General features: G+C 43.1%; 1 protein-coding gene across 2 annotated transcripts; it reads left to right on the forward strand.

The window, feature by feature from the left end:
- The first annotated feature begins 656 nt into the window (after nt 1-656).
- On the forward strand, nt 657-56,814 carry CAPN6 (calpain 6). 2 transcript variants are annotated; one of them, XM_033137805.1, is made up of 14 exons: nt 657-995; nt 4,035-4,097; nt 10,352-10,529; nt 29,867-29,998; nt 32,039-32,247; nt 33,262-33,454; nt 37,229-37,422; nt 38,458-38,535; nt 40,790-40,985; nt 42,577-42,699; nt 43,591-43,793; nt 47,892-48,013; nt 53,557-53,693; nt 55,710-56,814. In XM_033137805.1, exons 3-14 carry the CDS (start codon nt 10,362-10,364, stop codon nt 55,890-55,892), a joined length of 1,938 nt encoding a protein of 645 aa, XP_032993696.1. In that variant the 5' UTR covers nt 657-995; nt 4,035-4,097; nt 10,352-10,361; the 3' UTR covers nt 55,893-56,814. The 2 variants fall into 2 exon arrangements, with proteins under 2 accessions (XP_032993696.1, XP_032993695.1); XM_033137804.1 differs by having other exon boundaries at nt 10,356-10,529.
- Nucleotides 56,815-61,814: the final 5,000 nt, after the last annotated feature.

Raw genomic sequence — 61,814 nt, forward strand, 5'->3', positions numbered from 1 at the left:
GAAAGCCTCGTTATCACCTCATTTGCTCACCAGAGTAAAGAAGGCCCTTCAATTAACCTGGTTCTCTGGCAGGTGGCATCTTTTCTTCTGCTCTGAACAAAACTGTAGACCTGTGGCCCCTTCCACTGCACCACTGGCTATAGTGGCAGCCTGTGTCCACTGGGACAGTCAAAGCAGAAGGCAGAGAGGCCATCAGTTGGTGGAGCAAGAGCTAATGACCGTAAGGGTCCACTGATTTTGTCTTCATCTTTCTCCCTGCTAAGTTCTAAAAACACAAATCAAAGTGAGGGAGAGGAGGAAGCCAAGAACCAGTGCCACACCCCAGATTGCATATTAGGAAGAAGGCATGCAGGTGGGGGCTGTCTGAGGTGGTGGGCTGGTGCCCCAGTCTCTCCAATGGACCCAGCCTTGACTGATTGCTTGGTGACAAAGCTGACATTCACAGTTTATCTCTTACCAGCTCGAAATCTGTTGACTTTTGCTGCCAAAGAGAAACAGCAGAAAAATAGGCAGGGAAAGTGTCTTGTGCATTTTTACCCATGTGGAGATTGCAATACAACTTCACAAACAAGTCTACTCATTTTTTTTAATTCGCCTTCTATAATAACAAGCATGCCAACGCCTGTCCAGTTTATTGCAAAGGAATTCCTCCACGAACTGTCTTGTATCCTCCTTCCTAATATGTCCTTGTTTGTTAAAAAACAGGAAGTTAACGGTAATTCTCTTTAACATATGTGTCCCAGGAATGAACCAAAGAAAGCTCCTTCCCAGCTGTGTTTTATTTTCCCACAAGACTCATAATCAAGAGAGAAGGAGGGAAAAGTAGACAAAAGTTACTATGAACCTCCCCCTTGAATCATTAGATCTTGGTACAGTCCAAAAAGTTTTCAGGTTAAGAAGCCGGGAGTTCTCTGTTTGCAGTAGAAAATTCGGACTTTCTGTGTGTGTTTGCCTAGCAGCTCAGGAACTCATGGTGCACACTTGGTTCAATCTAGGTAAGTGACTGGCTTAACTGCAATGACAATATTTACAGGATTCATTTGTCAATATCTTCCTGTTAAAGAGTATGCAGCAGTCACTGAGCTGAGTGCAGGAATGCAAAAGGATTTTGTTTTGTCAGTGGGGCAAATGACTGGATTTTAGTGTGCAAGATTTTGGAGATTTAGGCCCAATGCAAGAATGACTTCCAAAACAGGGTCACATGTACATTTTTTCCGGAGGATACGTTTGCACAAAATCTGTTTGATTTAGCAGGCAGAAATAGAAACAGACATGCACAACAAGCGAAGACTGAGCAGTGTTTTGGAAATCTCACACTCAATGCCAGCTGCAACATGTGACAAATATAGAAGTATCCTTTGCTTGTGCCCTTGTAAAATATCCACGATCAAGATCTGTGGGTCACTGTGTGCTGTACTTTTCTTGTATACCGTCCTACACACCAGCTGTTGCTGTTTTTCCGTACCTGTGCTTATAGAGCACTGCCTCTAAGCAATTCTTGCCAGTGGAGGGTGCATTTTTCACGTGTTTAGTGTGAACCATTGGGAGCTGTTGTTCTTCAGGATTCATCTCGCTCTCCTGAAGTTGTTTCTCATAGTGGAAAGTGGTGTCCACCACCTCTGGTGGCTAACCTCAAAGGCCAACAAATTTATTATGGCATGAACTTGCATTGGATGCACAAAGTGTTTTCGTAAATATATGCACCGCGAAGGGGACTGGTGGCAAACCCTGAGGCTAGAGGGAAATGCAATGCAAAAGGTACAGATAGCAGCAATCCAATTTGAGCCAGAATAAGCACAGTGGCCCCAGAAGTGGTGTGTGATGAAACTATCAGCCAGGTAATGCAGAGACTAGTTAACATCTAAAATGCAATTGGAAACTATTGTCTGCTTTCTGACTCAACTCAGTAGAGCTGAATTTCTTGATTTACTTGTAATCCAGCAGTATCACGTTTGTGGCTCCCTTTGAAATTCCTTGGTTCAAGGGTGATCCTTAGAGTGTCCTGGTAGACTGAATTATTCAAAACATTGCCCTACTGTTTTCTGACTATTGTCATTTCTTATGTCAGATTTGCGTGTCTATTGATTCTTTTCCATAGGGACTTCCCTGTTTGCCGTAAGCAGAATGCAGAAAGGCCACATGTCAGGCTGTATGGTGAACAAGTGAATGAAGCCTCAATGTTGCAGCTGATTTATTAGTTCTGTAGCAGTGGCACCTCAGTAATTTAAGAGACACTGTGCGGTGCATTGCCTGCTGTTTCATAGACTGCAGTTGCAAATACATGTTTTGAGCCATTGGTAATCTATTGCAGGGCAATAGGATTTCCCCCTGCATATATTGGTAATCAAAACAACAAACATTCCCCATGGTTTAAAATTGGCAGAAGACTGAATATTACAGGGTAGACAGAGCGGAGCCACAATCCAGTGTAACAGTGGCAGTGTAATCCTTGGAATGAGAATTGGAGCTGTAATCTTTGGAATGAGTGCTACAAGCATGTCCCTATTTCTGTCTGCAAAATGTTGAAAGGTAGGTGCCCAGTTAAAGATGAAACCCAGTGTTTAATAGAAAGAGATGGATCAATCTATTTTCATCCAGGTTAATTTTAAATGTATTCATTCAAAAGTTCCATCTCATTTCTGCATGAAACCATGCATTAAAAAAAAATATTCAACACAAAATTCATAGTTAAATGAATATTTTATCAGAAAATATAAATGTGCATTTTGTTGCGGTGTGTACGGTTCTAAATACATTTTACCCTAAAATATGTACTTTAAAGTGCATAGCAGTATTATCATTGGTTTTTTTGTAGCTGAAAAATGCTTTGCAAAAGTTGGAGGAGGACAAAATTCAAAGATAATTGCTTTCCGATCTGCACATTAACCCACGAAAGGTAGAGATAAGGTTCAGATGCATTGGAATTCATGGTGGGCTTGTAGAACTTCCCATCTCCATACCTTGAAGCATTTCACAGATAAAACAAGAGACACTCTCCTGTGCTGCTAACATATCAATCATAGTTTGGAAGCAAGCTTCCATACCTGCTTTCACACTCAGGATCGTTTCCTGACTCCCTTCTCTGCCCTATTGCACTTGGGGTGCTTAAGGAATTCAGCTCGTATGAATTCTGTCATGAAATGACCAGATCCACGCCTGCCAAACTTACACAGGGATTAGAGCACAGTGATCTTTCAGATTTTCCACGTCCCAAAAGCATTTGAAAATGTGTATTTTGTGAAAAAGAAAATAGGTTTCAAATGCAATATTAACATACGCATTTAAAAGTTAGCTTTCATGCTGCTTTTAATCACCATCACCAGTGCTTTTCTTCTGGGGGGGGGGGCACAGATACGCATATCCCTAAACATTTTGTGAATCTAAGTTTGGCCTCATTGAGGAGCAGTATTTCAATATGAGTAGGAAAATGAGAGTACAGTGGTACCTCGGGTTAAGAACTTTATTCGTTCCGGAGGTCTGTTTTTAACCTGAAATTGTTCTTAACCTGAGGTACCACCTTAGCTAATGGAGCCTCCCGCTGCTGCTGCGCCACCAGAACACGATTTCTGTTCTCCCCCTGAAGCAAAGTTCTTAACCCGAGGTACTACTTCTGGGTTAGCGGAGTCTGTGACCTGAAGTGTCTGTAACCCAAGGTTGGTACCTGTACCCCTAAACTGTACCCCTAAACATTTTTTTATAGAAATAAAGCACTGATCATGACCATCACAGATTAGGCTGCAGTCATAGCCCCCAACATGCCTGGGAGTAAGCCCAGTTGAATTTAGTGAGACTTACATATGAATAGAGATCATTAGGGGTGTATATTTAATACAGGAACAGGACAGAATTGACTCCTATGTGAGTGGACACTGGTGAAAGGGACACAAAGCAGAAATAGATTGATCTGTCCTTCAATCTATGACCAGGGGTGGACATTTCGGTCAGTTTGTTCTCTCAGTTCCTCTTTTTTCAAATATTACTTTCAGATCTATACATCTTTGCAACTATTGACAATTTTTATGTTTTATTTTTAGAAAGAAATTCTCACAGGAATTGATCAGCAATTGGGCCAAATTTCTCCTGATAAACACATTTGGGTATGTAGGTTTGCTTAATATACACATTTTTTGCAAGCAATTTTCACTAATAGAATGCATTTTTGTATGTTGTTTTCACTAATACAGAATCATAGAGTTATTGAATCACTGAATTCAATAGGGCTGACTTCTGAATAGATATTGTTAGGACTGCCCTACAAGCCCAGAGTTTAGAATGGTCTAATTGTACCTATGTGGAAACAAAATTTAAAAATTCCTTCCAGTAGCACCTTAGAGACCAACTAAGTTTGTTATTGGTATGAGCTTTCGTGGGCATGCACACTTCTTCAGATACGTGTATCTGAAGAAGTGTGCATGCACATGAAAGCTCATACCCATAACAAACTTAGTTGGTCTCTAAGGTGCTACTGGAAGGAATTTTTAAATTTTGTTTTGACTATGGCAGACCAACACGGCTACCTACCTGTAACCTGTACCTATGTGGGTATATTGACTCTGCATAGGCATACTGAAAATGGTCATGGAATCATAGAATTGTAGAGATGGAAGGGACCCTGAGGATCATCTAGTCCAACCCCCCTGCAAGGCAGAAACATGCAACTGTCCCATGTAGTGCTGATAACACCAAGGTTGCAGGTTTGGTCCCTGTATGTGACAGCTGCATGTTTCTGCCTTCTACATGAGCTTCATGGCAGGTAGGCCACCTTTGCTTACCAGGCAGGAAACAGGCAAGATGGTGGGGAGATTTGATTTCACCAGCATATATGTGCTACAATCAGGCACTCCCAACATATGCATTTACACTTAACTGAACACACCACCGCCACAACCCTCCCCATCTGTCTCCCAGCACAGGAAGACACTTCTTGGCCTCTCTGTATTTTGAGAGGCTGCCCCTGGTAAACTGAAATAGTTGGAGTGCATCTACTTTGTTTTGTGAGTCCCAAGCAGGTGACAGTATCAGGAAATTGGCTCTCCTCCTTGGTTCCTGGTGAGAGGTCCATGCAGCTTAATGGGCCAGGAATTTTGCAAAACTGAATTGGGGGAAAGCAGCCTCCCAGGGCAACTGCTGAACCATAGATAGATTCAGTCAACCAGTTATTCTATTCATAGGGATTAACTCTCTGCATGTTTTAACACAATTCAACATTAAGTCATGTCAAGGCGTCAGGTATGCTCTTGATTCCAAAGCAAGTCTGAGTTCAGAAGATACAAGGGTTGCCAACTTTTCAACTGGCCACTATAACTTTGCCATTCAGAAAAGTGCTCAGCATGCAAGGATTAGCCCATGATTATCTTTCATTGCATGGATTTAAATATGATCACCTGCTAATTCCTGCATACTAAGCTGCTATTATAGGCTGAGCTATGTGAACAAGTCGAAAAGTTGACAACCTTAGAGATCATAGTTCCTTGTGGTTCTTACACTGTGCATCTGAAATCACTCAGAGCTAGCCTGTAACCCCCTGGAGCCAATTTTGTGGATGGAAGAGTTCTCAGGGTTGTAAACAGCTGCATGGAGAGTTCTGAAGGCATCATGCAAAAACAAACAACTTCCATCATTCATTATGTGCCATTTAACAGGGTTACTTACTGCATAGCTAAAAATAAATCACAATAATGTTGAAACCTCAAAGTATGTACATGATCTCAGTCTGGAACCCAGATGGAAAAGCGAGCATGAAACAGTAGAACTGAGGCTGCAACCCTGTGCTGATTTTCCTGTTGAATACATAGGATCATATATAAATGAATGGGGCAGTTGCTGTAGAGCTGGACTAGCTGGGGCCACTCGCATGTGTGTGTGGATGGGGGGAAAGGACCAGCATCGGCAAGTGCTTCTCCTTCCGCCCAATGCAGGGAATTGTACCCCTGCCACCTAATGAAAACTAGACTAGGACTGGGATTCCTCAATGGGAATTGTCATGCAGTGGAAAACAGAAGGGGGGTGGGGAGGAGACAGAGTGGGAGGAAGAGCAGCTGCCACCCACTAACCCTTCTCCTCTGGCATTTCCTTCTTTATTTCAAGGGCATTATCACGTTTAGCGGTAGCCAATGTGGTGTTCTCCAGAAACTTTGGAGCATAACTCCCTACAGCCCTGACTATTGGCAATTCTTGATGGGAGTTGTAATCCACAACTTACGGAGGGCACCTCCAACTTATGGAGGGCACCTCGTTGGCTACCTCTGATCTAGCTGGATCAGCCTTGCCAAGTTTTGGTGCTGCATCTGGATCTTAAGAGCGTAAGAAGTTCCCTGGTAGATGAGATGAAAATCCCATCTAGTCCAGCCAATTTCCTACAACAGCCTGCCAGAAGCCTATAGAAACCCACCAGCAGCAATCGAGTGCAATAGTCCATCTCCTACTGTTGTTCCCATTGACTGCTATGAAGAGGCATAGCAGCTCTAATCGCAGAGGTAGCGTAATAACCATAATTGCAACTGATCATTCTATCCTCCTTGAATTTGCCGTAATTTATTATAAAGCTCTAAGTAGGTAGCCAACAACACCACATCTTGTGGTAGCGAATTTCATAGCTTTAACTACACATTGTGTAAAGAAGTGCATCCTTTTATCAGTCTTGAATCTGCCCCAAACCTAGAGTGTTTGCCAAAAGGCTGAGCGGAGGGGGATTTCATTTTATGGCAACTCAGCGTGCTCCAGCCGGTCTTGGTTTAAAAGCCTCCTTCAGGGGGCTACAAAAAATAAAGTCCATAAATCACAGATACACAGCAATTAAAAACAAACATCATTACTGACTGATTTCATCAAGCTGTACGTGTACTTACATTAAAAAGCAGCCTGTAGAGATCTTTTTAAAATGTATATTCCATTAAACTGAAGACCGAAATTAAAAACCAGCAGATTATATGTTTTTGGTGGCATTAGTCATGGCTAGTTTTATTTATATGCCACATTTTCCCCAAATACAATTTGGACTCAAAGCAGTGCACAAGGGGGAAAACCCACTTAAATGCAATTGTATGACGATCATAGCATATAATAAAGAGGATAATATCATTGCAGCACTCGCAACTGAACAACCAACAGTTTGTAATGTGTGTGTTTGAGTGCGCGTGCGAGAGAGCATTATGCTGACCAATATGTTCATTAACAATTAGGTCCCCAACGCTGGTTCTGTGTGAGAGAGTGAGAAACTTCTCTACGCCCGCTTTCTCTGCACTAGGAATGGGGGGAGGGGGGGTCCTTCCCAATGTTGTGGGACAACCACTCCCATCAGCCACAGCCAGCAAGACCAATAGCACAGAAAGATGGAAACTCTATTCCAGCAATATTTTGAGGGCTGCAGCTTCTCCATTCCTGCTGTACTATAGGATGCATAATTTTATAAGCATCCGTCTTTCCCCTTTACTCACCTCCTCCACCCTCTAAGTTAAAAAAAGCCCCAAATGTTGTATCAATCCCTCCTCTGGGGGACATTACGAGGTTCCTATATGCCGTTACGCACATGAATGAGCTGGCTTGGGCCACTCTAAATGAGCCCTGCAGATCCGTGCAGCGGATATCTGTAAAGCTGTGTTTCATTTTCTTTTTTTAATTAAGAAAGTTTTCAATCCATACAAACCAAGCAATACCATCATATACATTTTCCCCCCTTCCAGGACTTCCCCCAGCTCCCTTAACTGTTTTTTTTAAATTCATATTCATGTTATTTCTGCATATTGTTCAATTGTAAATATTATCTTTCTATTGTTCAAATTTATATTCTGCCAATAAAATTTGTGTATGTTTATTCAAATCCTGCCAATGATTCTAAATCTCTTTGTTGTTTTTTCAAATAATTTATTTTTAAAAATTCCCAATCTTCCTTAAAGTCCCGGTTGTCCTTTTCATGCAGTTTATTTGTTAATTTTGCCAGCTCCGCATAGTTCATCAGAGCTGTGTTTCATCAATGCGTTGTCTTGCAAAGGTTCTGCAGAGGTGGAGTAAGATAAACAGGGTAGATCTTTTTACACAGCATAGACGATTAGTACAAGGTTATAAGCTTGTGATAAACGTTTGTGGGCAGCAGGTGATTCTGTTGATTATGTTTCTACTCTAATTATCGAAGGAAGAGCCCCTCTCCCATTGTGATAGCTGCGGTGGTGATTAACTCATACAGTATTACAGCCTCTCCTCCCCACCACCACTGCCACCCCACAAAGTCACACCTTATTTTTCCCTGCAGCCTTAGCTTGTTAGATCACATTTTTATAATATGCACTGAACCATGATGTTGTCGGAAATCCTCAGGAGATTCCTAGTCTGTGTTGTGTACTGAGCACTGAAAGCAGAATAGCGGGTGCGGGGTGATGGCCATTAAAATCCTACCTGTGTGAATTACGGCATGGCAGTTTGCAGACATATGGAGAGAATATATCCCTTGAGCTGATTTAGGTTGGGACATGTTAATAAAACGCATTTGTACTTTATCCACTGCAGTGTTTTGGGTTTTTTAAAATCAGAATATGCCAATGAGTTGTATCACAAACTAACAATCTCCATCCTACCCAAGAGGACAATGTCTTTTTGGTCCACCCCCCAGTCTTTATACCCCCACCCCAAATCTGCAGTTGTTCAACAACCAGGTTCTTGCAGCTGGGTCTGCTGCTCTCCAGTTCAGTCCTTGCTCATTGTGCCCTGGTATAAATCTCAACCAGGTGGTGGTGGTGATGATGATATGAAATTTCCAACATTTGTCCAGGGTTATAAATCAGATTTGAATGTAGCCTACTATCTTAACATAACCCACACCCATATGCTACTGAGATCTTAGGCTATTTGTATTTCCACAAAGATGTGCAGTGCTTCTCTGTGTGAGAGAGGACAAAGAGTCTTATGGAACCTTAATTCAATATATTTGTTATAGTGTAAGCTTTGTGGTTGTCGTAAGACTCATGAAGTGAGATCTTCAGTTAGGAACCTGGCAAGCTGCCTCATTCTGAGTCAGACCATTGATCAATCTAGCGCAATACTGTTTACACTGACTGGCAACAGCTCTCCATGGTTTCAGGCAGGATTGTTGCCCAACCCTACCTGAAGATGCCGGGGATCAAACTGGGAACAACTTTGGCATGCCAGGCCCTTCGACTTTCTGTTCTTGTAATGTGTTCCAAAGGATGAATACATTTTGTTTTAAATTTTGCTTAGCATGATTTATATACCACTTTAAAATAGCTTGCATGAGTTTAATACCTTTATTAAAAATAACAAAAAAACTTTAAAAGCAGCAGACAACATTATTAAAAAATACTTTAAATGAACTGTTTTAGAAACAAATATAAACAATAAAATTACATGCCTGGCTTAGTTGGACAGCTCAGTTGGTTAAAGCATGGTGCTGATAATTCCAGCGTTGCGGGTTCGAGCCCCGTATGGGACAACTGTTTATTCCTGCATTGCAGGGGGTTGGACTAGAAGATCTTCAGGGTCCCTTCCAACTCTACAATTCTCTGATTCTATGATTCAGCTGGCCTAAACAACAACAACAACAACAAATTAGGCAGATGACAGCCATCTGTCAGGAATGCTTTGATGGTGTTTCCTGCTTGGTAGGGGGTTGGACTGGATGGCCCTTGTGGTCTCTTCCAACTCTGTGATTCTATGATTCTAGATGGAAAGCAATGCAATGAAGATGCCTGCCTTAATATTAACATTAATTATACATCGAACAAGGTAATCGTGGCATGGAGATCATTTCACCATGGTGTGACACTACAAAGTTGTGGGTTGCATGTGAATGATGCAATAATAAGGGTCAGGGCCAGCTGCTTTTCTGGGAGGGTGTCAATCCCATGAGAAAGGCCCATGGGCACCCAATTGCATGGTCAAAAAAAATACTGCATTATTCACAAAGAGCCAGCGGTTATGCTGAGTTCTCCAGAGAAGCAGTGTGCATATCGCTGGAATCTCTGTTTAAAGGGACAAGGTAGAAAATGACGGGGAGAGACCTCAGATTGTATTTGCAAAGAATCAAATCAGAGTAGACTATACTGGCTCAGAGCAGAATGAAGTTGGTGGGCAGCATCCCAACATTTGCCCCAATGGACCAGCCTCCACTGGCATTATCCTTCATGAAAGAGAGAGAATGCCACAAGTATTTAGGCACATAGCTCTTTATTACTCTTCAGCCCATCAATTCTGCTGTACCCATACCCTTCTTTTAATTTGCAATCCATCATTTGTAAAGATTATCGGCCTTGCCCTGGATTTGCTTCTTGCTGCCCATGGCTCAGACTGATATGTTGGTTAAACAGTTTTTACAAAACGATTTGTCTTCATCTGGCTTTAGACAGATCGCCATGCTTTCTACAGCGGCAAAACCCTTCAAGGACCAAAATTACTATGAACTCAAGCGGCAATGCCTTGAAGAAGGCAAGCTCTTTGAAGACCCTGAATTTCCAGCTTCCGATGCATCGCTCTTCTACAACATTCCTCCATTGGGGAAAGTGGAATGGAAACGCCCAAAGGTATTTGTGAAGTACCCATTCTACTTGAGTCTGATTATCTCTATTGTTTGGTTGAATTCTCACCTCCTAATGGCCTGGCTTTGGCATAATGTACGGTATCTCAGTTAATTGAGATAAGCTGTACCCATGCCTTGTTTACCACCTCTTCCTTGCTCCCTCTTGGTGTGTCGCAGATTTCCTGGGTTAACCAACAGTCGTCCCCTGTTATGTCTGAACCAGGAATCTGTGGTTACCAGGATCACGTTGGGTGAAATTGCATTCAGATTTAAGTTTCCCCAATCCCAGTAACCTCAGTTTCCCAGTTCTAATGAAGCAGGAATCCATGATTAATTACCGGTAACCCATGAAGTCTTCAACTGTGACATGCTGTGACAGGAGGAGGAAAGAGAGGGACTGTGTGGACAAGGTTTGGGCATATTGTGGCTTAATAGAATGAGATATGTTAGATCTGCACAGGGCCAATATATGTTTGTTCTTCTTTTCCAAGAGGTGGGAGAGAGTATGGGTTAATTCAAGCCTGATTTGAGTCAGGAACAGTTTTTCATGATTGGAGCCACTGCAGGGATGTGTTAGGTGCTGGTAAAGGAGGGCTGATTTTGACCATGTGCAGAGGGCCTTTTATTGTTCTCCACCAGGACCTGACCTGAGACTCTAGCCTCGGGGATGCTTGTATAAGACTATCTGGTCAACAATCCTCAGCTGAAACAAATAATAAAAATGGTTCATCTTCAATTTTAAAGTTGGCATCATTGACCCGCATGGCCAATATTGCATTAATAGTGTGTGGGGTTGTTTTTTGTTTGAGGGCGGAGAGTTATTCATGGGGGAACTTATATCAGGATTCAGCAAATCAGTACGATTCAGTTAATCATCTTAAATGATTGAGATACATCATGTGTGCAAATTGTGCCCCCTGTGATTACACAACTTTCTCCTCCAGGAAACACATGATGTAGCCCTAATCTTGAAAATGTTTAAGGAAAAAAGCTTTAGATATTTTTATTTCTGTCCACTTTAAATGCTGAAGCTTTTTATAAAATGCTTTTATTCATTGCCCTTGTATTAATTAATGCCGCTCAATTTTTGTTTGTTTTAACTGGATAATTTTATTATTACTACTGCTGCCATCACCCTAGAAGGGCAACTGTGCTATAAAAGGTGAAATACAAATCAGTTAACAAGTAAAATATGTAAGTACTAATAATGGGGTACAAATGCAACAGACGCATCCATAGGCTGAACCAATGGAGGGGGTGTCTAAGACACTCTTCACATTGGGCACTGCGTGATCCAAAGGCAAGGTTCATCAGTGTGGTGCCCATACATGCAATGGTGCCCTTGATTTCTATCCTTGGTATCCACAAAGCCTCCAAACCACCCCTACACTGCCCCATTAAGCATTAAGTTGTGGAGGTGGTTACACCCCCCCTTGAAAACTATAGAATTGGAAGAGGAAATTGGAAGAGTGACTCCCTTTCCCACTTCCTCTTTCAGTTGTATGTACTTTTCAAGGCTCAGATGAATTCTTCTGGTAATGGATAAGGGGGGGGGGGTGCCCATGGCACTTGGTCAAAGATTCAAATATGCCAACAAGCCTAAAAAGGTTGGCCTCTGATGCAGGGCTTCCCAATTCGCCACTGGTGGTGCTCCGTCAGCAATTGGCATGACAGGCCAGCATGGTGTATGCTGGGCAACACCAAACTTAACCAGGCATTCCCCACAGTTACAGGTGGGTAGCTGTGTTGGTCTGCCATAGTCAAAACAAAATCAAAAATTCTTTCCAGTAGCACCTTAGAGACCAACTGAGTTTGTTCTTGGTATGAGCTTTCGTGTGCACACGAAAGCTCATACCAAGAACAAACTCAGTTGGTCTCTAAGGTGCTACTGGAAAGAATTTTTGATTTTATTCAGGCATTCCCCACGTTTCCATGTTGCATCATGTCTGCTCATGAATGCTGAGGGAAACTGGCAAGAATGCCAGCCCAATCAACTGAAGAACCTTCCACAAACACCTAGGCTCCAGCACCCTGACTGAGCCCTGTGACACTGATGCCCACAATTGAAGGCATTGTGGGAAATTTAGAAGGGCAGCTCAAAGCTACTTACTGCTGCTACCAGGTAAACCTTTGGCTGGTAGCCTAGTAACATATGCAGGGGCCCCTTCTCCTTCCCATCTTGAACTTACTGTAGAGTTATGGTGACCTTAGGCACCTAGTCTTGCATCTCACATTCAGATTATTTGGGGCCTCCTTGAAGAACCCAAAGTGCAAGTCAAGGTGTCGGGCCTCAATCCCAAAAAGTGCTTTGTCTGATATTGCCCACAACCCTGCCTTACAACCGCTGTGTGCTTTCCTCCAGATGACTGCTAATTCTCACACCCACCCACACTTCCAAGTACAAAGAATGAGATACCATTCAAATTGCAGTGAATAGACTGGAAAATTGTCTCCTGCCTGCTTCTGTTTTCCAATTAAGAGATAAAGCCAAATGCAGGAGCAAGTCAAAAGCAGTTCCAGCTTGCACGTAGGAATTAACGAAGTGCAGAGATATCAGTGGATTAGCTGTTCCCAGCCCTCCTACTCTCCCTGAGCACCATTGTCGCATGCATGCATGCATGCATGCATGCACACACACAATTCACCTGCAACTCATATGTACATTTTTGCAGTTTAACCATGTGTATAAATGCAAGAGTGGTAAGATGGACCCTGCTAAATTTCCTGCCCATTCCCAGGAGAGGGTTGAAGTTACAGTGGTTCCCAAAGTGGGTGGTATTATCTGGGGGTGGGGGTGGGGTGGGGTTATTAAGAGGCAAGTGGGCGGCAGTGGGGTGCTGTAGGTGGGCTTCTCTGAGTGCACTGAGTGCAATTTAGAATTGACTAGGTGAGAGCCTAAAGCGAAACATCTTACTTGTTTTATATTTAAAGTTTTACTGCTCTTGTCGCTCCCAAAGTTGTTTGCTTTAGTCACTTTTGTTTGCATTTATGATTCTGAGTTGTAACAAGCCACAAGATAGCCAATTATTGGTAATATTGATTGTCTTATAAATTGGTTACTGTACATCTGTGGTAGGTGAAGGTTTTTGCATATTTTGGAAGTATCTATATACTTCTGAGTCCAAGCTGTAGTGATGTTGCTGATGTTAATAATGTATTGGTTTGTTAAGCCAATCTGGTTGTCAAGACAATATCAGGGATTGCACAACTCTCTTTTATCACGGACCAAAACCGTATTTAAACTTGGATGTAAAATTACATTGATTCCAATTCTGATCTGTATTTGTCACACTCCGTCCTATTTCCATTCTGCCACTGTTGCCATTTTGGCTCAGCTCTAGTTTGACAGTTATTTAATTATATTTATTTAATAGAATTAACATGCTACTTACTTGTAAGTGGCTTGCATAAAATATACTATAATTACTGGTATGATCAGATGTTAAATACGAGGTCACTTTAAAAAAATGCATATAACTAAAACCAGCGCTTAAAAAAAAGTTCTAAAATAATATTGCATGTGAAATTTACATAACTTGCTTAAACAACATTGATACGTATAAAAGTGCCCTGCTAGTGTAATACAATAGTGACCCAATATACAAGTTTACATGAAATCTCGAAACTGATTGCCTACTCAAGAATTTTGAAAAGAAAAAAACCTGTTGTTTACTACGTAGCCAGAGTCATTTCTAAGTATAATATGACCGATTATCAAGTGTCATATCTCAAGAAAAAAACCAGGATCTTGTATGTTTGTCTTCCCCTTTGTAGAAGATGAGGCAAGCATTGATTTCAAGGATGTTGTTTTGCAGTTGCCAAAACCAAATTTCTCAAAGGGCACATCTCGGACATCATCTCTTATACTTTTTCATCAGTGGATATAATGTGCAATAGAAGCTAAACGTTAAGTAATTATCTTATTTTTTTATAAGCATTTTGTTGAAATTACTATTTTTTGACTACCTAACGTGAGTTCTTACACTTTTTAAAGTTTTTCCAAAGTTTTTTTTTAATGGATATGTGTTTGAGGAAAGATTAATATAAGTTTTGATGTTTTGTTAAGAAAACCTGCCATAAAGTCTATATGTGTGAAACACTGTTAGTTTTGATATGTAATTTAGATTTTAAATAACAAATTGTAAGGCTGATTATAATCTCTCATAATAAAATTGTTTTTGTTTTTGTTTTTCCCCCATTAAATTTTTGTAAATAATTACCATTCTCATACAATTTACGTTTTGTATCAAAGTGCCCTATTCACTGTATCAAAGTGCCCCGTGGGTGGGGCAGAATGATACAAAATCCATTTTTTACTCAAGTCATTATATTCTCATTATCTTCTAACTTTAATGGTTCTTTTGATTGCTATTATAATATTGATTAGTTATGCCGTGCATAAAGCATTTTTTAAATTATTTGACTCATTTTGGTACATAAAATATGAGAATGATTTTTTCTGCACCAGTCTGGCCCACTTCCCCCTACACACAAACACATACATCTCCATCCAGGTAAGCAAGAAGCATCACTATCACAGTTCAAGGAGAAATTCTAGCCAGGCAAACACACTTGAGGAAGATCTGAAGCAGGGCTAGTGAACAGGAGTGTGTGCAGAGAGTCCCAAGACCAGAAAGAAAGAAAGAAAGAAAGAAAGAAAGAAAGGAAGGAAGAAAGGAAGGAAGGAAAGAAAGAAAGATGGAGGGCTGCCTTTCAAGTGAGGTTCTGAGATGGCTACTGAGAGACTCTTTTTTCTTTGCTGTGATTAGATAGAGACAAATCTTTAAATGGGGGGGGGGGTTGCTCAAAGGGTGTCTTTATTTTATTAAAATGCAGAAGGATCTCTCTTGATATCATCATCATCTGTATTTTGTTTAGATGTTTACTGTGTTAGGATTTTAGTTGCGTGCTGAGTTGTTTATATTCTCATTTAGTTTTGTTATGGCGTTTGGTCAAAACAGTATGATTGTTAAAGCTATCTTGAGAATGGGAACTAGGAAACCAGGGCAAGCAGTTTCCCCACCCCAAGATTTCCACTCCTTTATTTTCCATGCTGTTGTTCTGCTTTGTGTTCTACTACTCTTGAATGAAAACATGCAAAGTTTGAATTGGGAGGCAGAGAAATTCAGGCAGAGAATGGCAATGTTTTGAGCTGTGAGTTTGCCTGGAGTAGAAGCAGCTTGGAGTAGAGGGACTTGGGGACCCATTCTGTTGCTTTTAATGGGGTGGGAATCTTGCAGAACCTGCAGTTCTGCTGTCTACTGTTGGAGGTTGTTTGCTTCCACTGTGCTCTGCTTGCATATTTATTGTTGCAGGTTTAGGGGGTCAATCTGAGTCCCTTCCAGTTCTTGGGGTCCTGTACCCAGTAAGAGTTAAAGTCTAAGGGAGGATTCTATTGTTGAACTAATCAGACAAGTTCCTTTGTGAGATAACCTGTAGCTGGCCACTTAAGTGTTCTTATCAGCATCCCAAAAGGATGAGTTGGGTTGCCAGAGCTACAACCAAGTGATGGTGCCCTCCTGGCTAATGGGTGGATCTTCCAACCCCCTCACCTGGCTGGTACTTAGAAGGACAATAGGCAGAAAGTAGTGTCTGTGAGCTGAGTGAGAGGAGTCAGAGACGTGTTTGGGGCTCCCCTGGAAACCTAATGGGGAAGCAAGATCTGTTAGGGTGTTAATGCTGTTAGGCTCAGGTTGTGTATATGCATATATAAACCATATGTCCTAAAGACACCATAGTTCCTGTTGCCCCTCATTCCAAGGATGCCTGGAACCCTGGGAATCTATCACTGCTCAGAGATTGGGGTGGGGTGTAACATCACTGTATACATAAACTATATTCCAGTGCTCCTCTCACACAGAGGAAGCTAAATTCTGTAGGGTTTGACCAAGTCTTCTCACTACTCAAGGAAGTGAACATGTTTTAGAATGAAGAAGCAAAGTGTTCATGTGTCAGGGAGCTTGAAGAAACTTGAACAGAGTACCTGTTTGTAAACGAAGGGCAAGCCTCTGTTGAGGCATTGGAGAGAATTCAGGAATTTTATTAATCTGAATCTCAGGCCAGTTTCCTTTCATCACTGGGGTATACTTGGTAGATTATTATTATTATTATTTTGTTAATGTGAACCTGCAATCTGGGAGAATGGAAACAGCATTTTACAAATTATGAATCAAATATTGTCATGTTGTTCCAGCCACTGAATTCTGGAAACATCTTTTTGAACATGGGTATGTTCCAATTTGGAATGCCTTTCGAGTGCTGGAGTAGTAATGGCTCTCAGTTATTGAATTGCTAAATACCGGTAGTTTTATAAATGGAAGATATCTATCTAAAACCTTCTGCCATTCATATCTTTAAAATCATATTTAGGGAAGTTTTTAATGTTTGATCTTTTATTGTGTTTTTTAAAATCCTGTTGCAAGCCGCCCAGAGTGCCAGATGGGCGAGTATAAGTAATAAATTATTATTATTATTATTATTATTATTATTATTATTAAACAACCCCAAAATAGACACACATACCTCAGTTGGCATCGACTTGCAGCGGCGACATCAATTGCTAATACAGTGGTACCTCGGTTTAACAACTTCATCTGTTCCAGAAGTCCGTTCTTAAACCAAAACTTTTCTTAAACCAAGGCACGCTTTCCCTAATGAGGCCTCCTGCTGTCGGTGCCCTTCCACCATTTGGATTCCGTTCTTAGACCAAGGTAAAGTTATCAAACCAAGACACTATTTCCAGTTTTGTGGAGTTTGTAAACCAAATCATTCTTAAAACGGAATGTTCTTAAACCGAGGTACCACTGTACATAAAATAACCCCGTTCTGCTCTAAAACTTCTCCCATATCTTCAGAGTTAATGTCTGATTTTCAAATGCCATCACCCAAATAAATAGTTATAAATTATTATTAGAAAATTAGTAGTATTAGTAGCCTCTCACAGAGCATGTGACACATTTCTATAAAATCCTATAAAAAAAAGACTTTTAATGGTACAATCTGATGTGGAAGAGTCCTTCTCTGTCATCATACAACAATCTTGTTTTCTTCTTCCCCATAACCACCCATCTTCATTGATCCTTAGCTCTATATTGCTGCTATGCTGAAACAGATATTTCAGGTTGCTCTTAGACTTGGATAGGCTGTCCCTAGACAGGAAGGTGTTAAATGCATCCCCAGCTGTAGTGGCTTAAAAATAAACCAGGAAGGTTGGCTTATCTTGCAGAGATGCATATGGCATACAAAAGCAAGCTGTTAAGACACGTTGCCATAGCAACCGCATCTTCATTGGCAGCAGCATGCCACAAATATGCAGCTGTAATGTAGTCAAATTGCCAGCTGTGTGTGTGTGTGCGTGTGTGCGTGTGTGTATGTATGTATAAATATATATATATATATACATGGGTGTGGGTGTGTATGTGTATGGGTGTGGGTGTGTAACAAAGCAATCACAGCCTTACCTCCTACCAAACACAACCTTAACCTTAGTAGTCTCAAGATCATTTAAAGCAAAGAGTGCAAAATTGTATGCCCCCCCCCCAAAATGAATCTGCATTTTGTGGGAAATAAATAAAATGACTTAAGCAAGGGGGAGGAACCTGCAAGCCTAGCCCTCAGAACATTCCCCTCTCCAGGCTGTACACCTCACTGGTCCTGATCATGGCTCTTGAGCTGCTTGGATGAAGGCTAGAGAGCTGTGCGAGTGTTTTTGTGTGAGCATGTGCTGTATAAAGGTAAAATTCACATTTGTTGTTTTGCCCAGTTTTGCCTCCGGCCTCACTCACTGCTGGCATTTGGCCCTCAGAAGGTTGCCCAGATGCGAGTGTGGCCCTCAGAGTTGAAAAGGTCACTGAACTCTGAATTTAAGGCTCCTGTGAATGCCAGGTATGTCCCTGCTCTTCTGGCTTCATTCACATCCTTCTATTCAAGCTCAGCTGTGGTCAGCAGCAGAGAAGTACTGACAGAGAAATAGCAGTTGGAAATACAGTGGTACCTCTGGATACGCACAACTCTGGTTACATATCCTTCGGGTTACGCACGCGGCAATTTTACCGAGTTTCGCTACATGCGCAGAAGTGCTCTACACACCACGTGCATGCACAGAAGCATGCGCAGAACAAGCACCTCCGGTTGTGAATTACTCGGGATCTGACCGGAGCTCCGGAACGGATCCCATGCGCAACTGGAAGTACCACTGTAATCACAGAAGTTTGAGGAGAGCAAGCGAATCGGGAGACACTGAGGGGGAAAGTGACAAAGGTTCAGTACAGCAAGAAGGGAGCTGGGGCAGGCTCTCTTGTATTAGCTTGCCTTCTGTGTTTTACCCATATTTGCTATTTCTCTTTGTTAAAACAAAAGCAGCAGCAACAATAACACTTCCCAATCTATTCAGACCACTCCCACAGATTTCCACTCTCAGTCTTCTGCCCTTTTAGCTCCCATGCCATAGCCAGTGAAGTTGTACAACCTGCCTTCTCTTTTATCCCTGCCCAACCCTGACTTCATGCGAATCCAGGATTATGATTTAGTACTACAGATCAGGCGTGCCTGGCGTGCTCTGGTCCATGGGGTCACGAAGAGTCGGACACGACTGAACGACTGAACAACAACAACAACAACACTACAGATCCTCCCAAGGAGGCTGTGTGATGAAAGCCATACACATTTATATGTCTAAAAAGGTAAAGGACCCCTGACAGTTAAGTCCAGTTGTGAACGACTCTGGGGTTGCGACGCTCATCTCGCTTTACTAGCCGAGGGAGCCAATGTTTGTCCGCAGACAGTTTTTCCGGGTCATGTGGCCAGCATGACTAAGCCGCTTCTGGCGAAACCAGAGCAGCGCACGGAAACGCCGTTTACCTTCCCGCTGGAGTGGTTCCTATTTATCTACTTGCACTTTGACGTGCTTTCGAACTGCTAGGTGGGCAGGAGCTGGGACTCAGCAACGGGAGCTCACCCCGTCACGGGGATTCGAACCGCGGACCTTCCGATCGGCAAGCCCTAGGCTCTGTGGTTTAGACAACAGCGCCACCCACGTCCCTTTATATGTATAGGAATATATTATTAGAAGTTGGAAGCTGTTGTTACTCTAAAGAATATATTTGCTTTGTTTTGTCTTGGACTTTGCATTCTTTGTCTGAGTCTGTTCCTCTTGAATCGAATCCAGTGGCTAGATAGAGTTTGAATAGCCAGTTCCATGACATGTACACAGGGTCCCACCCAAATAGCCAAACAAAAACACACATTTTCCTTTGCTTACTTAATTCTTTCTGGCATCTTACTTAATCATTTCTGCTGTAGCCACCAAACCCTGCCAAGATCTGAGTCCAGTGTACTTTCAGCCCTTATCTCCAATAGAGAATAATTGCTATTTATTTTTGAATTAGGCCACCAATCATGTTAAAATGTCGAGCAACATCTACTCCCCCCTTTTGTTTTTTTGTTTTGTTTTTAAGCAATAGGCAAAACCTGCCTATCTTGGCTAAATCTCACAAAATAATTAAGGCCTTGCCCAACATTTTGCCCAACCTCAGGAGGTCCTGCACCCTATCTAAGCACTCAATCATGAAAACTGTTATTATTATTTTGTTATTTATTTATCATTGCATTGTTTTATTTATGTGATTTGCATACTTCCCAGGGCACTTTTCCCCCCCCCTTCAGCCAGAGCTTACCGGACCTCAATTCCGGCACCATTCAGGTAGGTGCCATTACCATTCTAAGAGAACAAGGGAGGCATTCATGGTGAGTTCCAGCACCTCTTTTTCTAGGAAAACAGCACTGCCTATACCCGTAGATCTCAGGGTGGATTCACAACTTAAAATACTTGATAAAAACAAGACAACCCAATAATTCCTCCCCTTTCCACAACACATTTGAGAGGGCATCAAATGCCAATTAACCAAGCACCTGGTTGAAGAGGAATGTTTTTGCCTGGTGTGTAAAGGTGCATAATGGTGCCAGCCGAACCTTCCTGGGAAGAGCATTCCACAAATGGAGAGCCACTCCTGTCTGCTACACCGTTTCTCCTTCAGGCAGCTGTTGACCATGTAAGGGGCCTCCATGGGTATCCTGAAAGGGGTCCAGGGAATTTGTACGACCACATAACCCTTTTCTGCCTATGTTGCCTCTTCAAACATTAACACTTGAAGAGGGCTCTTGTTTCTATCATAGTCTTGGTTTGAGGTAAACCTAGGCCTAATTTCTAATATACCGGATTTTGCCTCACATTTGGACTAATATTGACTGATTTGGTTTATGACCTGCCCTTCAACAGATTCCAGGAGCAGCTCACAAAAGGCTAAAGTTACATTAATTATCCCATAATAGGAAAGGGCAGCAGAAAAGCAGATGGCTAAATGTAAAGCAGGCACCATTCACAGCAGCAGACAGTAAGACATTATTAATATTATTCTTTATTAAGTTTCTAAACTGCCCTTCATCCGAAGATTACAGGGCAGTTTACAATATAAAAACACAAAAATTCATAACACTAACAAATAAAAACAGTACCACCACAGACACATACACAATTTAAAAGGCCATGTATTTTTTTTAACTAGACAAATGCCTGGGAGGAGAGAAATATTTTTGCCTGGCACCCAAAGATGTATAGGCTAATGAAGGCACCAGGTGAGCCTTCCTGGGGAGGGCATTCTACAAACAGGGAGCTACCACAGAAAAGGCCCATTCTCATGTTGCAACCTTCTGAATCTCTCGTGAAGAGGGCACATAAAGAAGAGCTTCATCTTATGATTGCAGGGTCTAGGTTGGTTCAAATAGGTAGAAGCGGTCCTTGAGGTATTGCGTCCTGAGCCATTTAAGGCTTTATAGGCTGTTATGTATGGGAACCAATAGGAGCTGTTCAACCACCTTACAGGGTCCGCCTCCTTGTGCGACCTAGCCAATTACAGAAGAGCTAGGAGGGCGAACACTCCTATCAGAAACAAGCTAACTAAGGACTCTTTTCTCTGAACACAGTTTTAGTCGGGAGCGAGTCAGTCTGGCTCGGGCAGGCTCACACGCAGCATGGGTTGTTCTTGAGTTCTAGTTCCGTTGTTAATAATAAAGGACATTTGGAACCAACGCTGACTCTGCCTCTTATCCTAGCTGAGTACCTGTTGTTGTTGTTCAGTCGTTCAGTCGTGTCCGACTCTTCGTGACCCCATGGACCAGAGTACGCCAGGCACGCCTATCCTTCACTGCCTCTCGCAGTTTGGCCAAGTACCTAACATAGGCCAAAAGCAGCACTTTGAATTGGGCCCAGAAACTAATTGGTAGGCAGTGCAGTCAGGTCAGGATTGATGTAATATGCTCAAATCATCTTTTCATGATAACACACCAACCCTAGATTCATTCTGTTTGTTTGTTTATCTATTTAGTGTTTTATCCTATCTTTCCTCTAAAAGACATCATGGCTGGTAAAAGCTATCAGTTCAAAACTGCAATAAAATAAAATGCTGTGATAAATTCTAATTCACAATATTATCTGCCTATTGCTTAGAAAATAGCTCACATGGTAGCTGGAACCATTTCTGCACCGTTGGGTGGGATTTCATTTCTTACGTGTCAATTTTAGATAAACAAAACTGTCTTCCCGCAACCAAACTGCAAAATTTGGCTTTCACGATGCTTTTATTTTTCTATATTATCTTCTTTCTATTTAGTTGAAAAATATAACCTCTGTACTACAGTTCTGCAATTTTGATAATGGTGGGGGTTTTCTTTGGCATTTTTTAATTTTATGTTAATAAAGAATTAAATTTAAAATAAATAAATTTTAATGCTGCAGTTTCACATTGCTTTTACCCTCTGGAATGTATTTACTGCAGAGTGGTATTCAGCAGAAGGTTGGGTTCCATAGACTGTTCATGTGGAACATTCAGGTCAGCAGTAAAATGTCCTGAGAGACTGAGATATCCTCACTGATTTCTTATTATTGCCATATTTCTAACATTAGATTTGTTTGCATTCATTATTTTGCTTAGAGACTGGTTGTCCTAGGTAGAAAGCAGCAGGAGACTGCCAGCATATCGTTCTTCCTGTTGGAGCTCAGGCCATGAGAACATGAAGCCTCACCATGCTATCAACCTTCCAGTCAAGTATATTTCAGCTTGTTTCTGAACATTAAATTTGTTCATCCATTCCCAACCCCACATTAAAAACATTGACATTTGCAAGTGTCTGCAAAAATGCAGAAGAGTTCATATTCATCACCAGGCTACCCCTGCAGACTTGTGCTGCTGTATAGAGTAAATCTGCGTAGTGATATTAACGCTTATGCAGAGTTCTGCCTAATGAGCTGTGACTCTACTGGCTATGCTGAAAATGCTAATTAAGAGGGGGTGGGAAACAACTCTTTTCCTTTCTATATTTTCAGGAAATTTTGAGATGCCCTCTGGCAAGTGAAACTGAAGGAATGTTGTTTTAAGGATCAATTTTTCCCTATTTAGACACTTAGTGTGTCTCCAGAAGGTTGCTTTTTGAGTAGGATTCAGTCACATACTTGTGAATTTTGAGCTTTTGCACAAAAAATATTTCCCCAAAAGATAGGACTTTTGTGAAAGAAAGTGATGGGTAGATGCAGCAGAATGTGTGAGATGACACTTGTCATTGGAGAACAGGTGAGGTTCCTGCAGACTGGAGGCCTGCATTGTTTTGTGAATTACCATTGTTGAGTACAAAATTATCACTTCACCTTTCTTCTTTTCATTTCCTTGGGAGCTGTCTTTTTTCAATCCCCATGCAACCTCATGCCTGCAATTCAGGACAACACTTTTATGCATCTGAAAAAGTGAACTGTAGTGCCTGAAAGCTTATGGCATAATAAATTGGTTAGTCTTTAAAGTGTCATAAGACTTCTTATTGTTTTAAAAAGAACAGGTACTAGGGGGGAAAAGAGGGAGATTGGGACTCTCCTGGATAGATAAAAGTGGTTAACCTAAGAGGGTGAAAGTGGTATAAGATAAATAATTGCTGCTTCTGCAATGGGAAGAGGTTGAAGCAAAGTAAATTTTAATTGCTGCATTGCAGAAGGTGGTCTTATGCACTGTACATAAGTTATATGTTTTGCCATAGATGCTGTCAGTTTGGACTGAGCATTCTCTGCGGGACAGAAATGCTCCCCAGTTGGTTAGTTTATACAGACTTTTGCTTAATACAGAAAGGAATCAGACATGATGGGGGTGCATAGATTGGCAGGAGTTAGAAACTGGATAGTAACATGGTGGGTAAAAGTGAATATGAAACGATATTATATTGGGTCAGGTCACTTTCAGGGTCAGTGTTATTAACATTGCTTGGAAATAGCTGCCCAAGCTTTCATAAACAGGAACTTATAAGCCCTACCTGGAAATGCCAAGGATGCAACCTGTGTCATTTTCTAAGTAAGGCAGGGATTTTATCTCGCTGCTGAATGCTGTGATTGGCCCCAACCACTGCAGGTGCCAGTCTCGCTGGCCTTGGAAATCGTTGACTATGGGAGGAGTTTGCAGTTGCAGGGTCCCTCCTAAAGCCTTCTCTGATAGCTTACCCAAGACCTGGTGAAGAGAAGATTGGGAGTCAGATCCAGCAAAGAGCACGGACACACAAATTGTTCCTGTGCCTAAACTCTTTTGCCATGGGGTGGTTGATGAAATTGGCATTCTTACGACGGCCTCTAATCATCAGCATGCAGCTGACTATTGCATATGTCATTGTCACTTTCAACACCACAACCAACAAGGTAAATTACTTGTGTTTTGTGTGAATGTGTGTGTGTGTGTATATATATATATGTGTGTGTGTGTGTGTGTGTGTGTGTGTGTGTGTAGTTATTAACATGAGAGCATACCCAAGGGTGTGTGTCTGAACAGGCGCAGGGACACTTGGTTTCACAGTACGGCAGTCTGTACAGCAAATACTTTTGTGGGTGTGACTCAGAAATGGATGAGCTTTCATACATACACATGCTTGCATGTATATGTTTGCCTCTTCTTTTTCTTCTTCTTCTTCCTCCTCTTCCTTCTTCTTTGTATCATCACACCTTTCATCCAAGGAGTCAATGTGGTGTACATGGTACATTCTGTCTTCACAACAATCCCGGGAGGTAGGGCAGACTAAGAGACAGTGATGGGCCTGAAGTTACCTTGTGAGTTTTATGGTTTAGTGGGGATTTGAATCCTGGTCTCCTAGCCTAGCACTCTAGTCACTGCACCACAATGCATGTGGTGATCTCTATGCGTGTGTTTCAAAGTCTGTGGGTATAAAAGCAGTGAGTGAATAACCTCTTGTCCTCTCTGTCTGTGACTCAATGGAGGTGAACCCTGAAGGTATTGATGGGACATAGGGGCACAGGCAGCTGAATATATTGACAAGTCTCCCTCCTTTGCTCCAATCCACCATCTACCACAAATTATTGTCCTCACATGTAATACTGCAATATCTGACTTGCTGATGCTATAGAATCGATAGAGAATGACATCTTGACCCCATTAAAGCCAGAGGCGGTTCTGGCTTCATTAAGGTTTGCATTTCACTGATAAAGAAATAAGCAACTCAAAAATTGTAATAGCATCGCCCAGGAAAAGGCCAGGGTGGGGGAAGGCAGGGAGATATGAGGCTGAACCGCTTGTGCAGCATCCCATTAATCATCAGTTCAGAAAGCTTATTTTTGTGGCTTCAGCCTACTGAAGACAATCCTTCCAGACATCTCTCAGTTTGGCAATACAGAATAAACTGACTTAACTTCAAACCAGATGACAATATAACAAAGCAATGTTATGAGTCTGCACCTTATTTATTACCAGTTAACATAGGCCAGAATTAATAGGGGGGTTTTATGGCAGCACACAGCTCTTTCATTTTTACATATTTACATAGAAGAAATAGCTGAGCTACCGTTAGTTAGATCATTCATAAGCAAAACCACCTGTGTTTTATCCCAGCAGATAAATTATATCATCACTAAATATTGGAGTGATTTTCCATTCACAATAAGAATAAGCCCAAAGGTTGTGGAACTCCCTCTGTTCTGATCTCTGATGGTTTTGACTGTTGCAATTCATTCTGGGGTACAACTTCCAAGATTCTCCAGCTGTTCCATTCACAACTAGCTTCATGTCCTGGGGCTAAGCAAACTCTTCTGATGTGCTGATAATTCGATTGTGGTTGCGTGCATGAGATCCCTGGGCATAGACTGACAGCATGAGGCAATGAAATACTTCAAACCACACTGCTATGAGCCTCTGAAAAAGATTAGGTATAGGACAGCTATAGGAAGGTCCTCGGGAACGAGCAAAACTTTCCCAAATGTTCTTGGATCTAAGGCATTATAAAGTAAAACTTTGCTTTGAATACCATAAATTAAACAATGTGTGGTTTATGACACAATGCACTACATTTTTATGACTGTAGCAAGCCTCACAGTGATCTCTGGGATCTCTTAAATTTGTTCTCGTCAGTTGTGAAGCTTGCAAAATATGCACCAATTATAGCTTTTGATATTGCTGTCTGCTGTCATGTGCTGTGGTTGGCTAGCAACCCCTTGCTTCTTTGCCTGCCTAAACTTTCAATGCTCAGTGAGAGAGCTTAAGAGCAGACTTATCTGAATTTAGAAAAGGATTATAGCTCGGGGCGAATAATCCATTGCAGTTTCTCTCAGTTTCTCATTTTTTCCCCAGTCTCAAGTTCAACTTTCCACATTTCTTTAGTTTGAACTTCCCCTAATATACACATTTCTTTATACAATTAGAGGTGTTGGGGGAGAGGTAGTACCCCTGGTGGGGGACACATATTGCTCCTTCTGGGGTAGCTTGTCCGCCTTTGGCCCCCACCCTGCATTCAGCTATCACCTGTCGCTCCTAGAAGCTGCCAGCATGTGACAGCAGCCACACCCTGGGAAACAGCTTTGACTGGCTGGTAGTTGATGGGTCTCAAACCCTCAGTGAGTTAGGAACTAGCCCCTACATACAAAGACATGGTCTGGCGGATTGAGCGGACGAGGCCAATGGTGGGTCAAATGGTCAAGAAGGCAGTTTCCGCATATATAATTATATAATTGACTTTTTATTCCCCCCCCCTTTGTATATCATATTGTTTTGTTACTATGGCCGATGACTGACGCAAATAAAGATTCATTCCTTCTGCATATGCTGTAGAGGAAAGTAAGACTGTTTAGAATTACAGTTACACACTGTATAATAAAAACTATGGCTTCCAGGTCCTCTTGAGATTTAGATGTGCGAGGTGGAGCTGATGACTGAGAGGGTAAAACCAAACTATGCTTGGAGGCTTAGGGTGTAGCTCGATATACTGAGAAACAGAGCTGGAAACAAAAGCTTTAAAATCAAGCAGTTTTGTCTCCTTACCCTGAAATTTTAGCTCATTGAGAAAAAAGCTTAAAATTCAGGTCAAAGACTTCCCAACAACTTTAATAAAGACATCCTTCTCCCCCCCCCCAAGAATTCTCCCACTGCCCATGCTACTCTGTGAATGTGTAATAGAATCAAATCACTTTAAGCTTGTAAATACGTTGAGCAACATTCATTCTTAGGCTGCTTCTAGCTTGTAAGTTTATGCAAACTTACGCAACTGTAATGGGAAGGGGAAGGGAACAGCAAAAGAAGTTCTGTGTCATCCTCATATTTGTTTTGGAGTCAGCCTTAACCACATCCACATGGAAGGCTGTCTGCATTGCTGACCTCTGGGACTCAGCAGCTCAAAGCGATGAGAGAACCCAGACAAGCTGTATTCTCACCATGACTTTGCATTGTAATTCTGGCAAAGGGATGCAAGTACGATATATAGTCTCTTTTTGTGCTGGTCAAATGTGAGTGTGCTTGAATGATTATTCTTTTGGCTTCCAAAACCAAGGCCACAAGCAAGATGAACCCAACAACACTCCTCTTGAAATGCATTCAGTATTGAAAGTTATAAAACATTTCAAAAGAAAAGGAAGCTGGAAAGCATCAATGCTAGAGATAAGATTCGGAATTCTGAACTATTTCCAGTGTAGATTTGGGATATTTTCTTCCTACGCAGTGATTAAAAGGATGTTGATATTTTGGTGTCTAAACTCCTAAGGCTTTGAACACATTAGCGACTTAAAACAGCATGGCCATTTCACTCATTATGTTTCAAGCCACATTTGCAAACTGCTGTTCACACCATGGGGGGGGGTGTCTTCACCTGATCCATATTACCTGTTTGGTTCCCCCCCCACCACCACTCATATGCACATGTGCTATCATTTGTGCATGCACAATGCCTGTCTCATATGTAGACACCTCGGCTGAAATGCAAAGCAGTGGGAGATGGTTTGGGGGAAAATCTGATGGAAGGTAGGTTTGTTTTGGGGATGGGACTCACCAAACAGCAGCATTTCTCAAGAAACTGCAAGATTGATGTGGGTTGTAGCAAGCGTGATGTCTTCACAGCTTCAAACACCAGTGGTAGGAGTGCACTGGAGCCAGATTAAATGGTAATGTATACACAACCTTAATATCTATACCCCAATTCAAAGATTCCCTGACCTTTAGGAGAACAATACTGGTGTCAAACAGGTACAGTGTCTTTTCTGTTGAGGCACCTACCTCAAGAATGCTTTGCCAAGCAAGGTCCACCAGACTCCTTCACTCACATTGCTTCACATGGTTGGAGAAGATCCATGACTCAATGCTTTTCTTAGCTTAAACAAAATAAAATAAAAAATTCCTTCCAGTAGCACCTTAGAGACCAACTAAGTTTGTTCTTGGTATCCAGTAGCACCTTAGAGACCAACTAAGTTTGTTCTTGGTATGAGCTTTCGTGTGCATGCACACTTCTTCAGATACACTTAGCTTAGTCTGTGTTCACGTTGTTCTGTGACAACACTCAGGTCATTATTCTAGTATGGCATGTTCCACAGCTTGGAATATCTACAGGGTGCTGCTGTCAATCTTTATGATTCCCGCTGAAAAATTGTAATCTGCAAATGTGAATAATTTGCCCCCAGGACATACAGGAACGACTCCTGCCCTTTGAGCTACCTCACAGCCTTGCCTTTGCCTCACAGCAGGCTTCTATTTTTGGATGCAAACACCACTGAACACATTGAAATGTACTTCTGAGTAAACGTGTATAAAATGGGTTTTGATTCTGTGGTCCCTTGAGGCCACAGTTGCCTCGTTCTGCATTCCCATGTTTCCCAGTGTTTCATAAAGCAACAGGCTCCTATAACTTGGGAGTTTCTCCAAGCTTTTGAACCCAGTCTCCCCACTTTCTAAATTTATGGGGCACTACAGGGGTTACCCTGCTACAGTGTGCAAAAATTCTTGCACAAAATTGTGTGCTCATAAAGTCTGCTGCTAAATGTTTTTTAAAAGATTGTTTTTGAGATTGCTTTTTGCAAACATCATGTGCATCCCTGCTCTCCAGTGCTCACACTGCTCCTGCACAAATGATGTCCATGTTCACTTCGATGTAGGGGGCTGTTCAATCTGCGCATTGCACACCAGGAATTTTCTCCTCCACTGAAGTGAATGGGGAGGGCACTCCATGCATGAGATCCATGAGCGTGTTAACCTGTATCTTCTCCCATTGCCTGAATTTGGGGAGTTGCCACCATAGAAGCTATTGTCTCTTGTTTCCTACTGGTGGGTGGAAACAAAAATGGGTCACTTAATTCATTCTGTAGTTCTGCACCATCTTTGACTAAAGCTTTCTTCCTTTTTAACTAAGGGCTTTGTTGGTGCGTGAGCATCTACTCTTGGGTTTTCGTTTCTTTCTGCAGCAGAGTTCCTTTTACACAAAAGTTTTCCTGCGTCTTTTACTTCTTTATAGCAGCAGCACTAGCATTCCAGCTATCTCTTAGTGAAATTCCCATTACTGGAATAGACAACATTTGGTTCTGTTTCTCAGTCTTTATTATTTACAAAACTTTACACTGGTCAATAACTAAATAAAACATAATCTTTTTCTCTTTTAGCCATTCGGCCAGAGACCTAATGCTGAATCATTCACATGCTCATTTACACTAGCAACTTGTTCAAGACTATTTTCCAGCTTTTTCTTTTGCCCTGTCTCTTTCCCTGGGAAAACCCACTGTCTACTGCTGAATCGGAACAAATGTCAACCTGCAGAAAACCCAATTGATGTTCGTTTTGGTTCAGCAGTAAACAGCGGGTTTTCCTAGGGAAAGCGGCAGGACGGACAAAAAACCTCGTGAGACTCATGCCTAGAAATCACAGCACAAAACGGAAATGTGGATGACCCCAAATATTTCAGCAAAGTTTCAAGCAGGTCAAACGTTTGAAACCCGGGAGCCATTTCCCTCTTTTGTAAAGCTGCGATACCAATTTGCTTGTGTGTGTTTTGCCTTTAAAGGAACTCTCTGAAGATCCTCACTTGGTTGTCAATGGAATCAGTTCCCACGACTTGCACCAAGGGAAGCTGGGAAACTGCTGGTTTGTGGCTGCCTGCTCCTGCCTGGCCCTTCGGCAGAACCTCTGGCAAAAGGTACTGTGCTACTGAGCAGCAGACGAGGATTCCCAGGGCTCTAAAGCGATGGGTGTCAAGGACGCTAAAGCCGGCTACTCTGGGAAGACTTTTGCTTTTAGACAGTAATAAAGATAAATCACATGTGGTTGAGCATCCCAAGTCCTTTTGATCTTGGAAGAGAAACAACTGATGTTTCTTTTCATGAGTGAGTTTTTAATGAGCACATCTGGATGTGAGGGGCAGGGTCAAATGCAGCCCTCCAGGTCTCTCTCTTCCCTTCAGAACTCTCCCCAAGCGCACAGTCCTCACAGACTTTGCTTCATCCACCGATTGAGTATTTTTGATTGGATGGAACTCTGATTGTGTTTCCTACTTTCCTGGATAGAGGATAGAGAGGAATATGTGAGTGTGTGCAGAAACTACCCTGCCATGCAAAGGCAAAAATTGCTTTTGTCGCTCTGCCCAGTTATGGCTGTGGCCCCTGGAAGGTTGCCAAGAATGCAAAGCAGCCCTTGATCTGAAAAAAAAAGTTCTTCATCCTTTGGCTAACCAATTTACTCTGAATGAATAATTCTGTAAAACCATCCATTTCCCTAACAGGGCAAGTAAGAGCTGAGGAGAGGTGATTCGTATCAGGAAGAAGGTGTGGGAGGAAAGGCTTAACCTCTTCTCTCAGCTCTGTAGTTCCAAACCAATCCCTTCTACCTTGTATCCTCTTTTGAAACTAATAGAAATATAGGTTATCTATCTATCTATCTATCTATCTATCTATCTATCTATCTATCTATGGATCTCCAGCATCTTGCCTTGTTTAACCCACGAAAACTATGTCTGTTCTTCTACATTCTGTCCCTGTTGAAGGTGCAGAGCTCCAATTTTTAGAAATATGGCAGGGGGCAGAGTGGAGGCAAGAGCATATCTATGGAGGTTATTTCAGGCTTCACATACTTAGTTACAGGTAGGGAAAGAGTGGTGAGCAGGAAGATCAGGGTCTGCTGGAAAAATCTCTGGGTGATTTCCAGGAGATTGGTAAGGAAAAGCTAGTAGCCTTTCTTCTAGGAATAAGGTCACTGAAAAAGAGCACTAGAGGGCGAGGGCCAAAAGTGGATATTTGTATGAAAGGACATGTGAATTTAGTTCAGGCACTGATCCTGAATTCCTGGGCAAAGCTTGTGCACAGAGGCACCCTGTTCCTTAATTCTTAGTGCAGATGTGCCCAGCCTTTGGCCTTCCCTTCTGTTCCTGGCTTTTAATGCCCATCATTCCCGGCCATTGGTTGTGTTGGTTGGGGCTGATGGGAGTTACAGTCCATTGACTGAGCTACTCTTGCTTCTCGCTCTGTTTGGTGATCCTAGTAAAACAGGCCACTCTATCTGACCCTCAGGAATCAACACTCACCATGCCCCATCCCAAATCACCTCAGGTTTAAGGTATACATAGGCAAGGGAGGGGTTGTGCTGGAAGGAGCTGGTGGGGAACGGGGCTTCTGAGTAGGGTGAGAGGTGTCTCTGAGGGGTGGGTGTGATTTCCTCAAGTCCTTGAATTGCCACAGAAGAATCACCCAGGTCTGCATTTTACATAAAAGTCATATTATGTGTGAGTTGATTCACAGAGAGCTTGGGAGGGCTTGCTCACCTTCTCTTAGCTTCTTGTGCAATTGAGGGGCTATAAGAATGATCTTATAGCCCCTCAATTGGGGAGAAGGGGACGACAGAGGATGAGATGGTTGGACAGTGTTCTCGAAGCGACTGGCATGAGTTTGGCCAAACTGCGAGAGGCAGTGAAGGATAGGCGTGCCTGGCGTGCTCTGGTCCATGGGGTCACGAAGAGTCGGGAACGACTGAACAACAACAAGAATGATCTTAACTAAGAAGGAATTTAAATTGTTTCCTTGTCATGGAATTCTTCCCCTCCCCAATTACAAATTAATTTTTACAAATCCATGTTTTGGGAGGGGGGGTCTGATTATTTTTTTAATGGATCCATTTTATCAGTTAATCAAGAAATGTTTCCTGCCTCAATGCTTGGAGTAACTCTCTGTTTCTTTGGACACTTTAGGTGGTTCCAGATGTTGAGGAACAGGACTGGGTTTCAGATAAGCCAGATCAAAATGTGGGGATATTTCACTTCTGCTTCTGGTGTTTTGGAGAATGGATTGATGTGGTCATAGATGACCGATTGCCAACTGTACGCAATGAGCTGATCTACTGCCATTCTAACGACTGCAATGAATTCTGGAGTGCCCTTCTGGAGAAGGCCTACGCAAAGTATGTGGTTGCTTTGGCTGGGCGCAATTTCTGTTCGTTCAACAAAACAGAAACTGCCTTGTAATGTTGTTACAAAATGTTACGATCTTACCAAAACCAAGTGGTCTTAACAGATTGTATATCCATGGGGTATTTCTGCCCATGATGATCTTGGGGCCCCTTCATACCTCATGCCTTACATAGAATACACAGCCATGTAAGAACGCAGCATGGTCAGATTGGGATGGTTTCCTACGAGAGATTTCATGGAGTCAGAAGTACTATAAGGGACTCCCTCAACTGTCCAGATAAAGTTGGCAAGGTATCCATACCCAGTGCTATTTTTCTAGAAAACGAGGTGCCAGAACTCACCATGAACCCTTGTTCTCTTATAATGGCAATAGTGCCCACGTGAGAGATGTCAGACCTGAGTTCCGGCAAGTTCTGGATGAAAAGAAGCCTCGTCTAGACATGTAGGCAATGCATAGCTCTCCCTTGACAGCACAACTCTACTCTAGTTCAAATTTAATGGGGCTTGCCTGCAGGAGAGTGGGTAGTTGCAGGAAATGGCTAGGAGGACATGACTAAAAGGTGCATGCCTTTCGTTCTCCCATTCTGAGCTAAGGATGGTGAGATCTAGGTCTCTGGGTAAAGGAATGATAGGAAACAGCAGTTTTTGTGGGGGGCTAAGACCAGGTAGCGAGATGGCAAAGCAGAAAATTGAGCTTGACCAATTTACATCATTTTGGGGTTCTGGCTGCCTTTCTCTGGAGATCTGATGTGGGGTAGTGGATTTCTCCATAGGTTGGAGTATTTAAGCTGTGCCTGCTTCACCTTTGCACAACCCATGCATTTTTAAATAAACCCAAATATTACAAAATACCAACAAGTGTCTAGTGATCTCCTTCCAAAGGAAATGAAACCTAGGTAAGCACGATGCCTCTAGAGGGGAGGAGGAGGGGAGACAGCCCATTGGGAGCAGGGAAACCTTCATATATCTGGGTGTGTCCTCAATGTGCATTGTGTTACCACTAGGATGGCCGGGTCTTATGAAGCCCTGGATGGTGGCAACACTGCAGAGGCCATCGTTGACTTCACAGGAGCAGTTGCAGAATCCATTGACATGATTGATGGCCACTACAGCCATGATATCATCGAGCAGGCGAAACTCTTTGAAGACTTGCTGAAGGTGCAAAGAAGAGGAGGATTAATCAGCTGTTACATCATGGTAATTCTATATTACTAAGAGAAGGAGCATTCAAAAAATAATAATAATAGTTGCTTGTCACCCAGAAAGTCTCCTAGAGGCCTACACTGAAAATATATATACGATTTGAATGTGGAGGAAGATTCGAATAATGCATAAAAATTCCATACAGCATGGTGGGGGGGGGGGAGACAAAAAACAAGCAAAACACCAGTCCCCGCCCCATAACAATAATAAGAAACAACATTAGCAAACAATAAATGAAAAAATACTCCGACCCACTAACTAACAAATTATCTAAGAGTGATAGGGACTCTGCAGCAGGAAGACTGAATTAAAAAGAGCTGATTTTCACTTCCCCTGCAGTGCACAGTTACAGGAGCCTGAGTTTTGTGTGTGTGTGTGTGTGTGTGCACTCGCACGCACGCGCTCTCCATACTGACATCTTCGATTGGAGAATGGCAAAGCATAAGAGATATGTCTGGAGCTGTGCATGGAGTGAGAGTTCACCCGTATTTCCCTTGCAGGCACACTGGATTGTCGGAAGACAAATCTGTGTTGAAAGAGCTCCCTGGGGATAGGAGCTGTGAAAACCAAATCTGCAACCCAATCTGTCCCTTGCTATGCTCTTGACTCTTCACAGGAATGTGAGGTTCCGCCCCCTTTGGAATAGGGCGAGGGATGAATAATTCCTGGATCAGACATAAGATGAATAAAGCAGAGTTTTCCAGCTTCCAGTCCAAGCTTCTACTGCCTTCCCAGTTTGTTTGGTTGCTTATTTCTCATAGTCACAATCAATTTTCCAAACACTCATTTACAGTGGACAAATTGTTACTTGGTGCTGTTTACAAATTCCAGGAGAGCAGTTGTGTTGCATTTTTTTTTAATTGCTTGCTTGCTTGCATGCAAATAAATAAAATGCAGCAGAACTACTCTCCTGGAATTTGTAATCACCAATCATTGGTGATTATTTGCTTGCGTACTTAACCTACAAGCAGTTCTAAACTGCTTAATAGTTTAAAATATCTAAAGTACAACATAAAAACCTTTAAAATGGTATTATAAAACAGACAAAACCCTGGGAAATAGCAAAGAATCACATGGTGTTTCTTGGTGTCTTAGTTTTACGAAACTGCTTTTATTATACCATTCATAGGCATGTACTTGTGTACATTCATGGAAGGGATATGTATATATACACATATGTGTTTTACAGTGCATGATATAAAGGGAATGGTCATAGCTCAGTGTTAGAGCATATGCTTTGCATGCACAAGGTCCCAGGTTCAATCCTTAGCATCTCCATGTAGAATTGGAGCAAACCCTGCCCTAAGTCCTGGAGAACCATTGACAGTCAGTGCAGAGAACAGAGAGCTAGATGGCCCAATGGTCTGACTCCTTGGAAGGGAGCTTCCTATATTAGACCCAATAATGCTTTAATTCTGTTGGCATCAATATGACAAATTTCTGGGTAGAAGCAACCTTGCATGCCTCCCTTGCATGGAACTATAGAGGAATATAGCACATGTTTAGCGCTCTTTCCAATATTTGCAGACAGATTTTTTTTTCTGGAAGCAAATATGAAAACAAGCACTAAGCATACTCTGTATTCCAGCTCCGATGAAATAAATGAAATAAAAATCAACCATGAAAATGCAGCCTCAGTCAGCCATTGGCCATCAAGCTCAATTTGGTCTACACAGACTAGCAGCTGCATGCAGAGGAGTGGGGAAACCCATACAGGGCTAAAAAGAAGCCCTGGAATGGATTTAACCCAGGGGCTTATGTGAACATGATGCTTCCCATTATGTTCCTTTGTGGAATGGCTATCTTACCCAGGACTCTGCAACAAGCAGCACCCCAGTCTTTTGATAGACTGAACAAAATACATTGCTCGTAGCAGCTCACTGGAACACAGGAAGCAGGCCATTGTTCCATCTAGCCCAGTGTTTTCTGCATGGACTGGCAGCAGTTCTTTTTGGGGTTTCGGACAGTGGACATTCTCCCACTCCCCATAGAGATGTTACAAATGCAACCTGGGACCCTCCACGTGCAGAGCAGGCACTGAGCTCGAGGTCTTTCTTTGTCTCTTCTTTATCTTGTATGAAGACATTCCATTTGGCTTACATTAACAGTAAATAGCGGATGTTTGCTGAGAAAAGCATATGGTGCTCTTCATTTATCTAGCCAACTGGTTTCAGACACTCAAGGCTATGGGTTTCTCTTGACCTGTGGTAAAAATACACATGGGGCGGAAAATTAAAAGCTGTGTAAGATTCTCCATGTGAAAGTCCATCAACGTTCCCAAGTTTGACTCCGGTTTTGGATAAAAGCAAGAATTGCCGACAGTGATGAGAATATCAAGAGGCATACAAACAGGAGCTGATCGGTTGTATGATGGACGGTTTTCTTCAATTGCACCAGTTGTGCCTCTGAAAATTGCTCCTTGGAGACAAGGGCAATATCAATTCAACATCAAGCTTAAATGAGCTTCCCTCACAATTTACCTTCTAGCAAAGGTGGATGCATTTGCAGACGCTATTACGTGTTTCTACACAGAGAGTTTTTAATTAATTATGTAGCTTTATAACTCAAAATAGAAAGATGATGCCACATGTTTTGGTTTTATCAGGTGACTGAGAGATCCTGTGTTTGGATACAGAAAGCATTGGTGTACTAAGAATTGCTTTTCGTAATAAAATAAAATTTAAAAAGGAAGCGGGTTACAATTCAGGTTGGCAAGTCACCACCAAGATTAATGGAAATCTTTTTCAGTCTTTGCAGCTTTAACAAGAAGGAATAGTGTTATAACTCCTTGTGCTGTCATGGAAACGCATGCTGTGTTGTTTGTGAAGAATACAAGTGAATAATTGTTAGGACTGGTGAGAAGCCCATGGGAAATACCAGTGGATCTCTTATGAAGTGATTCTCTGTGAGCTGCAGTTATGGTCGGACATGGTGGATTTGGCATTAGTTAACACTGATCGTGACTTTTAGAAAACCGTTCAACTGATTTGTGTTTCTATTATTATTGCCTCACTCACCCACCCCACCCCCAGCTTCAGAATGTTTTGCTTTAGTTGCCGTTATTAGAAGTGGCAGCAGTGTGTATAGGAACAGACAGTCCGAGACAAGGACAGGTAAGTAAGAGGAAAGAAGCCTAGAAGCAGAGGTGCGTGGCCAATAAGGACTAGAAAATTCAGTAGACAATTCATGCTCTCCAAAGCTGGGGTGTGCAAATCCTAGCAATGAATCTCAATGAACCGAGATGCTAAGACAACAGTTCCAAACTATCCGAAGTTATACCGTGCAATATACAACATGTCAAATCATGGTCCCCCCCCCAAAAAAGCAGGTATGTTTTGGGAAGGGGTGAGATCCCTGCATGGTGCTTTGAAGCACTGCTGGCCCAGCAGGCTCAAAGTCAGTGCTGATCAGCAGTGACCTCCAGCCAGTTTTCTGTAGCGATGGGCTGTGTGATAAAGTTCCTTATGGGGAGCTTGTTCGAGCAGCTGATCCAGCTATGTCTCCCCTTGCCCCACCCCTGATGCCACGTATGAAGTCAGATTTGGGGCAGGTGGGCATTGGGAGCCAAATCGGCCCGTGAGTCAGGTTCACCACCCTTGCTTTAAAGGATCAGAGGACCTTGTGTTAAAGTCAGAACAATACTGGGACCAGGGGAGCAAAACTGATAAAAGGACCCAGAGGATTACTTAAGAAGAAGGAAATACTAGATTCTATGTTCCTCAAAGACTCGAAATCCCTGCATTAATTTGTGTTTTTCTTACGCCACAGCCTTTGTCCTCTAATGAATTTGAGGGACAGACTGAAATGGGTTTGATCAAAGGCCATGCCTACTCGGTGACAGAAATCCTGATGATGCCCCTGGGAGAGAAGCGCCTGCCATGGGAAAAGACTAAGAAACTCTTCATGATCAGGTTGAGGAACCCCTGGGGAAAGAGCGAGTGGAACGGTCCATGGAGCGATGAGTAAGCAATGCATGCTTTGATATTTAGGATGCGCTTGTCACTTTTTGAGAGAGGTGCAAAAGCTAAAAGAAACACACCCTCAAGTGTGGAAAAATTTCCAAGAGACACATGATGACAGAGGCAACATGGTGGTGGCTGGCTCCATTTAGAGCAGGGATTCCCAAACTTGGGTCTCCAGCTGTTTTTGGATTACAACTCCCATCATCCCTAGCTAGTGGGACAAGTGGGTTTTGTCTTGTTTTCTAAATCATGTTAATGCAGAAGCAGAAGAAAATAATTTGTAAGAAACACAGACTGAAAATGCATAGATTTGCCCATGTATGGCTCTAGGTAGATCTACATTATCATCATCATTAGCATGGAGATAGAAAACTAGGGCACCTAGGAAAATGGTTGTAAAATAGTCTTCTCCCTGATATGCTAGTTTTGTAGGTTTCTTGTTTTGTAGGGAGGACCATCATGGGATCCCCCACTTGTGCCCAAAATATTGTACTGTACATGCAAACACAGACACAGAGGGCTCTTCTACACTTCCTCTCATCCTGCCACTTTTCTCCTGGGAAACCTACTCTTTACTGCTAAATCAGATCAAACATCAATCAGATTGCCTGTGGATTGATGTTTGCTTTGATTCAGCAGTAAAGAGGGTTCTTTTTTCCAGGGAAGTCAACCCAAAATTCATTCATTCACTCATTCGTACATGATTCTTACCCTCCCTATTTTATCTTCACACCCAGTGAGCTTTATGGCTGAGGGATGGACTTGGTCTTCCAGGTCTTATTCAGGCACTTTAACCACTATGTTATTCTACCTCATTTTTTAAGAAACAATTTTACATGCAGCCCCTGAAAATAGACCAATGAACCTGACACACAATGAACCTGATAAGCCCTGCCTGGAGATGCTGGGGACTAAACTTAGGTCCTTCTTCATGCTAAGCAGATACTCTACCACTCACCTTATGGCTCTTCGCTTTAAATATATGTTTATACAAATGAAAGAGCTATTTGATTTAACATTTTTCCTCCCCTTCAGATCAGAGGAGTGGAAAAGCGTGAGCCAAGCAGAACGGAAGAAATTAAAACTCACTGTTGAAAACGACGGAGAGTTCTGGTGAGCAATGGAAGTGGTCTCATTAAGGCAGCACTGCTTGTTTCCTGCCATTTATACGTCAAGAAAACTGAAAGGCCCATAACATTTCATAGGCAGGAAGAGGAAAATTTGGGTAGAGGCACTGCTCCAGCCACCAGCACCACCACTTTCCCATTTCATCCAGCCTCAGCTCCAGGTTTTAGAGGGCCTTGGCAAGGCACTGCTCGTCAGTGAGTCCACTTACTCACTGCAATGGGTCCTGGTGGCTCTTTTAGGAGGATCCTCTGAATGGCTGGGAGCCCTTGGCATATGCTCAGCTGTGCCAAACTTTGATGCTAGTCTTGACTTCTGCCCATCTCTCTACCCTCCAGCTCTGCTGTCCAACCCACTCCTTGAAAATATCCCTCTTTTTCTCTCCTCTCACCCCTGCCATATCTCCTGTCTAGCCAAGCCAAGCCAAGCACCTTTCTGCCATTCAGTCTCTCTAGCAAACAACTTCTATCTCTATGGCTGAATTTACTTGGCAGTTTATTCCACTTTCCCAATACTTCCCTGTTAATTTCCACATTATGGTTGGGCTTAGATGGGTTTTTAAATGTAAGAAATGATATATTAATTGCCATTTGCCCCTCCAGACACCCACATTTGTGGGTTGAACATATACTGCACAGAATTTAAAGAAAAATTGGGAAGATATAGGAATAGGCTGTGCCTTCCTTTAATTAAGTCCAGCTGCAAAATAAGCTGGCTCCCACATTTCTTACTCCACTTAACAGAAAATAATACAACAGACTGAGAAGTTTAAAATATGATTTACTTGCTCATAGTCTTAGTCTTCATTCTCAACAGCAACAGCAGTAAAGTAAATGCAGACAAAATACTTATATTTACAGTATAAGCAGCCTCAAGCGTTTGCCTGAGAATGGAATAGTCTGCTCCCATTGTCTGCTCCCATTGCTGGTCAAAGAGAAAGGGAGAGAGGGAACAGTAAATACTTCCTCAATTATGCCCGCTCAAGAGAGGAGAAATGACATCACACAGAGCCCTCTCTACCAAATTACATTTCTATGGTCTGAGTCTCTGCCTATCAGCAGTACAGCTCTGTGGTCTTAACTCCATCTCTTGCTAACTTGCAAGAATAGGCATTGTTAGATCTGGCTGCTAATTTCCCACATTTATACAATGTAAAAACTACTTCCAGAAAATTGATGGAATAATAGTGCATGTTTAGTCCTTATTTCTGTGTCTTTTGATTCCTGAAAGATCTGTTTGCAGCCTCCTTAGCCCCCAGAATCACAGGAGGGAAGTGATAAAGTTTGCAGTGGCATCAAACCAGCACACTGTTCTTTCCTGCTGTTGTCCTGAGGGAATCATGGGGGGACAGAAGGATGCATGTGCAGAAAGGGTGGGAGTGTAGCAAGGTACAATTGTTGTTCTTTGTTGTTCCACACCACGCCCACTGGGATGAATGAAATTTAGCATGACACACTGATATATCAATCCAAAAACCACAGTTCCATAACACCACAGGTGAAAGGAGCATCAGAAAATGGGACAGAAGTGCAAGCGTTACTGTAACCTGTAAAACTAGTGTGGTATTCCCCCTGCCTGTGTCTGTAGCTGTGCCCCACCTTTTAGTGTGGGCTTAAGTCAGAGAGACAGCAGCAGAAGGGAAAGTGCTGTTTCTACCAATTACATGCTTGTGTAGTAGGTGAGTTTGCAGGGCTGGTTGTCTCTGTTGAATTTCTGATCTGCAAAATTACCTAAATAATAATTGTTCTGTTTTTAAATCCATTGACTAAATGAGATGTCCTGAGCATTGAACACCTCACATTTTTCTTACTTGTTTTTCTTTTTCTTTTTCTGAAAAGCCATGGGGTGATGCAGGGGTGGGGATTTGGAGTGCACCACAGTGTGTGTGTATGTGTTTTGTGCATGCCAAATCCTTTCCTTGCCCATGTCCTATACCACAATCCTGCGACTCTCTATGCCAGTCGCTCCCAGTTACCTAAGTACTGCGGACCCCCTGTTTTTCAAAAGCCAAGCCATGGAGCCCCTACTTTTGAAAACATGGATATTTCTGTTGTAGTTTCTTTATGTGAATGGTGCTACCATACCCTCCAGAATGTCCCAGTGCAAAACTGGGATGTTCGTCTTCTGGGCTGCACTCCCATGCAAGTCATGTGACCTGTGCAAAAGCACAGTGCCCCAAAACACACGTTTTATCTGTCCAGAGCATATTCAACTGTATTTTTTTTCTACTCTCTTGAGTTAGGATGTCGTTTGAAGACTGGTGCAAAAACTTCACCGATGTTGACATCTGCCGGATTGTGAACACGTCCCTTTTTAGTATACATAAGACCTGGGAAAAGAAAATGATTCGTGGAGAGTGGACAAAGGATCCAGACCCAATGTTAAACCGTGCTGGGGGGTGCTTAAATAACAAAGCCACCTTCTTACAAAACCCACAGGTTGGAGCACAGTTATACTTGCTTTTTTTTCTTCCTTCACCAGTGTTAAACCTATATGGAAATAATTACACAGCAAAGTCAGTGTGGTGTAGTGGTTAAGAGTGGTAAACTCGTAATCTGGTGAACAGGGTTCGTGTCTCCGCTCCTCCACATGCAGCTGCTGGGTGACCTTGGGCTAGTCACACTTCTTTGAAGTCTCTCAGCCCCACTCACCTCACAGATTGTTTGTTGTGGGGGAGGAAGGGAAAGGAGAATGTTAGCCGCTTTGAGACTCCTTCGGGTAGTGAAAAGCGGGATATCAAATCCAAACTCTTCTTCTTCTTCTTCTTCAAAGCTGAGCTGACAGTTTTCCTGCCATGCCTTTCAGTTTGAGATGTAGGGGCAGGAAGAAGATACTGCTCCCAAAACTGCTTTCCCAGGTTATGTTTTTGCATCACAGCCAGTTTGCTAGCGGGGGTGCAGTACTGGGTGGAAGTAGTAGTCCAGTGGTTTTCAACAAGCGTGCTGTGGCACGCTAGGGGGCCTTGAATGATGGTCTGGGGTGCCACTGGTAACACTGTCCTCTGTCCCTCTTTCTTTCCCTCTCTCCTCTAATGCCCTCTTGTGTCTCTCTCCCAAAGGCTTGCACATCTGTTTGGTTGTTTGCAGCTGCTGCTGCTGCTGCTGCTGCTGCTGCCTCCCAAGTTAAGGTGCTGACCTCATGTTCACCTTTGGCCAGTTTCCATTGGTCCACTAAGGCTAGGGGCATCCTCTGCCCTGGCCCCTGTGAGGTAGCATGAGGAGGCACCTCTGTTTGGGGCAGGAGGGGCAGCTCAGAGACCAGGGGTGGCAGCAGTGGCTGCCCGGAGGACTCCCAAGGAGAGGGGAGGATGCTGAGGGAACACACCCCAAGGGAGGAGGGTGTTTGAAAAAGGGTAAGAGGCTGCCAGCTCTGCAGGCAAGAGGTGACATGACTGGGCTCCTAGGCCCCACGTGGGTGCCACAGAAAGAATATAGTTGGTCAATGGAGCCATGCACCCAAAAAGGTTGAAAACCTCTGTACTAGTCTAATTCTGATTTAGATCGCTTTATCCTGTGGTTGCCTATAAATCTAGTTTGTTCCATTTCCATATCATTATCATCTTCAAGTTCTTCATCATTCTATTCTATTCTGTTCTGTTCTATATTTGAGGCATTCGGAATGATTTTTTTGTGAAGGTCAAGTTTGCTCCCTACATGCAGCCTATATCCTGCAAAAACTGAGGGCACAGATCACTGGTGTTTGCCCCTTGAACATGTGAAGGGCAGGGTATATGGGCACAATTCTAATCCCTACCCAATGCAGTTTGGGGGGGGGGATGTACAGGACTGAAAAGGAGCTCTGGATTTAACCCAGGAGGATATGACCGGTCTTGTGAGCATGATAATTCCCATAATGTTCATTTGTTTGTGGAGTGGCTGCCGTGCATAGGACTTTGGAACGGGCAGCACCCCAATCCTGTGATAATCCATTGTTATCATCTCAGCCACAGGCATTGTTTACAGCAGCGGGTGCTCAGTTACTGAGCCACAGCCCTCCCCTCACCCTGTGCTCCTCTTCCTTCCCTTTCAGTATGTCTTTGATGTCAAGAAGTCGCAGGACAAAGTGATGATCTGCCTGCAGCAGAAGGACCAGCGCATTTACAAAAGAGAAGGGAAAGGGGACAACTTGGTTATTGGCTTTGAAATCTTCAAGGTAGGTGTCCATGCTGCTTGCCAAAGCTGTTGGAGTTTGGTAAGAGCATAAGAACATAAGAAGAGCCTGCTGGATCAGGCCAAACACACACAACCTGCTACTGGAGAAGAAGCAGGAAGGCTTGAAGGGAGGTAATCTACTTTACTAGTAAGTAGTTACTAAAACAGAAGGAATCAGTGCCACACACATACTTGCACACATGCTGGTTCAGCTATCTTATTGCAAGCATTGTTGCATCACTCACAGCAAAAGCAGAGGTAGACATAGGCAGAAGGTAGGTCAGGATCTACTGGTACATCTATGAGTGATTTATAGTAGATTGGCATGGGTTTCCTAATCGCAAGGTGACCTTTTCCATGTAGCAGGCTTTTGCACAATGTGGCTGTGAGCTCAGTTCAGTTCTGATACCGAAAACAAAATCCTTAGTGTACTTTGAGACACTCAGTTCTTCAAATCAAATGGTGTGACTTTTGCACCAGGCTTTAGTTGACAGAGCAAGTGAAAACACACACATACACAAACACGTCTACTCCCCACTTCTGCTCTAAAGCAGTGTTTTTCAACCTTTTTTGGGCAAAGGCACACTTGTTTCATGAAAAAAATCACGAGGCACACCACCATTAGAAAATGTTAAAAAAATTAACTGTGCCTATATTGACTATATATAAAGTAATTCTCTTGAATTTTTCAATTTTTCCCACGGCACACCAGGCAACATCTCGCGGCACACTAGTGTGCCGCGGAACAGTGGTTGAAAAACACTGCTCTAAAGCATTCAAATCTACCTTTATCTTTATTGCCTGTTTGAAGGGACAGCATAGGATCTACCTCACTCTCATGCTGTGTTAGATTGCTCTATGCTATGCAACCCAATCTGCTTTCTAACCCTAGGTTGAGGCCAACAGAGAGTATCGAATGCATACAATAACAATGCAAGAGAAGATGGCAACTTCCATGTACATTGACAATCGCATGGTATTTTCGAAGTTGTGCCTCAAGGAAGGCCGGTATGTCCTGGTCCCAACCACCTTCAGACCTGATATTGAAGCTGAATTCATTCTGAGGCTGTTCACAGATGTGCCTTCAGAGCTCAGGTACTACGACTACTTGAAGATGATGGAAATTTTCCCTTCCCATTTCTTCTCGGCTTGCATGCATGAGACAAACATGTTCATCTGTCTTAGACCAAGGAAGCGAAAGATTCACAGAGTGATGATGAGTGAGACAGATGTACAACACACTTCAGTGGGGAGCACTGACATGATGACTTCAAAAAGGGGTGCACCCATTTCTTGTGAGGATGAAATTCACTGTTGTTTCAGGGATTACATTGCATGCAACCTTTGTGCATTTGCCCCATGCTTGTTTACAACCACTCTCATTTCTCTCGATTACAGTATTTCCAAAGGAGCATTCTTTGATGTGAAGCTGCCTTGGGGATGGAGATGCATTCTTCTCACCCCCAGCTTTCACACAGTAGCAAATAGGTCTGCACCCTTTCACAAAAGGATGCAAAAGTGCCTTTCTACTGGTGTTTGAGGGGACGTGTGGTCTATGGTCTAAACCACAGTGCCTAGGGCTTGCTGATTAGAAGGTCAGCAGTTCGAATCCCCATGACGGGGTGAGCTCCCGTTGCTCGGTCCCTGCTCCTGCCAACCTAGCAGTTAGAAAGCACGTCAAAGTGCAAGTAGATAAATAGATACCGCTCGGGAGGGAAGGTAAACGGCGTTTCCGTGCACTACTGTGGTTCACCAGAAGCAGCTTATTCATGCTGGCCACATGACCCGGAAGCTGTCTGCAGACAAACACTGGCTCCCTCGGCCAGTAAAGCAAGATGAGCGCCGCAACCCCAGAGTCATCCACGACTAGACCTAACAGTCAGGGGTCCCTTTACATTTACTTTACAGGTGTTTGAGAGGGGAGGAAGGGAGTGTTCACAAAACATGCACCCCACTTCAGATTGATAATACATCACTCCTGTTTATCATTCTTTTTCCTTTATATAAGTGTCAATTAGAATAAAGTGTTCTTTCTTTCTGTGTATTTATGTTTTCATTGGATTTCCTGGTGTACACAAACAAATTAGGTTGAACAGTGGAACATGACAGATTTTATATACCTCTTATTGAGCTGGAGAATGCCTCCTTTCCCCATATCAGAACATTGGTGTGTCCTCAGTGAGGTCCCATTCTAATGGGCTGTGCCGAGAAGATATTCTGAACACACATATCACATGGTCTTTGTGTTCCCAGCTTCTAAAGAATTAGGATTGGTTTAAATGCAAAGTGCTCAAGAGGAAGATACCTATGCAGTGTCGCACACAGGTTATCCTTGCAATCAGAATGTTGCTTTAAAAATTCAAAAACAGAAGAAAAGAAATGTTGCAGAATCTGCAGCGTGCTATGCTGACATGCTAATGAACCATGCTTAGTAGCTGAGCACCTAGTTTTAATGAGGCATGGGGTGTGTGCTATTTCCTACAGCAGAGTTTAAATTGGGTCTTACAATATTTTTGTCATGGGACCACAAAAGGGGTAGCTTCATGTTGGACTTCATCATGACAGCAAAGCCTTCTTCACAGGTTACTCATGTATGGGGTATTTCTGTATTGACTGCAACTCCCTGTAATAGGCACATGTTTTTGTTTGCTCATCTGTGGTCATGGTCCAGGGGTGCCCTCAGGAGCTTAGCATCCCAGACCCAGGAGGCATGAGCCTCTCTCATCAAAGCACTCAAGGCAGGCTTGCAGGAGCAGCACAGTCCAAACAAACCAAGCTCAATCACAGAAAATCAGTTTAGGTCCAAATGTGAGGAACACAGTGAATATTGCAAGAAATTCAGCAAGGTGGCAACCTGGGAATTGGGAGCCAGAGCCCCGTGTTATTTCCAGCAAGTGGGGGGCTCAAGAGGGTGGCCTTATATATGCTATCTTTTTAGACCACATCCTAATCACTGTTGCTGCTAGTGAAAGAGCTCCAGTGATTGCTCACTCATGACTAGCATGATGGCTCTGGGGTCATAGACACATGTTATGCCATTGCTCTTCAGGCTAGACTTGGAACTTTCTGACACCAACATTCTTGAGGATGTGGGTGGCTTTGCCTCCTCCTCCTCTGACAGCTCGAGAGACTCTTCAGCAGGTCTTAACTTGGATGGCCCCTCAAGGGGATCATCTGCACCAGCTTCAGGATCCTCAAGGCCCTTAACTTGTGGGGTGCCTGGCTAAGAGGACTAAAAATCCTCTTAGGGCTAAAAATAACACCTGCGCGTGAGCAGCTGCTCACATTTAGGTGCTCTGCACAATCAGGACACCTGGGACCAATGGTCCATCCTGGGGGGTGGGGAGTGGCAAGTGGGGTGCTGTGGGGTCTTGGTGTTCAACATCTTTACAAACAATTTGAAGGAACTGAGGGATCGGGATTCAGGGTGGCTTTAATATATTGAAGAACTGGGCCAAAACCATTTTTTAAAGTCCCATTTCAGTAGGTACAAATGCAAGGTTCTACATATAGGCTGGAATACTAGGGGCACCTGGCTTGACAGCAGAACACATGACAAGGATTTAGGGGGTCTTAGTAGCCTTAGATGGGTGAACAGTATGATACAGCATGAGTTAACGCTATTCTAGACTGCATCTCCACTAGTATAGTATCTTGATCAAGGAAAGGAGTAGTACAGTTCTATTCTGCCTTGGTCAGACCACACCTGGAGTCCTGTGTCCAGTTCTGGGCATGACAACTTAAGAACGATTTCGACAAGCTGGAACATGTACAGAGGAGGGTGTCAAAGATGACCAAGCTCCTGGAAATCAAGCCTTGGGAGTTGGCAATGCTTACCCTGGAGAAGATTGAGGCTCATCCGCACTTCTGCTTGTCCCATGCATAAGAAAGCACGAGTCGGAGATTTTTTTCTGTCTGCCCTGCCACTTTCTCAGGAAAACCTGTGCTTTAGCACTATATCACAGCAAACAGTCAAATCACAGAAAACCCCATTGATGTTTGCTCTGATTCAATGGTAAAGACCAGGTTTCCCCTGGGGAAAGTGGTTAGACAAGCCATAGTTTGGATGAGCCCAGAGAGGTGTTATGATAGCCATCTCCAAATATCAGAAGGGCTGTGGCATAGAAGATGGAGGAAGCTTGTATTCTGCTGCTACAGAGGGTAGGATTCAAATTATAAGAATGGAGATTCTTACTATTACTATAACTTTATTAATTAATTAATTAATTAATTAATTAATTAATTACTCTTCACTCTAAGGTCCCCAGATAGGTTACAGCTTTAGAGTTGAATAATGAAACATTGTAAAATGGCTTGCAGTCATAAAAATAAGGTGGGTAGCACCTTATAGGTGGTTAGCACTTGCAGGGAAAATCACTCATAACATAGCAGTACAGGGTGGGTTGGAAACCAGACACTTTATCTGCCCGGTTGGTGGCCTTTATTGCACATGAATGAAGAACACCATATTGGTTGCATCAGTATAGATCTGGACTTCCTGACTTTTTATTAGAACTATGCCCATGTGTGTCCTGTCTCCTTTGGTTCATGGAAACTATGATATGATATGCAAGAATCCTGTTGAAGGAATGACAGACATGACTGAAGATCATATAATAGAATATTAAAAAGGTGAATATTTACCTGGCTTCTGCCAAGAGGATGCAAGGAGGATGGATGTCCACATTTTCTCATTCTATAAATTTTAATGTGCTCACTTAACGTATATTTACTGCAAAATCAAGAAACATATTTTTGGGAGGGCGGAGTTAAACATCGGATTGACAGGGGTGGGCAAGACTCCACAGCACACCTGTATTATTTTTGTGGCATGCAATACCAGAAATGCCTACCGCTGGTCTTACCCCATTTCCTTCTCAATGAAACAAAGCGCCAATCCTACAATGTTAGCAAATGTATTTTAAATATTGTGCCAATAAAAAGTCACCCTGACACCTTGGAGCAAAAAACCATGCTCAAATATCATTAGAAGGTGCCACCCCCCATGAAGAACTTTTCTCCCCACTTGTAATACTTTGAAATTAATCACCCGCAACACTGTTTCATTTGTCCATAAGCACCAATGTATCTGGTTCTACTAAGGGAGGCAAAAGTTCAATATTCCATACAGAATCTGGTATTTATCCATCAGTCATTCCTACCTACCTGATACATTTTGTCTTGATGTTCCAGGGAGCTTACACTGCATAAACCCAAGATAGGCTGCCTGGACGTCCTACGTGGCTTGGTTCGGAGAGTGTCCCAGGTTAAGGTCCACTCTGTGGGGGGTCTCAAAAGTCAAGACCCATATATCGGTAAGTGCAAAGGGTTAATCCAAAAAAGTCTTTGTGATTCTTGTACTGAGTTAGTAAATTATTCAGATGACCTGAACATTAAAATTCAATTTCCTTTAATCTACGGAAACACTGTGCTGTCAAATAAAACTAGCAGGTGAGCTTAAGATTAAGAAGGGGAACTAAGATTTAAGAGAGCTGTACAACATGTTCTTAGGGAAATCATTCCTGTCAACTTAGTGAATAACACAGAGATGAAACGTATTAAAAACCCAGGAATGAAGCTGATAGTCAGATGTTGCAGTCTGAACTTGAGATATCTAAACCTGACCTAAAATTGCAGTTTCAGGTGGGCTGGGATTCCACTTTGTAAGGCACACACCCATTCACAGTGCTATTTTTTCTAGAAAAAGAGGTGCTGGGGTTTCATCATGAACGCCTCCCTTGTCCTCCTATAATGGAGGTGCTGGAACTGAGTTCTGGTGACTTCCATCTGAAGAAATGCCCTGTCCATCCATAGTCCATACTTAGCTCTGGGCAATGGAAGGTTGGTTTCAAGGTGACTCTGGGCTCGCCCACACTGCCACTTGTCCCATGCCTAGAATGCACGTGTCTGAGCGTTTTTGCCTTTACCCTGCCACTTTCCTCCAGAAAACCCATTTGTTCTGATCATAGGAGCCAATAAAATATTTGAGGGGGCTTGGCCCTCCCAAAGCTGGCGAGCATTGCTATTCAAATGGTGTGTGTGTGTGCCACATCTTGTGATCAATTATGCAGGGCAGGGCTTACCTGCTCCCCCCCCCCAATATTTCATTCAAGTTGGCACCCCAGGTTCTGATTCAGCACTTAAAACACAGGTTTCCCCAGGGGTAAGTGGCAGAATGGATAAACACTGAATGAGGCCTTTTACAATTTATTCTAGCCACTTTGACCTATCTATGCTTGGATTCACTCCCCCGTGGTTTTCATGAAATGAGATGACCGTGTGCCTTGGAATTGTCCAGAGACTAACATTCACTTCTTCTCCTTTCATGTTAGCTGTTTGGGTAGATGGAGGTGGCAGAGGGCAGTCTGTGCTGAATAGAGCATTGAAGAGGCAACAGCTGACTGCAAATAATAATAACAACAACACGTGCCTAGAAAGCATGGGACAAACTAAAAGCACGAGACAAGCGGAAGTGTGGACAAGCCATCTGTCTGAACCCAGTCTTGATTAATTTCTCAGGCTCCTTTTAAACTTAGCATACATGAAAGGAAGATACTCACTTGAAAGTCAAGCAGCGCCCCCTGCTGTCTATTTGTTAACTGCACTTTGTCTTTGGACATTTGACGCTAGAGAAGTGCTGGAACCTACGCATGTTTCTTTTTCAGCCATTTGTTGCTTGGGTTGCTTGCTAGCCTAATTTAAACACTGAACGCCAAAAGCCATAGAGGTGGGATAATATGTGAAGAATGCATATTCAAAATAGCTTTTGTTGAGTTTTGGAAATGCACACAAAGACACATCTCTAGTAACATTCTATGTAATTTCATATTGAATGAATGATAAATGGGAGCAATCAATATTTGACTTACATCACCTTATTTCGATTTTCTTAAAATCCACCGATTGATAACAGTTTGTTCAAAAGGAGCGGGAAGGAAATCTGCATCATGTAATTTAGTTGCCGTTGCACCTAATGCCTCTCAACCCTTATGCCAACCTTCTCTGACAGCCTTGGAACAATTTCAATAGCACAGAGACTCCTTGGCAGTTTTCCTTGATAAATACCAGTAGTCAGTGTTCTGCAAATGCTCTAAGCATAAATGGCATTCAGCATAGTATCCAGATGTTATGTATGCATGTATATATCTGAGCAAGGCCAATCGGAAGTGGCAGGAGGAAGGTCATCTGGCCTGAGGCCTCAAGCTCAATGGCAGTACCACATTTAGCCACTTATTAATTTTTTGGCATTTGGTAAATTTTGCAACCTTTGCAATGGCTTCATGTGTTTGCCTAAGCCCTACAAGAACAGAGAACCAAAGGGGTTGATATACAAAGAGAAAAGCAGACGTGTCTTAAAAAGCAGTGGAATTTTCTCAGCTCAAGCTGCTAAATCATTATTTTTACAGCCGTCCTCCCCTGCCCCCAACAAACACATGGAACATTTTTCTTTTGACATTTCCCAAAGGTGTGTGTGTGTGTGTGTGTGTGTGTGTGTGTGTGTGTGTGACAGAGGCGGGCGGATTGAGAGAGGACTGATTATTTCTCAGTTCCTACTACAGTACTGACAGATCAATAAAACGAACACCTCTGGCTGCCAAGTACTGGGTATGGGATTTGCAAGCACCAAGCAACGTGGAGCACAGGGTATTTAAAAGCCTATTACTTAGATTTACAGCTAGTACTTGTAGTCAGTGAACAGCAAAATGGCCTTCAGTGCCTAGCAGGGCTATTCTGAATAATTTGCCAGGGTTGACTTTCAGGTCCAAGAAACTCAGCCGTGAGAGAAATTTCTTTCCATTGTGCGAATATCCACCTTTTTCAACACCACTGTTCCTCCTCCCTCACTGCTGCTGGTATTTCACCACCATTTTCTCTGACCACTATGATTTCTCGCTTTCTGGATTAGCTGTGCAGCTAGTCCTCTGTGTACCTGAATGTGAAAACATTGGAGTGTGAAATTCACTTAGTAAGGAGTTTGACATCCACAGGGCCACCACAGAAAAGACCATCTCCCCTGTTGGTCTACAAACAACGAGGGCTTCTGTTGTTGATCTTAATATATGGGCAGGTTTAGAGCCATGACATGAGAGACAGTGTGGTGTGAGTGGTTAGAGCACCAGGTTAAGACTTGGGTGACCAGGGTTCAAATCCCCTCTCAGCCATGAAGCTCACTGGGTGATCTTGCCCCTCAGCCTAACATGCCACAACTCCGGGCCCCCAGGCTAACCCAATGTGTGTCATGGCTGAGTGGGGATTTGAACCCTGGTCTCCCCCAGGTCCTAGTCCAACACTTAAACTGCTGCACCACACTGGCTCTTAATGATGGGCAGCTGTGAGTTTGAGGCCCTGCATTCTCTTTCTGTCTCTCTCTCACACACACCAGAAACCCAAACTCATTTTGCTGAAAATGCCAACCCTTCTCCTTCCTTTTCCACATGATGCCACCAGAAGTTCATTCCCATCAAGTCCATGTGCTTGGAAAGAGTGTGATTTCATGCAGCATTTTAAATGAAGGCTCATCTGTCAAAGGACAGCAGTGTTTGGCCAGAGCTCTTATAAATCCACCGTAACAAGAGTTCTATCCACTCCTTGCCACTTCCAGGTTGTAAAATTTTAAAAATCCACTTCAGACCCAATGAGCCATAACATCCTCTAATCTAATCCATGCTGAGCAATAAGGCAAGGCACCCCAGTGGCCAACTCGGAGAGGGTTTTATTTCCCCCTCTTCTTGTGCCTGGCCTGTTCAAAGGGTTTGTTCAAGAGGAAAATGAGCAGGACAAGGAGATGCTTATGTCTGGCTGTCATTGAAAAGCCATGTTGTGGTGGCAGCATTTAAAGACATTGTCCAAGATTAGTTTATGCATCTGCAATAACTGCCCTTCTTGTGGGCTAAAGGTCACTTGGCTCCTGTCTTAACAAAATGAACCTCTGCTTTTTAATGGTGTATGAGGCTCCTTTCATCTGTTCCTGAAGACTAGGAATGGTAAGCTTCCTATAATTTCTGTTGAGCACCTTATTATTTATTCATATCATTCATGAATTGCTCCCTATGAGGCACCTCAGAGCGATCAGAAGGTCGGCGGTTCGAATCCCCACGACGGGGTGAGCTCCCGTTGCTCAGTCTCAGCTCCTGCCCACCTAGCAGTTCGAAAGCACATCAGAGTGCAAGTAGATAAATAGGTACCACTCTGGCGCAAAGGTAAACGGCATTTCCGTGCGCTGCTCTGGTTCGCCAGAAGTGGCTTAGTCACATTACCCGGAAGCTGTACGTCGGCTCCCTCGGCTAGTAACGCAAAATGAGCGCCACAGCCCCAGAGTCGGACATGACTGGACCTAATGGTCAGGGGTCCCTTTACCTTTTAAACACACACACACACACACACACACACACACACAATTAAAAGAACTGTACATATAAAAATAACTTAAAAACAAAAAATAAATCAATACAAGTAAAAACAGCAAAAACAATTATGTGTATACAATCAAAATCCAGTGCAATACAGTACAGATAGACAACAAGTTTCACCTACAAGTCTTGTTGAAAGAGGAAAGTCTTCAACAAGCGCCTATCAAATATTTAGCAGGAGTGTGAGTGTCGCCACATTAAAGACCTAATTCCAATATTGTGATAAGATGGTATCTGCTGGGTACCCTTGAGATGATCAATTGACAAAGTGAGATGATCAATTGACAATGTACAGGATAGGGTGACTTTTTGGTGTCCTGTTCTCAAATTGTATAAGGCTTTGCATTCCGGCACCTTGAACTTAGTCTAGTAGCTAATTGGCAACCCATGCAGTTATTTCAGCAGTGGAGTAATATGGTTGTGATATTCCTGTTAAGTCTTACATTGCTTCCATCCAATCCACCTGAAAGACCGTATTCCCTCATTTGAACCTGCCCTAGTTTTGACATATTCAGAATATTGTAGGCAGAAGGGAGTGTCTGGGTGAAAATTGGGGGGAAATGTCCAGGGAAATCCGGACATATTACAAGCCATGTTGGCCGTGTACTTTTTGCTGATTTTCCTTAAAAAAAAAATAGCTCAATGATGGGGACATAGGAGAGGGCCTCAATACTGGCTGCTCCCAGACTTTCAGCTCTGTTCCTAGAGAAGCTAAACTGGCTCCCTCAATGTTGTCCTGCTGCCAGCAAGTGAAGACTTTCTTGTTCCAACAGGATTTTGGGAATTGGGTGCTTTTAATGAAAGGGCTGGTGCCATGCTGTTCTTATTTGCATGGTTTTAATAGACTTTATATGTGTATATTAGTTTTACTTCTATAAATGTTTAATTGCTTTTTAATTATTGGTCCCGCCCCCCCCCCATGCTTTTAGTCACTCTCATTTTTATATGAAAGCTGCCTTAAGTCCTGTCAGGGGGAAACGGCGAGATATAAACAAACAAACAAACAAACAAACAAACAAACAAACAAACATATTAATAATGACATACCCACCCCAGTGAGCTGTCTAGCTGGCCTGTTTTTTCACCAGTTGCATCTTCTTGTACCATGCATCTCAGGGCATTGTCTGAGGCCATGTGATGCAGCCACGTTGCTGAAACTAAGTCCATGCTTGGCTGGGAAAGTATACTACCTTGAGTGTCATGATGGAAGGAAAGTGAATCTGAAACAGATTTAGGAGTTGCAGGGTGGTGCACAGGGAAAGAAGAGGGTGGGAAAGTTCCATTGTGCAGCTAAAATCTTTGTGCTAGCAGAACTGTTTAGATGGCTAGTCCCTATGTTTCTTTGGTACTGTATGTGGCTGAATTTGTATAGTGGCAAAGTGGGTATATCGCATTAAATGAATGATGGTGGTGGTGATGAAAGAGGAACAACACTGTCTTTCTCCCAGGAGCAAATCCCTACATTATCATCAAGTGTGAGAATCAGAAAGTTCGTTCTCCTGTGCAGAAGGGCACCCTCAGTGCTGTTTTCGATACACAAGCCATTTTCTACCAGAGGAATATTGAGAGTCCGATTATTGTCCAGGTAAGAGAAATTATTACATTCCTACTTGCACCTGCTTTCTACCAGTTTCTTTCCTTCTTTTTCTTTTGTTTTCTTAAATTTCTATGGAACCCACAGCAAGGTATCATACATTAGTTGTTTTATTTTAAAGTATTTCTAAACTGCTTAAACGTTTAAGCATTTCTGAACAGCATACAATAGTACAAATCAACTTAAAGCAATATAATAAAAACAGAAATCCAACAACACAGGTTCCAGTTTAACACGGAAAGCACAATAATACGTCATTAGAGGTGATTCCCAGACAGCCTCCCACCCAGACACTGACCTGACCTAGACCTGTTTAGTTTCAGGAAGGTGATGATTGTATGAGCCTTCATACCAAATCTTGAGGCATGTGACCATAGCCTTGGATGTGTGGGACATTGTGCATGCATTCAAGAGGGATTTTTCATTTAATTTTATTGATTTTTATGTGTTACGTTATTTTAACCTATCTTCCTCCAAGAGGTACGCTTTCCACTACCATTGTTCTCCTCGTGTCAGCCGTTTAAGCAAGGCTGTTATGTACTAAGCTTGGATCCTAGAACAATAGGCAGGTAGGATCCTAGAATGCAACAACCTGATTGGCCTGCAGGAGCAGCCCAATCAGACCCCAGGAGGAAGTTTACCAGGCTATTAGGCCAGTAGGATCCTAGAATGCAACAACTGATTGGTTGCAGCAGTCCTGCAGAAGGCAAACATAGTTGATTTACTTACTTGTTACATTCACAGCCTGCTGTATATTACAATAAACATGCTTTTGTAAAAGTGTGCTTAAACGGACCAGTTTTTTTAGTTGGGGGGGGGGATGATAAAGCAGTTGCAAAGCTTCATTCTAGAAAGCCCCCCTCCAAATGGTTTCCTGCTGAAAAGTTTGCCATATACACTACCTGAGGCATTTAGTAGCAGCTAGGGGTGATTTTTCAATAGGAAACTGGAGTGTGGCTCTGATGTAGACTGGGACTCCCCAACTGCTTTTTCTTCAAATTACAAGTGGCCACTGTAGTACATTTTAACATAATAAAAAAGCAGGTATATTGTGATGGGTAAATGCTGGCTGTTATTTATTAATTTTTAGACCACTTAATGGCAAAACAGCCTTCTAAATAACTTAAGCTTTAAACATCCATAATTAAAATATGCAGTAAAGCAATCCCATTAAAACAACACAGCAATGAAACTACAGTTGTACCTTTGTGAACTATTTTTGGAAGAAGCCGAACGTCCGACGGGGCTTCCGCAGCTTCCAGTTGGCTGCAGGAGCTTCCTGCAGCCAATCAGAAGCCACGGAAGTCCCGTTGGACGTTTGGCTTCCAAAAATAGTTTGCAAACTGGAACAGTCACTTCCGGGTTTGTGGCGTTTGGGAGCCAAAGTGTTTGAGAACTAAGCTTCTTCGAAAACCAAGGTACGGCTGTAGTAGATTTGCATGTGATAGGAATGGCTGTATGAAACACATGCATTTTAAAGTCAGCGGAATGCCAATGCAGATGGGGCTTTGTAATACTCTATATGTGTATATATGAAGAGAAGGTAAGTGAGAGGAAACCAGGATAACAAAGGATGCATGTGGTTAGATAGACTAAAACTGCATTTTTTCTGTGATTTGGGGGGGGGTGCCTTTCAGGGAGGTGAAAAACACACCACACATAGTTACACGATCCGTATGTCTTTGTTAATTGCATCCTCTGTGGCTGTCATATAAGAGGGAAGACCGCTTTGCTGAGGGAGGGAACCTCTAAACAGTTTCAAATGCTTGCAGCCTGTAGCAGCAGCACATAGCTGTGTTGGGGGCGCATCTTTCCCATCTGCAACAGTGATATACAAAACCCACAGAGGTCAAGGTGAGGTTGAAAGAGGAGAGCTCTTCTGATTGAGGACTTGTACAGATGACCCTTTGACCCTTTCCAGTCGCGGGAAGGGGGTGTGGGGGGGGGGGAGGAAAATGCCAGCCCATCTAGCAGCAATTATTTCTCATTTCCTTCCTATCTCTGTAGGTTTGGCACAGAAAGCTCTTTTGCGACCAGTTCCTGGGACAAGTGCAGATCGCAGCATCACCCGACGACCCCAGAAGACTTCAGAAGTTCCAACTCCAGGGCAGAGGGAGTCGCGAAGATGATGGCATGCCAGGTCACATCACCATCAAGGTTGTTACTAGCGATGACCTTCTGGAGTTCTGAATACTGAGGGCTGACAGGCCCAGGCAAGGCTGTCACCTCACAGCAAGAGTTTCCAGTTAGCATCCTCAATGGGAATGGAGCAGGAGCCACTGATTTGCATGTTGGTGTGAAATGCTTTAAAATGCTTGGGGGTCTTATGTCTGGGTCCTACTTGGGCAACAACAAATGGCTAACGAAAGAGAAATGTGCAGCCAAATATATCATTGTCTTTCTCTTTCACCACACATACACACACATACAGTATATATCTCCAAACATATTTTCTATCACAGATAGCAGCTGCTTCCAGGCACTGGGTTCGCTAGTGTAATTCACATGAAACCATTATAGCCTTGCAATGCATTTTATCTGTTCTGCTAGAAAATAGCATTTCATCAGGACTTTGGGAGCTGCCTTATACCAAGTATAGCTCAATATGGTCGACACTGACTAGCAGCAGCTCTCTGGGGTTTCAGACAGTGAGGTTCTTCCAGATGCTGGGGACCGAACCTGGGGCCTTCTGCATGCAAAGCAGATGCTCTACCACTGAGCTATGGTCCTTCCTCAACAGCACTGTTGAATATTGCTTCTGATAGTAAGAGTAGTTTCCTTTTAGTTGCATTAAGTAAATGCCAAAGTATTTGCTAAATTTGACATGAACAAATGACAAATCCCAGAATGGGAAAATCAAAGTTCCAGGCTGCGAAACACAAGCTTTGCCATTCCTAATCCTCAGCTGTGGGGAATGTAGCTTAAAGGCTTGCATCTGTCCACATTGGGAAGGTATGCCTGCCTTCTATCTGAGCCAGCTGAATTGTATCACAGCTCTTTTGACAGAAAAATGAAACGAATATGGATATGATAGCTGTTCATTTTACTGAGCCTTTTTTGTACTGTTGCTTTTGTTTTCAATGCCTATCTGTTATCAGTGGCAACATCTGAATAAAATACTGTATATACTTTTATTATTGAGTTGTGTCCAATGGTTGCACGAGTCAAAAACAGTTTGTACAACTCTCTCTTCCCCCTCCTCCCACCTGCACCTTCCAAAAAACGCTCTCCAGAGGGTCAACCCTTCAAAGTGGGGGTTGTGCAGATGGGCAGGGGGATAATCGGCTAAAGGAATCTTCTCGACAGAAGTTCCATTTGCACAAGATCACTCCACTTTATTTCAGGTGATTTCCTCGCTCCCTTCCACTTGCTGGAGCTGGGCATTCCCATTTTGAGCCTCATACCTAATTCCAAGCTATTAAATAGTGGTTGGACATAGCAGACGACACAGTGATTCTCCAAGCAGCTCTGTTTATTCTCAGGCTGGAACAGGACTGAAGGGCTCAGCAGCCTGCTTATATAAAACTCAGCTACAAGCAACAGTAACAACTTTCTGTAGTTACCCAATCCAAGAACGTAACTTTCAATCCCTCATTTGCATGTGTCAACCTGAGTGAGAACTGCATCAGAATGAACTATATACACACACCCCTAGTGGCCTAGGGGGAGAACTTCAATACATAACACAAGCCACCAAACCTCCTTGGAAAAAGGTATTGCCCCATTCTAGAAGAGCACCCCTAGACCAGCACATTTCCAGACAAAGGTGCCTTTGACCCAGGCCCAGCCCACGAGTGTGGAAGCCTCCAGGGCCGGCCCAATGCAAAAGGCACCCCCTCCCCACCAGGGAAGAAGGAATGAGTGAAGATTTACATCAGGAACAAGTGAGGAATAAAGATCTACCTACATTGGGATCTGCTGCACCTGGGGATTCTGCCGTCCATGAGGCTTAGCTTGTCTCATGGTTGGGCCGTCCCCACCCACCTCCCATCTTACCCTGCCACCTCCACTACTAGCAGAGAAGCCACCAGCAGCACCAGTTTCCAGAGACATATCATGAGATCTCCTCTAAAACCAAGGAGGGAGGGGAGGTCTCTTCCTCCTTTCCATTTTCCCTACCTCTCTCCTATAGCAGAGATGTTGCCTCCCACTTCTCTGGTTCAGATTAACATTTGAAATGAATTGAAATTGCACAATCAGGATACGGGTTTACTTTATGAACATGCCAAATTTGTATTCCAAACCAGGCAATTCAGAGATTTGCTGGCATTGATTGTTAACAGACCTTGCAGCTTGATGTAATTACCGTAGTTTGGAATAATCACTTGCAGTTCTTGGAGTTCAAATGCTTTATTCATGAAGAAAGTACAGGATGAATAGTGAGGAGAGTGAGAAACAGAAGACATCTTGTCTCAACAAGCTAGAGGAGAATCATAAACAAAATGGCTCAGCTTATAGGGGTGGAGTTAACATAGACAAAGAGGCTTACGAACAAGTGCTGGCCAGATTGCTAGACAAACAGTGCCCTCGTGTGGTTTACAGTAACACATACATTAACTACAAACTCAAGAGAAGGAAATTTATTTGTTTTCCTCCAACATGGGTAAGCACAAGCTAGGGGAAAAGGGAACCCCCTGACCCTAAAGGACTTGCAATATAAATTTCAACAACAGCAGATACAAGAATGGGTGAGTAGTGGCAATGGTAACGATAGATGACTAATATCAAGTGCATGTTCCTTTGTCTCATTTGTGGATGAGGACTAAACAGAGCAGTCATCCTGATTTGTTTTGCACAAATTGTGCAGAATTTATAATATGCCCTCTGTTTATTGGGCATTTGCTCTGATTTGCTTGTGGGGGAATTATACACCACCTCGTCAACCACGCCAGTGCACTTTTTGGTGCATTTCCTCATCATTTTCATAACTGCAAAAAGTTTTTCTTTTTTTAAGTGTGTATCCTGGAGGCTGCTCATAGGTGCCAGCTGTCTGGGGCCCTGGGTGCCCGAGCACCCACAAAATTCCCCATGAAGGGGCTGGGCACCCACGAAATTTGGCGCTGGGGTCATGCACGCTGCATGGCACCCACAGCCCTGGTCACCCACAGTCACAGGGCCAAGCTGGCACTCCTGAGACTACTTATGGCTTCACAACAAATGTGGCCTTCATAGGATGTGAAAGGTGATGCTTGCCCTTTTTGGGAATTCTTTGAACAATGTTGGAGTGTGGAGCAGGACCATGCCAATTAGCCCCACCCTATTATTGCACACTCCTCCCTTGCTATCTATACACACATCACCAATACCTGTAGCAAGGGAGGGCCTTTGAGCATACAGTTGTATATGTGAAGCAAGACAAGGATCCTTAAGAACAGAAGAAAAGCCCTGCTAAATCAGACCAGTTGCCCATCTACTCCAGCGTCTTGTTTTTCTCCAGTTTAGACAGAACCCCCTTTTTCAACTTGACCTGTGGTGATTCAAAAGGTCGAATCTTCCTGGCTTGGCACCTGACACATAGCTGGTAGTCTGCATTTGGCTAAGCGGGTCGTAATTTGTGCATTTTTTTCAAACTGGGTTGGGGCCTAACAAGCTGGTGGTGATTTGGGATTTTACTTTATTTTGTTGAGCACTCGCCACCTCTGGAAGCACCCTCCCCTACTTGACAATGAAATTAAAATCCAGTAAGGTGAGGGCACAGATTTAAATATTTGCATTAATTCACTTTATATTCCTCAACGTGCACTGGGAGCCAAATCACCCCCGATTCACCCTGTTTAGAGGCTCGAACCGGTAGATTAACTTTATTTTTGTCCTGATTGGCTTGTAAGTGTTAATCTGAATCGACTTCCAGCTGACCTCCTGGTGCCTCTGCTGCTGGCTTCTCACTGGTGGTTTGCAAGTGCTGAGCTGAAGCTGCTGTTTGCATTCCTAACAACTTTTGATCCAAAGGGGCCTCCTGACCTTGCAAAGTCTGCATGGATGGCAGAGTTTCGCCATCACAGCAGGTCAGCACAGCTATGTTGTGGGCTGCTTAAATTCTGGGGATTTGCAGGATGCACGACGTGTAAAGGTGTGCAAGGCTTCTTTTTCCCCATTTCAGAATCCCATTCATTTTTGGTAGAAAAAGAAAAGAAAAAAAGACTCACCCACGCTATGCATTTAAAGCACTCTTATACCACTTTAAGAGACACAGCTTCCCCCAAAGAATCATGGGAACTGTGGTTTGTTAAAGGTGCTGAGAGTTGTTGAGAGACTCTTAACAAAGCATAGTTCCCAGAATTCTTTGCTTATGACCTGCGTGTCATATTATTTGTAGGCTTGAATTTCCTGATTTTAATCCATGTTCTTTTTTTCTTTGATTTTTAGGTTAGGCATTTCTTCATGATTCCAAACCTGCACACACACACACCCCAATTCAAAATCAGAAGTAAACAGGCTGCAGAGAGAGACTGTTTATTATTATTACTATTCCTTAATTATCAGTATTATATTTTTATCCAATCCACCTTTCCACCAAGAAGCTCAAGGTGGCATTCGTGGGTCTCCTTTCCCCCCATATTATCCTCTTGAAAACCTCGTGAGGTAGGTTAGGCTGAGAGATTGTGACTGGCTCAAGGTGACCCAGTGAGTGTCATGGTTGATTTTAACCCTGGCTTCTCAGGTCCTAGTCCATGGGTAGGCAAACTAAGGCCCAGGGGCTGGATCTGGCCCAGTCATCTTCTAAATCCGGCCCGCGGACGGTCTGGAAATCAGCGTGCATGAGTAGACTGTGCCCTTTTATTTAAAATGCATCTCTAGGTTATTTGTGGGGCATAGGGAATTCGTTCATTCCCCCCCCCAAAAAAAATGATATAGTCTGGGCCCCCACGAGGTCTGAGGGACAGTGGGCCAGCCCCCAGCTGAAAAAGTTTGCTGGCCCCTGTCCTAGTCCATTGAATACCCCTCCATCTTATCTCATATTCTGGAAAAGAAATGTAGAAATTAATAAGCAGGGGGGGGGGGGAATAACATTTTCTCATGTAAGGAGTCTCTTGCTAGCAGTCCTGCGTGGCGGCTTTAAGACCAGATCAGGCTGCAATCCTGTAGGCTACATGCATTGACAAAATGGCAATGTTTCCATGCTCCCTGCTTGGTTGCAAAGGAGAGAACCAGAACAGATGGGAAAGAATGTAACTTTTCTTGCAGCGGAGAAGCAGGGACCCACTTGCAAACCAAAGTTAATATGCTTTTCAGTTTAATTTAAGTGCCAACTATTTGTAAAATTGCAATGCTCGTGCATTACAGGGAGAAAATCAGAACAACGTGGCCACACCCTTGTGACTGCTCTTTTGCCGTGCTCCTTGCAGCTCCAGCGAGTCTTGTGGACAGCATCCACCACTGCCAGAAATCCTCCAAGCCTTGATTTCCCTCTCCTTGGCTAAAGTGGGAAATACACCCCATTAAGGAATGCACGAGTGCAGTGGCCAGATGCGACCACACAATGGCAACCCTGTTCTATGGTTCACTGTCCACTCAGCTGCCTGAACAACTGTATTTAAGGCCACGTCCAGGCTGCTTTTATTTTCGAATGGGATTCAGTCACATAATGGTAAACTAATAATTGCACTCACTTGATTGGGAAGCACTGTGCAACAAAGCCCCCCTTCCCAACAAAAAAGATAAGACTTTTGCAATAATGGGATAATGCAATGGGAAGCATGGAATAGCACTTCTTGCCACTACAGCATCTTTTGTTGTTTAATCGTTCAGTCGTGTCCGACTGTTCGTGACGCCATGGACCAGAGCACGCCAGGCACTCCTGTCTTCCAATGCCTCTTGCAGTTTGGTTAGACTCATGTTGGTAGCTTCGAGAACACTGTCCAACCACCTCATCCTCTGTCGTCCCCTTCTCCTTGTGCCCTCCATCTTTCCCAACATCAGGGTCCTTTCCAGGGAGTCTTCTCTTCTCATGAGGTGGCCAAAGTACTGGAGCCTCAGCTTCAGGATCCGTCCTTCCAGTGAGCACTCATTCCTTAAGAATGGATAGGTTTGATCTTCTCAAGCGTCTCCTCCAGCACCATAATTCAAAAGCATCAATTCTTCAGCGATCAGCTTTCTTTATGGTCCAGCTTT

The sequence above is a fragment of the Lacerta agilis genome, chromosome Z, assembly GCF_009819535.1.
Source record: "Lacerta agilis isolate rLacAgi1 chromosome Z, rLacAgi1.pri, whole genome shotgun sequence".
Taxonomy (NCBI): domain Eukaryota; kingdom Metazoa; phylum Chordata; class Lepidosauria; order Squamata; family Lacertidae; genus Lacerta; species Lacerta agilis.

Coding starts and splice junctions, on each gene's coding strand:
- CAPN6 (XM_033137805.1), top strand. CDS start 10,362: ATGCTTTCTACAGCGGCAAAACCCTTCAAGGACCAAAATTACTATGAA. Junction 33,455..37,228: donor TAATCAGCTGTTACATCATG/GTAATTCTATAT, acceptor CTTACGCCACAG/CCTTTGTCCTCTAATGAATT. Junction 40,986..42,576: donor CCTTCTTACAAAACCCACAG/GTTGGAGCACAG, acceptor CTTCCCTTTCAG/TATGTCTTTGATGTCAAGAA.